The 72,089-nt window shown below is 36.0% G+C and overlaps 2 protein-coding genes across 3 annotated transcripts; both read right to left on the reverse strand.

The window, feature by feature from the left end:
- Positions 1-6,519: 6,519 nt before the first annotated feature.
- On the reverse strand, positions 6,520-16,215 carry LOC149951550 (lewis-type alpha-(1,3)-fucosyltransferase-like). 2 transcript variants are annotated; one of them, XM_090170064.1, is made up of 3 exons: positions 15,380-16,215; positions 15,142-15,240; positions 6,520-9,928 (listed from the first exon to the last, which is right to left on the reverse strand). In XM_090170064.1, the coding sequence occupies exon 3, from the start codon at positions 9,924-9,926 to the stop codon at positions 8,619-8,621; it is 1,308 nt and encodes a 435-aa protein (XP_090026190.1). In that variant the 5' UTR covers positions 9,927-9,928; positions 15,142-15,240; positions 15,380-16,215; the 3' UTR covers positions 6,520-8,618. The 2 variants fall into 2 exon arrangements, with proteins under 2 accessions (XP_090026190.1, XP_090026191.1); XM_090170065.1 differs by lacking the exon at positions 15,380-16,215 and having other exon boundaries at positions 15,142-15,350.
- A 24,713-nt stretch (positions 16,216-40,928) lies between these two features.
- Positions 40,929-57,511, reverse strand: LOC149951551 (uncharacterized). The gene is made up of 5 exons (XM_090170066.1): positions 57,338-57,511; positions 56,049-56,125; positions 46,133-46,225; positions 41,130-41,216; positions 40,929-41,017 (listed from the first exon to the last, which is right to left on the reverse strand). The coding sequence occupies exons 1-5, from the start codon at positions 57,459-57,461 to the stop codon at positions 41,000-41,002; spliced, it is 399 nt and encodes a 132-aa protein (XP_090026192.1). The 5' UTR covers positions 57,462-57,511; the 3' UTR covers positions 40,929-40,999.
- Between the last annotated feature and the right edge of the window lie 14,578 nt (positions 57,512-72,089).

Raw genomic sequence — 72,089 nt, forward strand, 5'->3', positions numbered from 1 at the left:
GCACCCACGAATGGTGGAGACCCAGCAAGGAGGATGTCACTTTCCGGTCTGTTAACATAGATTTGATCCAAAGACACAATGCGTCATTGGTACCAAATCTTTTAGCAGCCTTCAATATAACTGCACTGGAGACCTTATCAAAGGCTCCCTCTATATCAAGAAAAACCGCTAGGGCAATTTCCTTGAACTCAATTGCCTTTTCCAGGAAGCTGCTGATACCATGCAGGGTGGTCTCAGTAGACCTGCCTTTCTGATAGGCATGCTGAGCAGCTGACAGAGGAGAGTTACAAAGAACCTCCTCTCTAATAGAGTTGTCCACCATTTTCTCCAGAATTTTTAGGAGAAAAGAAGTAAGAATAATTGGCCTAAATGCCTTAGCTTCCAGGTAGTCAGATTTACCAGGCTTAGGTAAAGAGATTGCCTGAGACAGCTTCCAGGTGCTAGGTATATGCCCTAGAGCAATACCAGCCCTGTAGATTCTCAGCAGCAGAGGGAATAGAATGTCACTGCCCACCTGTAAAAGGATAGGAAAAATCCCATCCGGTCCCGGGGACTTATAGGGTTTAAATGACTATCGCCCATATAAGTCTGGAATGCGTGACGACCTTATTCGCCACTGCCCAGTCTTCCCTTTTGGTTCAATTGATCCTCAAAGGGAGAGTGTAAGTGCCACCATGACTGCAGTGGCGTAGCTAGAAAAAGTTGCGCCCGGGGCGGACGAAAATTTGGCGCCCCTAATATAAGCTTATTTTTTTTTGCAAATAATATTTTGGCGCCCCTATACCCTAACATGACGGTGGCGCCCGGGGCGGCCGCCCCGTCCACCCCGCCCTTGCTACGACCCTGCATGACTGGTGACCTTAGAGTCCGGAAAGTGTACATTTAACATATGTGTCAGAGTGTCCTTACAGGACGTGGAAAAACTACCATCTTTCAACCTAATGGTGTCAAGATGCTTAGTATTATCGTGTGCCAAAATTTTCATTAGTTTGGCCGTACTGGGAACATTCACTATGTTCTCACAGAAGTCCCTCCACGAAGCCTTCTTGGCATCGCGGATAGCCTGGTGGTAGGTGGTGAGGGTGCGTTTATAGGCATCCCAATCACCCCCTTTTTGTGCCCTTTTAAAGAGCCTACGAGTTTCTTTGCGCAGCCTGCCGACCTCGTTGTTCCACCAAGGAAATAACCTTAGCCGGTCGGCAGGCTTTGCCGGACAATTGCGGTGAAAGGAGTCGATAATGGACTGTTGCACGTGATCAACAGCCAGATCGAAATCCAACACCGATGACAGCCGTGGCTGATAACCCTTAAGGAAGAAGCTTAAGTCTTCCCTGTAAACAGACCAATCTGTGCCCCTAGGGTTACGAATAGCTGTACAAGCCCATACAGGTTTGAATAGAATATGAAAGCAAATGTGTCTGTGATCCGACAAAGACGGTTCGTTAGACACATGCCAGTTCTCAATTTTGTCTGCGACATTGGATGTACACAGTGTAAGATCAATGAACTCACTTCTGTTAGAAGTAACAAAAGTTGGTACATTGTTCCTATTCAGAATGTGAAGTCTGGTACTAACCAGATATTCCATTAAGTCATTACCACGCTGGTTGCAGTCTGAGATGCCCCAGATTTCATGGTGAGCATTAGGTTATTAGGGAATTAAACATCTTGTACAACGTCCGACCATCCGCCCAAACAGTCCTAAATAATCATATTAGTACAATTTCAAAAAAGCTTTTAACATTGATAAAGAAAAAAAAATGCTACAGAAATTTTTACTCCTTTAACAAAGCGAATTGTGATCATCCGAAGACCTTCATAAACGTGAGTCGAGAATCATCCACAAAACGTAGCTTTAATTATACCGAAATTATTTATATAGAATGGAAATAAAAGCAAGCATCCTTCTCCTGCCTTGTGTTTTTGAGTGTAGGGAGCTGTTGGCCCGATCGCGTGGCATCTTGGATTAATAATAAAAGCTACGCTTACTGGATATTTCACACGTACCTTCGTCAACGCATTGGAGAAGACGGTGGGTTAGCGAGGGAGGGCGGGGGGGGGGGGGGAGGGATAAATTTGGTGGGACAAGCTTCGCCGCGCGAGATTTCAAAAACTAGTGAAATAACTGGCAGTTTGAAATTGAAATTTGAGTCCTGTTTTCGGCTTCGACGCTTCGTGTGTAATCATTATAAGCTTTTAATAGTTAAGTTAATTAAACGGTATAATACGGTACAATAATGTTATAAAATGGGAAGAATCAAACATTGTTTATACCCAAAATGCAATAGTACTGTGATTACAGATATGGATATAAACTCCATATGTTAGGAGTATCTTTCGTACCTTTTCCTAAAGTGAAAAGGAAGCCTGAAGTTAGTAAAAAATGGCTTATTTGGTAAAGGGAAGTAAGAAAAGACTTTAAACTCGACAACATTACGAAAGACGCATACTTATGTTCCAAACATTTTGTTGGGAAAAATGGGTCATCTATGGAACATCCACACCCTGTTCATTATCCAGTAAGTACACAAGAAACTTAATAAGTGTAATAATGAATATTAAAGTCATACTGGTTACACTAGAAAGTGCGGTCTACCGAGAGCGATGAACCAATTTTTGAAGCACACTTGGACCAACAAGTTTTGATTAATGAGTCTGCTGATTCAGGGGTTCAAAATCAAGAACGGGAAGCTATTCATTTACTGGTTGGTTTAATTAATATATTTATCTATCCACACGCTGAGAAAAATTATTTTAAATACGTTTGGTTTATAGGATATGGATTTGGAGTTACCAAATTCTACCGTTGTATTTCAAAATAAGGTTTCAGAAATTTGTCATGAAGTAAGAGCAGAGGTTAGCATTGACTTGATTGAGCCATCTGATCCACAAGTTAGTTTAATTAGTTTAATTTTAATAAGAAGAGGAGTAGCACTGTTGGGCACAAATGTTTTATCTATTAGATATAGCATGGGTGACATCACAGTGCCATTACTATATTAATAGACTTAATTAGACTCGAATAATGTGAATTTTTTTATCTTTACAAGCAAAATTACCTTTAACTGACGACAATTCTCAAGAACAGAAGGAAACCACTTTTCCACTACCTCTTGAAAGCCTAGAGCCAAATACCTGCAGTTCAACGGATGCATTAACTTCGACAGTTGATATTAATTTTGACACTCCTCTCAACAGATTCCGAAATTTCCTTAACAGTTACGAATGGATAAAAATACAAAACGAATCAAATTGGTTTTCATCTGCAACTAACACTAAGATCCAACTGCTCAGGGTCAATAAATTAACGACTAGAATAGAAATAGCTGAATTCTTCAACTTCTTCATCAGTAAACAAATCATCACTTGAAATAATTAATTGGTTTTCATTCTCATCATCATTATCAGCCCTCTTCACATTATTTTCATTATTTGTCACCGAAAGTTGATTCCAGCCACTGAAACTCATATCTAAAACTATAAATAATTAATACTACGTAAATAATAATAACCATAAAATGTAGTACTTACTTAAAAACTCCAAACAATAATAATTTCTATACTAGAGAGAATAATGGTGATAATCCACCACGTCGTGGAGAAACACGTGCGCCCTTCTTAACAAGCTTGTCCCACCAAAACGCAAAAAATAGACAGATGGCGCTGAAAGAAATTCCAAAGTTTGGTGGACGCAGAAAACCGAGAGTGCAATATCCAGTAAGCGTAGCTTTTATTATTAATCCAAGGTGGCATGCAGGGCTTGCCACCACCCTCCAACGCTTTGTAACCCGGTCACCTGAATTAAAAAAGGCTTCAAAAGTCACTTGATGACTTAGGCCAAAGGTGGTGCCTATGGTATTAGCCTAGCTGATTATTATTATTATTATTGTTATTAAGTACCTAACTCTGTGTATGAATTATCTCTCTTTAGAACTCTGAAACAGCAAACCCAATAACAAGTTTCGAAAATATCGATTTTTTTTACATTGAGGGGGGTAAAATTTTAAGGTTCATCTTTGGAGCATGCAATAACAACTATGTTTGCCGGCTTTTACGCTTTTAAACTAAAGTACCCCAAGGGCCTCAAATAGATAATTGAGTATTAACAGAAGATCTTCTTAGATAAAGTCCCGATAAAGTATCAATACTTGTTGAGGTTAAAGGTAAAAGTTAGTGTAGGGAGCTGTTGGCTCGCGTGGCATGAAGGGCTTGCCACCACCCTCCTACGCATTGTAACCCGGCCACATGAATTAATGGCTTTAAAAGTCGCTTGATGACTTCGGCCTAGGGTACTAGCCTAGCGGATTATTAATGCCAATAGTCGACATGGTAAATCTATGGTCTCCAATGGAGAAGATAAATAAATGTCATAAAAGAATACTGTATATTTAGTTTAAAATACAAATCAATTTTCTTAAACGGAGAAGATACAAAAATGTTATAAAAGAATACTAAATATTTAGGCTAAAGTAAATAATAAAGTAGAAAACCTGTATATACAGGGTGTTACGAAATTGGTGGTAGGACCGAGCGTCTACGGGTTCTACACGTTATTTTAAGGCGAAAATGTTCTATGGAATGTTTCCGATTTAGGCCACCGTTTCGAAGAAACGAAATGATTGATGTATGGACGACCCCTTAATTCAACTGAACTTTCAATACCGAATTAACTAAAATAAGCAATTTCATTCGCAAGAAACAGAACGCGGAAAAAAATCGAAAATCTTTTGCGATGATGAGTTTATTTATTTTTACGAATGAAAAACCAAGTGCTTTTATATAAAGACGAGCGAACTCAGTTTTCTTATTGCTATTTCGTGAAATGTTTGTTTTAGGAAAAATGGAATCCAAATTCACGCTCTTCCTATTCATTTCAGGTTTAATTTTTGCGCTCGCTCTTTTTTGTTACCATGACATTAGATTTTATAATTTAGTTAGGTTTAGTTAAGCCGATTATCATTTGTTTTCGAAAAGGTTTCGTTTTAGCCAGTGTTGGGTAAAATACTTTACTTTCGGTATTAAAAATTAAATATTAATACTCAGGTGTTAAAGTATTTAAAATAAAATAGAAAATACTGAAAAAGTATTTAAAATAAAATAGAAAATACTGAAAAAGTATTTAAAATAAAATAGAAAATACTGAAAAAGTATTTAAAATAAAATAGAAAATACTGAAAAAGTATTTAAAATAAAATAGAAAATACTGAAAAAGTATTTAAAATAAAATAGAAAATACTGAAAAAGTATTTAAAATAAAATAGAAAATACTGAAAAAGTATTTAAAATAAAATAGAAAATACTGAAAAAGTATTTAAAATAAAATAGAAAATACTGAAAAAGTATTTAAAATAAAATAGAAAATACTGAAAAAGTATTTAAAATAGTACTTAAAATAAAAGTATTTAAAATAGTACTTAAAATACAAGTATTTAAAATAGTATTTAAAATAGTATTTAAAATAGTATTTAAAATAGTATTTAAAATAGTATTTAAAATAGTATTTAAAATAGTATTTAAAATAGTATTTAAAATAGTATTTAAAATAGTATTTAAAATATTATTTAAAATAGTATTTAAAATAGTATTTAAATTAGTATTTAAATTAGTATTTAAATTAGTATTTAAATTAGTATTTAAAATAGTATTTAAAAGTATTTAAAATAGTATTTAAAATATTATTTAAAATAGTATTTAAAATAGTATTTAAAATAGTATTTAAAATAGTATTTAAAATAGTATTTAAAATAGTATTTATAATAGTATTTAAAATAGTATTTAAAATAGTATTTAAAATAGTATTTAAAATAGTATTTAAAATAGTATTTAAAATAGTATTTAAAATAGTATTTAAAATAGTATTTAAAATAGTATTTAAAATAGTATTTAAAATAGTATTTAAAATAGTATTTAAATAGTAATTAAAATAGTAATTAAAATAGTATTTAAAATAGTATTTAAAATAGTATTTTAAATACTATTTATAAAAATATTACTTCCGAAAATTGAGGTTGAATCTACCTGCAGCGCCCACATTGGCTGTTACCATGATAACGCGCGGTTCAACCATTTTAATAACTTTTAAGCGCGCCAGATTTACATCAATATGGAAATAATTGTTTCTGGAACACTTAAACATATTTTCTAGGTAAATGTAGGTGTTTTTCTTAACAATTAAAGTATGGCGCATCTTTTAAGACTAACTGCTGTCAGTTCTCCTTTAAAGGCATAAAAGGGGTGAAAGTATATATGGGCTTGCCCCATCGTGTTTCACTTGTGTGGTGCGCAACAACCGTAAATCCTTTTAACCGGTAGAATTTTTGACATATCAAGGCTTAGCAAAAACATAACGTTCTGTTTTCAGGTGAAAAATTTCCATTATTTCAACATGGACTATATAAACAGTAACTTTCAGTTCCTGAATTTTGGAAATATTACTTCTTGGTGATTTCCTTGAAGATGTTTTATTTAGCAGCCTATTGGGCTGAAACGAAAGCGCGAAAATTAAATAAGGAATTGTAGTGTTCATCAATAACGAAACTTTATTCTATTGACATTATTTAATATAAAAATATACAAAGTAAATAAGAAACTTAATTACCAGCCTAGGGCTCACTGCGGAGCTAGGAACAAGGATTCCCGAGAGACTATTTACAGTGGCGGCGCCAGGAGTTTTCGCGAAGGTAGGCAAACCAAATAAATGGGCCCCCGACCCGGTACCCCCCTTTTCTCAACGAAAGACTTCAATAAAATAAAGTAGTGATGTACATGACGAACAAAAAAGTTCTAACAACAGTAAAACGAGTCCAAATATAACAGAACTGGTTTTATTTACTAGGAGATACCTCAAAAATTTCTAAATACATTATCGACATTTGTTTCATTGTTATTCATAAATAATTTTATCTCTTGGGACAATTTTGAGACCCTTTCTAGATCAATTTGGTGCCCCTCAAAATTTTAAGGTAGGCAGTGGCCTACCTGGCCTACCCCCTAGCGCCGCCACTGACTATTTAGTACTATATAACTCGCCATTACAGTCATGTGAAGTCATCTGTTAAAGGGACATACCAGGATTTGATTCCACCAAATTTTTTCAAACGCCGGTGTGGCCCTTTACGTTGATAGATGGAACCGTCTAATATTTTATGGTTTAAATTGTGCTGATTTAAAAGGAATATTTTCAGAAATCATTCTGTGATCATGTTACTTTTTATATACCGTGTGCAATAAAAGCTTAAAGTTTGAACAATATATTTTTGCTTTACGATTATTATTCTAACAATTTTTAAGAGTAGCGTGACTACAAAACAAAAGTATTAAGTCTTCTTTGGTTTTGTATGGGCGCATATTATTTTGAACCCCGAGCGAAAAATTGCTTAATCAGGCCCTGGTTGTTATGTTTGTACTGTAATTGCTATTAGTAATTTAATTCTGGTATGGTTTTTCTACATTTGGAAGCTGCGAACATGGCCGGCGCTAGGATTATCGGGCCCCAGGTAAGCGTTCTCAGGCGACTGTCACCCCAAATTTTTTTACTCCAAAATTTGTTTTTGTTTTGGAAATAGTCAGAAAAGTTTAGTTAGGCACCCGGACCGGTGGGCCCCTTTCGGAGGCCTGGACCCGGGGTACTTTTACCCCGCTTACCCCCTCCCTAATGCCGGCCCTGACTGCGAAAATAACAATAACTGTTGTGGTTGACAGGTTAATAAAAAAGGCTTTTTTATATTAATAAATTATATTATTTTGAAGATTCATTTTATAATTTTACGCAGTCAGAAATACAAAACCACATCGACGTCCTTCTTCTTTTAAAATGAATATTACTTTGGACTAGACCCCGACGCCGCCGATGTAGGCGCCGGCGCGTCGACGCTTTGGTCCCATTCGACCGAAATCCCATTCGTTCGAAAACGATTTAACATTGAGTCCCAATCGATCGAAAATACCCCAATTGTGCGGTTTACAGCCCAATTTTGCACGTTTATATTATTTTTTATAGTACATCAAATTTCGTTTTTATGAGACGTTTTTTAAATAGGTTTACTTATATAAATAAGTGTTAAAAAATGAAATTGTTCGAATTATTGTATTCTTGATATAAATAAAAAGTTCAAAGCATAAATATATTTATAAAAGCGCGCCACCCTAGGGAAGTGAGAGACTAAGCTAACCTAACCTTACCGTTGTTTAGGTATAACGTTTTTTGCGTACCCTGCTATATCTCGGGGCAGAAGTAAAAAACAAAACAAAAGGTCCCAATGAACCAAATCCGCCTTTTGGGCTATATTTCGGAAATATATTGAATTCGGTCGAATGGGAATATACCCGCGTTGACGCTGCCAATTTTTTTTTTGCGCCGCCGCCGTTGTAATATTTTTTAACAGGGTTACCAAATTTTCCGTTGATATCAGTCTCTTTGCAGCTTTAACAAAAATGTAGTTATTTCTTTATCACATTTCAAGTATTACTTTGCTGGTGCCGCGCCAAGCCGACGCCACCGTTAAATTTTGGTTCAACGCCGCCGCCGACAAAAACGACGGCGCACGCCGATCACGCCACCGCCGCCATTGGAAAATCACCGGATCGGGGTAGCCTGTTGAATTTCGTGGCGTCGTAATCTACCTTGGACCTTTTAAGTGTAAATATTTAATAAACCCTGTGCCTTTTCCCCAAGTCCGGCATTGAGCGTCATCAACCCACCACTTTTTAAGATCAGTTTTGACCGTAGACACTAAAGGAGCGTGCAGTTTATCGCACAGGTAACACATCCACGGGTACAGGTACGACCCGTGGGAAGACTTCCATTCCGAGTATTTGTTATACACCGTCTCGTTAGCAGCGATCTCTCTCAAATGGGTGGCCAGAGTTTCTGGGTCTGGGAAGCGCATGGCGTCCACGAATCCGCCAGGCGGTCCGTGTTTGTCGTAATCCGCGCCACCGTAGACGACGGGCACGACGTCGTACTCCAAAACGTTAAAAAACTTCTCGGTGACGTAGTCCGCGCACAGAGAATTTTCGAAGGACAGGTAGAATTTGTACTTTTGAAGGATATCCTCGTAGCAGTACGACGACTGGGATGGGAAACACTTTTTGGTGCCGCAGAAACCGTATACGTCAACGTCAATATGTTTCTGAAGCTCGCGCACGTACAGTTCGCGTTTACTGGGCGTATCGCAGTCGCTGACGAACCAAACCACCGACTTCTTTTCTCCAAAAGGCGTCTTCCTTCTGACCTGGTCGATTTCGGGATCACTGGTTGGTTTTTCACCCACGAAACCGTATTTGACTCTAATATCCGAATCTTCTCTGTAGCTCATCGTCCAGTTGAACACTCCGCGAAGCGAATTCCAATTCACTCGAACCAACCAAGGAGCTTCCATTACGTACACGATCCACACTTGATTAGAGGGTTTAACCTTGGGAAACGATTTGGGCAGATCCATTAAATGATACAGCACCGCATCGGCTTCGTTTATTAGAGTTTTGTTTGTAGTGACCATACAATTCGTATTCGGACAACCGTAGTGCTTGAACGAACTATCGCCGGGCTGGAGAACGTAATAATTGATAGTGCTCTGAACTCCTCCCCAAGGTGTTAGAGTATCCAGCAAAATCATTTTTGACTTTCCGCCTGTGTTTTTGCTTCCCGACGTAAGGTTATACGCGAAAAAGGACACTTTTCTAGGTTCGTATACCTGATGAAAAGCTAATTGTTTTCCTTTGTGGTCGCTTGGTATTAATTCTTGGATTATATTTGTATTTTCAACTGCATCCGCTAAAATAGGTATCTGGTTTCTGTTCCACAAATAGCTTACGAAAATACACAGCGCAAATAGTCCCAAAAGCAGGCTGAATAACGGCCTCTTGTAAACGCACGAAATCATTGGTTCAGTCTTCAACTTCCGCAGTTCGAAAGAAGTTTTCATGGCTAGTATTAAAAAAGACTAAAATGAGTATAATAATAATAACACGAGTTTATTATACAGGAAATACAAAGTGTATACGCTTATTGTACCCTGTGTCTTGTAAAAGGGAGAGACTTTGACGTAAGAGCCACATTAAGACAAGAAAGCCGCGTTACTATATAGAAATAACTATAGCATTCCTCAATTATTAAATCAACAAAAATATTAAATAGCTGTAACCTTGCGCGAGTCAAGGAGATTGCGAATAAAGTAAAACAATGGAAATAGGAGCGTTAAATTTCAGAAGAAAAAAAACTCAGTACTTTGGTCGAATATGCCTTCGAGGCGGTTACAAAATTCAGACTCATAAATTGAAAAATATACCCTTTAAAGGTTTTAAAACGAGGAAAATGAACGCACTAAAGGGAACGAGACAATAAAACAAAAATTAAATGGCCAAAAGGAAATAATAAACAAAAATGCGCTAAAAAGGGCAGGGGTACCGAATCAAACGTTACCTTAACAAATCAAATATTCACAAAATTGAAATAGATAACTATTATATTGAAAAAAATATATATATATTTATACTTTTATATTTTTGGCAAAAAAACTCACTAAACATTAAAAATATTTTAAAGGTAATATAATTAAAACGGATCGTTAAACCTTTGTGGTTTTACAGTCGTTATGTATTAATACCTCTATACGTTTTGTACAAAAATCTCTCTAAAAACAAGACAAATTGGGATATCTTTTCCAGCGTTAAATTATTAACATGCACTATTATCTATCTATTGTATAGGTTATCTGAATTTTCAAGGTTCGAAGTGCATATAGGATTAGCTTGAACCTTCTTCGGGTGATTGCTCATACTGGAAGAGGCCTTTCTATTAAGTTATATTGGCCCTATTGTTTTGATTTATAGGTCATTTAAATAAGATAGTAAGGGAAAAACAAGTTGGCAAGCTTGCCAAAATATACCTCTCCTCGGAAGAATTTGCCCTTGGGCGTATTAACTACATGGACTCGGCACTCAACGATATTTCGCCATATTCAAAGCGTCCTCGAAAAAAACGTAATCCCGGTGCTATCCCAACCAGTAGAATATTTTTTTTATTATAATTATAATAAATATGACAAATGTTATCGCCTTAATCAAATTTCCAATATCAATAGAACAAAAAACCAACTTTAGACCCAAAACGTTATTAAATTAACAAAGAAACAAAATGAGAAATAGGAAACACAAAATTTAAAATTATTAGAACGCTCACGAAACGTAAAATAAAGGTGCGAAAAACTATTTTATAGACCAAAACCAACCCATTATATTATAGGTCTTAAACAATCAAATTAATATGGAAACAAAAGTTAAAACGAAAACCAAAACTATAAGTGAAAGCACTAATAAAAACTGCGTGGGCTCATGACGACAACCCAACGAAGCCGATAAAAATCAATGCAAATGTAAAATCGTGGACATGAATTATCCCCCACATTATCAATCCTTTAGATAGACGAAATAAAACAAGAAAAATAACCAATAGAAATATATATAATAACCCAACCAAGTATCAAGTTAATTAAAATACTTAGGAATCAAGAAAAAGTCAATCTAAATACCCAAAGTAATGACCATTGTATTAGCAGAAATATGCAATACAAAATATATAATAATAACCCAATCAAACAACAAGGTAATTCAAATACTTAGAAATCCAGAAAATGTCAATCCATATACCCAGGGTAATGAAAACTGTAATAGAATAAACAAAAAACACCTTACCGTTCACAATTCCCGGCTTATAACGCACACAAAAAACCCTTAACTGAATAGTGAAGGCTAAACAACAGAGCGTATCTCAAAATATAAAACCAACGTAACCACATTAATGAAAATGTGTCACACATTTAAAGCCGATAAGAAAACACGTAAAATAAATAACGAAGTTACGAGTAAAGTAAGCAAAACGAAAACTGTGCGATGTATACCACTTGAAATTGTATTCATAAATGACCCTTAACGGTTCAAAAGTACCGATAGACATAAAACTAACAAAGTGGACCGCCCACGGGTTCTACCCTTTAATCCTCTTATCTCTGCTGACTGCGCTAAAACCTAGGAATATGAAAACTCGAAACCAGGGGTACGTTCAACAACCAAATTGTGCTTTTTACACACAATCCTTAGGGATTTGTGTGTATTACGATCACCTACTGTGTAGCCACCGCCGCCGCCGTAAACACGATTGCTCGCGGCACGTTAGTGGTACAAAGGCGATTGATATCTCAACGGTAGGCACTATTATAGCCTCGACGGGATTTTCATAATTTTTTAGATCGGGGCCCCGAATTTTTTTTGGCGATTTTCGCCTTAATATGTACGTACTTTTTTAAAATTAAGAGTGAGTTGTTTGAATATTATATTTTTAGTTGGTACTGATAATTTCTGAACTACGATTTCGGTTGCATTAAGAATTTTTAATTTTAGGTGAGATTTTTGGCCAATTTGCGGGAGCGCACGAGCTCGTCGTTTGGATAAGAAATAATCGTTTTATTTGTTTTTATCCATAGCCGAAAATTATCCAAAAAAAAACTTATTTTTGGCAGAATATTATTATTATAATAATAATATTCATAAATAATTAATAACCGAAATTTTTATGAATAATTTAAATTTTGGCGGTTAATTTAACTGTTCCGCCGAGCTCTATACAGGAGCTATCTAACTCGTACGCGTTTCACTACTTCATTTCCAAAACCACGTAACTCGAAAAATTCGTTTTGTCTAAAAATTAATTTTAATTGACGTGTTCACATTTCGCTACCTTATTTCCAAAACCAGGTAACTCGAAAGATTCATTTTCGATAAAATTTCTCTTGGGTTTAAAAGTTAAAGTACAAAATGATTGGAAATTTGTTCAAAATAAATTTAATATTTGAAATAAAGTTAATACATAGGGGGGATTGTGTGTACTTAAATGTCCGGGACATCTTGTTCGAAAAAGCTATTCCAATTTCATCGATGTTTAAGCGCTGAGCAGCGTGACGTCAGAGGTTGTTGTACGGTTTATTTTTTCTGTTTTCGATTTCAGCGATTGCAACGACGCTCGGACTGACTAAGTAAAAAGGTGGTTGGGACACGGTCCCCGAAAAAACCCGCGAAAATGAATCAGTTGACGTCAGGAGGGACGCTTGATATAAAAATCGCGGTGCATCGCAAAAAGGAGGAGGTTTTTTTCGATCATCATCTCTTGCAGGAGAACGAAAACGTTCCACGACAAACAAAAAAATAACATAAAACGTGAAGTCGCAAACGAACGATAGGATATATATTTTCTTTGAACGAACTAAGTCCGGAGTAATGGACTCGTTTTTAACCGTAATCGCGCCAGTGAATTTGGCTGCCAATTAGTTGAGCGACCTCAAGCTTCGCCGATGCCGATACCGTTCACCCATGGACTAATTAACACAGGGACACCCCGTTCCCGAATATTTGCTTCGGGCGATTGTTAAATGTGCGTTCTGGCGGTATAGTTAAGAACTAACGGAAAACTAGGTCAAACGGGAAGGAGGAACATAAACCTAGTCAATGTGGCTACCATGTTGTGGCGCGTACAGTTTCGTTTTTCGGATTTAAATTAGCTAGAATTGTCCTTCTTAATTTGAACTAAATAGAAAATGAATTTTTCTTCATTTACTCATTTATCCACCAAAAAAAGGGAAAAAGATAATTGGATGTCAATTTTATTTCTGGTAAGTCTTTACCAAGGCTTAATAAACAGCCTTTTTATCGCTTTCAATTTCCGAATTTCTTTATTGTAATATTGGTTTTATTTTGTAGATGATGATGATTTAGGGAATGGTATAAAACATACTCCACTCATATGCTGTATCTTGAATCACTTTTACACGATTTACATACACAGAGTTTTTCATTTTTCCCAATAAAAATATAATTTAATGCTTAAAAACTATCCTGATAAAACGTATTGTCGCGGCAAAAAAGACCGTTCTAAAAACAGAGATAGAACCGTCTGTTATTTTTTTTCAAAATTGTAAAGTGATATTGAAAACTATATACTAGATAGCGGTAGCCGTTTCGTTTTTGTGACGTTTTGACCCGAGTAAAATGCTGTCGGAGGGGGTAAAAAGAGGAAGAGCATTTAACAAGGGTCTTTCGGAGCTCCCCATAGGAATAACATGGGAACGTGGTGTCCCTGTGTTCATTAGTCCATGGTTCACCCGAGATTCGTCCCAGAAGCAGCACCATGCAACCGATCACCTACCACAAAAAATTGAGTAGCAAAACAGGAGTTGCAACTCCGCTTCTTTGTTTATTTCATTATTTATCCCTTTTGTATATCGTACTGAATAACAACTTATCTTAATTGGCCAGCATGCTCTTTTATATTTGTTTGTTCCTTTTGTTTTATCTTTTAAATTAGTTGATCATTCTTGGTTAGGGTTAGTTTGTTTTTTTATTTAAAATAAATAGATTAGTTCTTTAGCATTCTTGAAACTGGCTTGGTAATTTCTACGTAAGTATACACACAAAATTCCCCTAGACATTTTAGTTATTACACAAATTTCCCCTAGACATTTTAGTTGTTACACAAATTTACCCTAGCCATTTTAGTTGTTACACAAAATTCCCCTAGACATTTTAGTTGTTACACAAATTTCCCCTAGACATTAAGTTTATTTGTTATGAGAAGTTTAAAAACCTCTAGATACCCAGTTAGTTGTAGGACCCTTGCTAACCCGATCATAGCAGTTAAGCGAGCACCCCGGGCAATTAATTATTTGTAGCAGGGTAGCTCTTGGCGATGGCTAGGCTGTCCGTGGATAGGCTTACTCAATCTGCAGTGGTCATTTAGACTCACCCAAATGTACGCTACAATACGGTTCAATTTAGGGAAGCGTTTCTCAGGATCTTTTTCACTCCTTGTTACCCAAAGAACTCGCTCGTAAATATGTACCACACTTTTATAAACATTTACGACTTATATCCACACTCTAATTCAACAAATTACGGATTTGGCACACGAGTTAGAAAATCAGGGTTGATGGAAACATTTTTCTCACACCAAGCATTTAATTTGCATAATTCACTTTGTAGAGAATGGCAATCAGACGGAGATTTTAAAATTTAACACACTTTGTGAACATTATATATATTAGTAAATTTCCCCAGATTCTGTCTTGAAAAAAAAAACCAAGATTTGCTTACCATTTTGGAGAGAGGCTTGGTGAAATGTAAGATGTTACTACCTCGTCAAACTTTTTCCTAAAGGCGCATCCCGTTTTTACACTTTCAACAGAGACGTCGCTACAACATAGAATCAAAAAATTACTTAACAATGGTTATTTATTACCACGTTTTTTATGCGAAAACTTGTCGCAAACGACCCACTATAACCAAGAAACAACCTCCAATCATTTCTAAAAATGACATTAGAATTTCTTACGATAAGCTCCTGTCCTCGGTACTTGTCCCAACGACCAGTTTTAATCCACAAATTTGATTGATCTTCTTATTATTAAAAAAACACAATTCGTTATTAATCATCTATAACGGTTTTATTTTTACTACGAACACCTGTTGACAAAGATGTTATTAATCTCCCTCCTCGCGCACACCTTAGTAACGCGTCCCCACAGCGGAGGGAAAATACATCTACCATTAAAAACCCTGAAGTGAGGAACAAAGTTCTCTAGATAAGAGGCCTTCTTTAATTAAGAGTTTCGTCACGGCTGCAAGACGCAAACTGTAGTTGATAATCTAATTAGCGAGCGTAATAGTGCGGTATAGGACCACTTTAGCTTGAGAAGAATGGTTCCTCTGCCCAGCCGACAAATTAGTTGCTGAATCTTGGACCCATCTTAGTTCCACGCCGCTAACTTGTTTATAATTAGAATGCAATTAGGGCTAAAACTAGGACAGCCAACTAACCAAGGTATCTGGTCGTTGTTTAAGATAATAGGCGCTTACATAACAACCCCATCAAAGTCCAATGTTTTTCTTTATACTGCCTAAGCTGTCATCAAAGTTCTGCCAGCAGTGTTCGGCCGGGGGAAAAACAGAATATGATTTTATATAAAGATCTATACCAAAGTGTTTGAAGTCCGTCTTCATGCGGAATTACCGTGTCAAGTGATTTAACAAAGCAACGAAGCAGCGGCGCGGGCCTTAAAAGGTCAAAGGGCATTATTTGTGGGACCCTTTATGTAGCTTGGCAATTCCGTAACCACACTCCTAGAGACATTTGGCCAAAATTGGACTAAATAGCTTCCAAATCGTTGACTCTTGAGAATGCACCATGTTTAGTTCATTTCTGACTTTTGTTTTACGCCTTCAAATTTGGACCTAAAATAAATCATATACCAATTTTGAAAGGATATTCGGCCCAATTTTGATGGTATATTCAACTAAAATTAATAAGATACATTTCCAAAATTAATCAAATTTAGTTGCAAAGTTGGTGGAAAAGCCTAACATTCGTGCAATTGTAGTGCAAATTTAGTCTAAGTTTAAATACATACTTTATGAACAAATAGTTGTCGACTCGTGGCGTATTATTTAACCAAAATTTGACAGAACATATTCTTAAATTGATCAAATATTTGGACCCAAATGCACGATGTTTTGTACTCTTTTTGTACAATAATTTGGGAATGCTAGCTGAACAATTTCGGTTAAATTGACAAACAAAATTAAACAGAGATCTTTTTGAATCTAAACGAAAATTCTGACAACAAATAAATTGGATTTAAAGTCGTCCAATTAAACCGTAATTATATAATTTTAGTATAATTCTAGCCCGATTTTGGAATTAAATAAGTCGTCCAATTGAGTACATGACCTTATTAAAAGTAATTTTTGCTATTTCTTCTGTAACGTACATGTAAGATAATCTTTAGAGTTATACAGGCTGTTGCGAAATTGGTGGTAGGACCGAGTGTCTACGGGTTCTACAGATTATTTTAAGACGAAAATGTACTATGGCATTTTTCTGATTTAGGCCACCGTTTCGAAGTTAAGAACCGATTGATGTATGGACGACCCCTTCATTTAACAAAACTTTTAATACCTTATCGTAAATTAGCCGTTTTGGCACGCGGTGAAATAAAAAAATCGTTCTCGGCGAACGTAAGGTTTTACCATAGATATAGGAAACGTATATAAAGGTCTAGATAAAATATTTGAAAGGGAGTGAATACGAAGGTGACAGCTAGCAGAAACGTCCGACTTCGGTCCGGTGTGGGCTGGTAACTGGGCTTCGGCCCAGGCTAACGGAGAGGGGCCGGGCAAACTGGCCTTTTGGAGTTCCGCCGGGATATCCGGTGCCAACTGTGCCGGGTTATGCGGGCTGCTGTGTGCCCGCCGTTCCCCTTTAGGCGCTCCTTCCAAAGGGCTTGGCTCTCTACCTTTCTAGGTAGGGTGTCGGCTGGCGTTGCCAGAGCATCCGCTTTTATTCCCACTGCTGTGTGCGAAGTGGGGGCTGGTCGACCCATTGCTGCACCTTCTGCTGGGTTGAGTGGCTTGCGTCGAGGGCGTGACCATCAGTAGTGGGGTTCTGCTACCCATGCTGGTTTTGGCGCCTGTCCGGGTCTGTGGACGCTGGCGTAGGGCATAATGATGACAGACCTCCGGTGGTGTGGTTTAAATCTTACCGGGTACACCGGGTTATAAATCTGACACATGTCCAGCTAGCAGAAACGCGTAATTTCTGCAGGCTATCGTTATAAGGCGCTATCTATCGGTAAGAAAGCTCGTGCTATCATCGCGAGGGCCATTGTCTCCTGCTTAAAAACTATACTTAAAGTCACCAACAGATGGTATCTAAAGACTTCACCCTGCGGAAAGGTCAAGCACTTAGTACTAAAATTCTAAGAGAGCTCGCGCTCTTGGTCACGTGCCTTCCTCGGTGTCTGCTAGTTGTCAATTCCGTATTTTATGTTAGGCTTATCTAGACCTTTATATACATTTCTTATATCTATGGGTTTTACAAAATCATTTTGTTGGGACGTGAACGCGCTATTTTTTCGTTACCATGGCGAATATCTTATTTGATTTTCTAAAAGGCGTAGAAAAGTTCATGACATTAGATTTGATAATAGCTCTTTATATAAAATACGAGAGGTCACGTGATTACGTTAGATTCATCGTGCAGTAAAAGCTAGAGAGCGCACGCATATTTTGGTTTTTGTTGAGCTCGCGCGAAAACGCACGAGACCCTCTACACGTAAATATTCGGAAGCGCGCGCGCCAAAAAATAACACTTTTTATACATGTATGCGTATATATGTTATTGACGCGTGTACCGGCATAACATATCAGTGTACTTGTTTTTTGTGTACAAGGCCATAGTAATGATTGCTAAAACCAGTGATGGGTAGTATTTTAAATACTATTTTAAATACTATTTTAAATACTATTTTAAATACTATTTTAAACACTATTTTAAATACTTGTATTTTAAATACTTGTATTTTAAATACTTGTATTTTAAATACTTGTATTTTAAATACTTGTATTTTAAATACTTGTATTTTAAATACTTGTATTTTAAATACTTGTATTTTAAATACTTGTATTTTAAATACTTGTATTTTAAATACTTGTATTTTAAATACTTGTATTTTAAATACTTGTATTTTAAATACTTGTATTTTAAATACTTGTATTTTAAATACTTGTATTTTAAATACTTGTATTTTAAATACTTGTATTTTAAATACTTGTATTTTAAATAGCAATAAGAAAACGGAGTTCGCTCGTCTTTATATAAATGCACTTGGTTTTTCATTCGTAAAAATTAATAAACTCATCATCGCAAAAGATTTTTCATTTTTCCGCGTCCTGTTTCTTGCGAATGAAATTGCTTATTTTAGTTAATTCGGTATTGAAAGTTCAGTTAAATTAAGGGGTCGTCCACACATCAATCATTTCGTTTCTTCGAAACGGTGGCCTAAATCGGAAACATTCCATAGAATATTTTCGTCTTAAAATAACCCGTAGACGCTCGGTCCTAGCACCAATTTCGTAACACCGTGTATATTTTTTAATTATAAAAGGTCAACGTCAATTATCAGTGAAAAATCTTAACGTACTTTTGACCATCGAGGTGAACGTACTCCCCTTTAATAACGGCCCTCCTCAAGTCGGCACTAGCTTTCCATGAATTGTAGGCTGCCACAAATGCGCTTTGAGCATTAACATACGTTTTCAAAACTCCGTTGTGGCGTAAAGCATCACGAAGCACACTGACATTAACTTGATTAATACAGCTAGCACGTGAAATGACACGTGGTATGAGCATAGAGATAGGAAATAAGTAGAGGCCCAAACGGGGGAAAACAACAGTTTGTTTCTGTTATGGAGGTTTCATCACCCACCCGTGACATGTGTTATAGGGAAGAAGTACGTAGCGCCACCATACCGTTCTGGAGGAACTAAAATAGGCGGTAGATACAAACGGCCACTTTTGAAAACCAAACTTTTTAGGCTTCAAGGAAGTTTATGTAACTTTTAAGTCTTTATTATCATAAATAAAGATAATTATTTTGAAGTTGGAAATATAACGATTTTTACATAAATTTTAATTTTACAATTTTGAATGAATTATAATTATAATTTTGTAAATTTAAATACATCTGAAAATGGTTAAAACTTGTGAATTTAAAAACTGCAAAAGCCAATCACCAAAAGACAAAATATCATTTCATAAGTATTGATAATTATACCATTTAAATCATTTTTTATACTCTCCCATTATTATGCTAAAGACTTCCTCAAGTTAACCTAATTTGGCGTTCAAAATGGCTTAAAGCCATTAATCGGTCAAATTTGAAACCAGGACCTAACAATTTTGTCTGTGGAAAACACTTTAACGAAAGTGACTATCGTGTTGGGAAAAATCTAACGCGTAAAGATTAAAGTACTAAACGGATATGCAATTCTTTAGGTGACAGTAGAAACAGAAAAATCGGATTTTCCCTTGAGATTGGACAAAACCGGGACAAAAGTAAACAATTATAAGCGTTTAATAATATTCGTGATATCGGTATATACAAAAACAGTTTTATAGCAAAACTACAGTGTGTCAGAATTTATAGCCCGGTGTACCTAGTAACAGAGACCATACTACCGGAGGCCTATCATCATAGTGCCCTACGCCAGCGTCCACCTAGCCCGGACAGGTGACAAATCCAGCATGGGTAGCAGTACCCTACTACTGATGGTCGCACCTTTGACGCAAGCCACTCAACCCAGCAGAAGGAGCAGCAATGGGTGGACCAATCCCCACTTCGCACACAGCAGTCGGACTAAGAGTGGATGCTGTAGCAACTCCAGCCGACATCCTACCTACACAGGTAAGGAGTCAAACCCTTTGGAGAGAGCTCCTAAAGGGGAACGACGGAAACACAGCAGTCCAAGTAACACGGCACAGCCGGCACCGGAGATCCCGGTGTTGTTCCAAAAGGCCGGGAAACTGGACCGCCATGCCCTCATACGGAGGCCCGCCGCCCCACAGCAGGCTACCCAATCCACCGAGGCGGCCAGTTTGCACGGACCCTCTCCGTTAGCCTGAGCCGAAGCTTAGTATCCAGCCCAAACCTGACCGAAGTCGGAGGTGGAGATAGGACCATTTGATCGAAGCTAGCTTCTCCCAGTGTGCCACCACCCTTATGGGTTACAAGAGCCGGACCCCGACTCCCCGGTAAAGCCACCAGCTATTGCACACTCCGACCCATTTAGGGCCTAGCAAAACTACAGCAAACATGTCAGTTCAGAGACACCCGAGATAAATAATATATCATCTAACATCTGTAGCATGGAAATATTAAAACTGCCAACAATGTCTGTGGATGTCCAAGATGAAATGTTCTATGGTCTCGACACTCTCGAGATAGTAGTGTCATCCTCAGATAATGAATACACAGAAGTAAATAGCTGCCCTAATAATTAATATTCCGTGATTAATGTTGTATGAAATTTGTAGTCAGAACGAATGGAATTTCAATCTTCTGAAATGGACGAGATTGAAGGTGATACAACACAAGTGCTTTTAGATTCAATGAACGAAGAGCTTAGCGTTGTCACTGATACCAAGCACAATAATGTATCTAGTTCAAATTTAAATAATAGTGAGGTTCATTTAGTAATGTCACGTTAATATATTTCAGCCATATTTCAGTAGCGTTGTTCTCTTACCGGTTTTTAAAGAAACCTCAACTGTTGAGGTCAGGAACAAGAATAAGACACGAATTTATACATATCTAGTGTATCCATAAGTTTGTATATTAATATCAAATTTATTCATTAGAAATCATGCCAAACATCAATGCACTGGGTTGCACTCCAAAACGCTCTTGAAACTGAAAAACATAAAGTTAGATTGCTGGAAAAAGAATTTCATGTTAGTAAGCAAGCACAGAAGCGCAATAATTTTAAGCTATCATCTCTCAAAAATGGTCTTCACGAACTGAGAAAGAGAAAGCTTTTATTAGAAGAAATTGCTGTGGATATAGACGAACGATTTGGTCCAACTTCAGTCGAATTGTTTAAATTTTTGCGCCAAACTGGATTGAAAAATAACAGAAATCAGCAATACCCTCACTTGCTCCGAAGCTTTTCCATGACTGTTCATTTTTATTCTCCGAAACCATATGATTTCTTGAGAAAAAACCTTTGTTTACCACATCCCAACACTTTACGATAATGGACAAACAAAATCGATGGCCAGCCTGGATTCACAGCAGAAAGTTTTAACTATATTAAAAATAAAGTTGAAAAATCAGATCACCAACTTGTACTAGCATTATCTATGGATGAAATTTCAATCAAGAAACATACCGAATGGACGGGACAGGAATTTTCCGTATACATAAACTTGGGATTGGACCACAATAATCAAGACACAGACGAAATTGCTACATCAGCCCTTGTATGTCGGTGGCTATCAATGGCCATTGGAAAGTCCCCGTAGTATACTTCCTAGCCCATGGCACCCCTAGCTCTGTGTTGAAAAATCTCGTAACAGAGTGCCTATTCAAAATACACAAAACAGGGGCTAAATGTATCGCTCTAGTGTGCGACGGACTGCGAAGTAATATTGCAATGGCTCACTTGCTAGGTGTTGTCATAACAGAAGAATTTATCCATTGTACTTTTCCAAACCCTGGTATAAAAGCTAACTTATTTTGTGGCGCAATAAGAACTTCAGATTTATAAATATTTTCTTTTCAGCGGATCCAAGTGAAAGAGTCCATTTTGTTCTAGATGCGTGCCATATGTTGAAACTTTTGAGAAATTTATGGGAGCATTTTGGTATTTTAATTGACCAGCGAACTGGTGAAGTAAGAGAAAATCACATTTGAATGTGGTAAATTTTTACCTGATGACGTATGTAATTATTAGCAAATTCAATGGGCATACATCTCCATACTTCAAAGTCATCAAGAACACGAGGGTTTAACACTGGCCAACCAACTTACAAAATTCCACATAAAATTTAAAACCCAAAAAATGAAAGTTAACTTGGCCGCACAAACCATTAGAAGCTCAGTGGCAAAGAGCATTGAGTTCTTGAAGGAGGCTGGAGATCCAGTTTTTCATGGAAGTGGCCCAACATCCAAGTTGATTTCGTCCATTGATAGGTATACATACAAGTATTAACTTACTAAGCAGCTTTTATCTACATTTACACTACCTTTCTTAACTTTTCGTTCACAGATTTTTTGATATTTTAAATTACAGAAACCCGTGGGCAGGGCCGGATTAACCAATAGGCCGAATAGGCCTGGGCCTAGGGCACCAAGCCTACAAGGGGCACCAAGAGGATTCGAAAAAAATAAAAGTACAAAACTTTAATCATTTGCTTTTCACAAAATATTTTCCTGAGTTATTTTAGTAAATGCGTCCACCCCTATGAACCTAAAACGTTTGATTGTCACATTCTCTGACGGACTGTGGTTTAGCCCTTGACGACGGACGACATACTAAATCTGGCAGCAATATGAATTTTCCTTCCATTTCTCAATTATAAATTGAGGGAGCGCCTAGCTCGCTTCACTCGCTATTGAAAGGGGGGCACCAAAATTAGCTTGGGCCTAGGGCCCCATAAAGTCTTAATCCGGCCCTGCCCGTGGGCTAAAGGTTTCAAGGCCTCAATTCGGCCCTGTAACTTGGAACGAGCCAAACTTGATATCATGAAAACAAAGGAACTTCTGTTCAACTTGACAGATGTAGAAAGCAACTTTATTTTTCAAGGCCCGAGGAAGACAGCCATTATTGGTTTTGAGTGACAATTCAGTGTGTTGGATATTGCGGAGAAATACGTTGTTCCTACTGATGCACCACTAAAGTATAATTTTTAAAAATATGCTTAAGTTATTTTGATCAACAGTAGATTTTTTAAACCAAATATTAATTTTTAAGGTACCTTTAAACCTACAAATTGTCTCAAGACCATTTAGAATTGTATTTTAATACAATTCGACAGAGAGGAGGGTGGAAGGACAATCCTACCAGTAGGAAATTTACAGCAGCCTACAAAAACACAATAGTTACAAAAATTGTCCCAAATTAGTGCGATGCTTTAGTCAAAACCAACATTTCTTCTGAGATTTCGAAAGAATCTTTAGATGAAGAAATAGACGAGTTCATAATGTTTAGAACTGATGAAACATCAACATCAAACATATTCAGAGAAATTATAGTTCATTATATGGGTGGTTTTGTAATTAAGAATTTAAGAAGAGAATTGAAATGTGAAACCTGTTTGGCTGCCTTGGATAAAAGACGATCCCCACTATCCAATCACGATTATTCAACTGACCCTACCAAACTGCTCCTTCTTTTAAAAGATAATGGTGGAATATGTCACCAGTCCAATAGTGTTATTAAGATTTGCAGCTTAACTGAGAAGGCTTTGAGATATATTGGGCCAATAGTGTAGGGAGCTGTTGGCTCGCGTGGCATGCAGGGTTTGCCACCACCCTCCTACGCATTGTAACCCGGCCACCTGAGTTAATGGCTTTAAAAGTCGCTTGATGGCTCAGGCCTAAGGTGGTTCCTTGGGTATTAGCCTAGCTGATTTAAACACAGTAGCGAAAAACATGAACCTGAAAATTGAAATTTTGGTGATGAGCGAGTTAGTCACAGAGGATATTTTCCCAACTTTAACAGATCATATGTTCGACGATGAGCTTGGTTAAAAACAACATGTTAATGCCTTGATGAAACTTTATGTAAATATAAGATTAAGAAAAATCAGCCGAGACATCAACGATAGTCTAAAGAAAGAAGCAATACGAAGAAAACTCACCAAACTAATTCTTTTCCAAGGACAATAATTTTATTAATCCAATTTATTTTTCTTCTTTGGATTTTGGCTGCCATCCCAGTCTTTTCACACATTTTAGAAATTAATATATCAAAATTTATTTAAGAGAAATATTGTAAATATATTCTTACGATTGATAATTTTATTTAATCTAGAAAATTAGTGACTAATTTACCTTTTTTCTCTCGAAAAATCGACGTTCTTCCTTTGTTTACATTCTGCAATGACTTCGTGGAGCCCAGCTGTTTGCCATAAGGGGAGTTTAGTTTCTTAGATAACCGTTTGTGGCGCCACGAGTTTTCTTCCCTATAACGCATAACTCGCGAGGGGGGATAGCACCGTGGAACAAACCATCAGATTTCAGTGGGCCTCTACTTATTTTCCTTCGCGAAGGGGGTCGTCCGCTTCTAGAAGGTTCTAGTGCAGTTAATGCAGGCTTTTGGAGAGCTTGTTTACGTTTCACTATATATTGTTTTTGGTTTTTCGACAGCGATGCGAAAGCTAGCTGTCGGAAGGCGCGCAACGGCAGACGGGGACATGGCGCATTTCTTCTCGGTGGTTCCTGTCGCCTATTTGCTCTACTCTTCCCGGGAAGATAAACATCAAATAGTCAACGTTCCTGTGGAACTACTACTAATACTACTACTACTACTAATACTACTACTACTACTACTACTACTACTATTACTACTACTACTACTAATACTACTACTACTACACCTACACCGCTCCCAGAGGAATACTTTCATCCCCCTTTCAGGAGGGTTGAAAATATAAACACACATTATATAAAAAGTAGCTTGTAGGTCCTGGCTCTCGAAAATATTACTACTTGGCAATTTCCTTGAAGAGGTTTTATTGAAGCTTCTAAAGTATGGCTCCTGAACCCAGTAGGCATTTCTCTTCAATGGTTTCGTTTAAAATTTAAAATCTTGCGTCAAAATACAGAGCATTTTAGACCATCGATATACCGAAACCAATTTTGATTATTGGGAGTCTGCCAGTTAAGCCCATTTAAGCGCTTTTAGCCGATTTGTTGTCTGATTTTCAGATTAAAAATCTACATTCTTCTAAATGTAGTAACAATTTGTTAAAATTTTAATTTTAGTAGGCACTCGTCAATTCTACTCCATGCTTATGCTTGCAGTAAGAAATTTAATTTTAACTGAGATTTTATGTCGATTCGCGGTACCCCATAATCCGCGTGAAAAAGTGATTCTTCGCTATTGCTGTATCAATGTGAGCGCTAGGGACTTAATTATTGGCCTTAAGCTGTCTCTCACGCCATTGGTGATATTTTGCCCTCATAGTCGTTGACGAACTTTTGGGCAATAGGGCCTAGAAGTTGGGTATTGGCTGAACCACCCATCATTAGGTTAGATTTTTTAAAAGAGGTAACACACAACAGACGGGAAGGTTAGATTTTTTAAAAGAGGGGAAACACAACAGAGGGGAAGGTTAGATTTTTTAGAAGAGGGGAAACACAACAGACGGGAAGGTTAGATTTTTTAGAAGAGGGGAAACACAACACAGGGGAAGGTTAGATTTGTTAAAAGAGGGGAAACACAAAGAGGGGAAGGATATATTTTTAAAAGAGGGGAAACACAACACAGGGGAAGGTTAGTTTTTTTAAAAAAGGGGAAACACAACAGAGGAGAAGGTTAGATTTTTTAAAAGAGGGGAAACACAACACAGGGGAAGGTTATATTTTTTAAAAGAGGGGAAACACAACAGAGGGGAAAGTTAGATTTTTTAAAAGAGGGGAAACACAACACAGGGGAAGGTTAGATTTTTAAAAGAGGGGAAACAACACAGGGGAAGTTTAGATTTTTGAAAAGAGGGGAAACAACACAGGGGAAGGTTAGATTTTTTAAAAGAGGGGAAACACAACACAGGGGAAGGTTAGATTTTTTAAAAGAGGGAGAGTACAACAAAGTGGCAGGCTAGGATTTTTAAAAGAGAGGAAACACAACAAAGGGGTAGGTTATGATTTTTAAAAGACAGGAAACACAACAAAGGGGTAGGTTATGATTTTTAAAAGACAGGAAACACAACAAAGGGGTAGGTTATGATTTTTAAAAGACAGGAAACACAACAAAGGGGTAGGTTATGATTTTTAAAAGACAGGAAACACAACAAAGGGGCAGGCTAGGATTTTTTAAAGAGGGGACACACAACAAATTATTTTTGGTTTAAAACAATTTAAATTAATAAAAGTTAATTAAATTATTTCATGGAAACCTTATAATATCTTATTACAAAAATTTAGCTCGAAAACGCTGGTTCCAACTTTTGTGACGTCGTAGTATTTACAACCGCGGGTTTTTGGTCGATTCGGGTCGTATTTTAAAGGCGAGAGCTTCATTTCCAGTAGTCTTGGGTTCACGATTAACAGCGGATGTTAAGAAGATTTAGCCGCTTACTGTTATCAGAAAAAATACTGTAAAGTCTGGCCCTTAAAACCTTGTTAAGGTGGAGGGATGGATGATCGTGGTAACGCCGTCTCCAGCGACAGAAATTGTCATATCCAAGAAAGGTATTGAAGCGTCCGACATGTTGGAAAAAGGCCCCAGGAAAGGAATCAAGGTGGAGATTAGTATATACGCAATGTTAATTTAAAAGGAGCCACCTATGGACTGCATTGTAAAGGATTATAAAATTAGCGAATAAGTAGATAAGTCATTAAGAAAAGGGATAATAAAGCTAAACCCTAAACGGTACTGACGAGTCCCAAATAGGACTAAACCGGTCCACCGTTGGAATTTCTGGTTATTTTATTTAATTTAACTTAGTTTTTCACTCGAAGATCTATTTGGTCCGAGTTTCGCGTCTTTTTGTTTGCTCGAAGACCTATCGGTACGAGCTATTAGTAAGTTTTTAAATTTCTTCAAATTTGTTTAGGGTTTAGCTTTATTATCCCTTTTCATAATGGACTAATCTACTTATTCGCTAATTTTATAATCCTTTATAACCATACAGCGTGTTTTTTTTTGCTCGAAAAAGTGATTTTTTTCACAAACTATGTTTTCTAGAAAGTTGATATTTGTACTGTTAAATTTACGTGCCGGGGGACACTTAAAATTTAAATTTTAACCGCTAGGTGCTATAAGAAAATTGTCAATGAGAAAATTGTAGAGCGTCACCGAAAACGTACAAATAGCGTTGGGGCGAAAAAAAATAGATGTCTTTTTCACTGACAAAATACGACTTGGAAAAGTGACAAGTTGGGCAAGCTAAAATAACTTTTTTTGAATTCCATTGGGAGAGTAGTGTAACTTTATGAAAGTCAGAAATTTGTTAATCTGGTGTTTAATGCAATAAAACTTTTTCAAGCTAAAAAAAACACCCTGTATATGAATATTTGTGTGGTAAGATGTATATTATATTATATTATATTATTTTACAGGAAAAAGCTCAGCTACGGTGGAGAAAACGTGAGCTTGGGAAATTTTCTGTCGATGGATATATGACTTACTTTTATAACCCCATCGGTTGAAGAGTTTTGTAGCATACGGCGGTAATAGTTAGTGTAGGGAGCTGTTGGTTCACGTGGCATGCGGGGCTTGCCACCACCCTCCTACGCATTGTAGCATGGCCACCTGAATTAATGGCTTTAAAAGTCGCTCGCTGACTTGGGCCTAAGGTGGTTCCTTGGGTATTAGCCTAGCTGATTATTATTATCCTTGAAAAAAGCAAATGACCAACTTTTGAGCCTCCGATTGCCGAAATTAGTTTTGGGATATCGAGCGTCTGTAATGCCTCGTAACTTATCGTATTTAGTTAACATTTTAACCTTATCGTTTGAAGATGTTCAGAACGGTGGCGGGGCCGGATGCGTACCAAATGAAAGTGGCCACAAATCCCCATTTTGCTACGCTAGCTGTGATATTTAATTTCTATTATTTTTTTATAATCCTGAATAATTATTTATGATTCAAATTGTGTTTGTGATGTGCATGGATTTATTAAACTTTGACTCTGAATAGCTCTATTTCAAAAAATATTAGTGATAGAATTTTGGAATTTTTTTGTAGCTGGAATTAACCTTTGTAAACAAAACAGTCTTACAATTAACGTTTTGACTCGACGACTGGTTATAATATTGATGTACAGGCTTATTTGAAAACAATTCAAAGTTAAATTATTTGTTTCAGGTTTTTATTTAAGAGCTACAAAAATTAATTATGATTATTAAAATAATATGTGTACTTATACATTTTGATTTACTAGACAATAAAAGAAATGTTTGAAACGCTGTCATCTCTGTCATTTGCTTATTTCATCATCTTCATTGGACATTTCTGTGAAAACATCAATGTTAAAAATTCCACATTTATTCATAGTTAAATAGAATTTTCTAGGCGCATTTGTTTAAAGCACAATTTCATCTCCTAGGCCTTTGCATTTCAAACAGTCTAGGTTAAGTTCTCGTAACGTCATAAACACCATATCATAAGGTTTGCTTGGCTAAGAGAGCTTTATGAGGCTTCGGTTGATAACAAATTATGCCTTGCACTAAGAACATACGTAAGTAACTGAGAACGTACTCGCGCAAGAAAAATCCGAAATTTCAATTGGAAATTTACTTACAATGCTAATCCTCCAAACAGTTATTAAGAATTTAAAATATTCTTTAGTATTTACCATGAATTAAAAAAAATTGTTTTATGAACTAAATTAAGATTTAAGTAGCTTTTCCTAAAGTAACCTTGCAATTCTTCTCGAAAGATAAAGTAATTCCTTCTCCAACTGATACTAGATGTCGTTATACATCTAGGTTTGCTATATTAGAGTACGTTAGGTAGACTCGTACTTTCTCAGTTAACTGTACAGCGTAAATTAATAGTGTCATACAAAGCGATCTTTCGTTTCCAGCTTCGTCATACATAGCGTCGCCTTTAAAACAAAACCACGTAACTTGGTTTTGTCAAAATTGACATATTTAGATTCTACACCCCAATTTACGTATATAACATTAAAAACATTAATAGGTTGCAATTGGATTTCTTTTTTTAAATCGAGAAAACATTTAAACGTATCTTTGATATTCACAACTTCTTTCGCGCAAAAGCACGTATCTTGCTTATTTTCAGCTCCTATCTCACTTCATGACGCAAAACCACGTATCTCTAAAAATTCCCCTTTAGCAAAATATTTTTTAAATTAAAATCCTCATAAATTCAATAATGAAACGAAATTATTTAACTATAAAATTAACTCGCGTGTAAAAACCTAACACGCGATTTCATAAGTCCCTGCAAAATTAAAAAAATAAATTTTTCTCAAAAAGGCCACCAAAAAGATACGTGGTTTTGTTTTAACGGCGACGATATATCGTAAACTGTTTCTGTGACGCCTTTTTCCGGTTCAAAATGAACTATCATCAGTCAATGTGAATAATGCCAACTAATTTACCTGGAACGCCTCGATAGTTGGTCGTAGAATGTCTTCCGTGGGAAATTGTTTCTGTCTTTCCTCTAGAATGCACCTTGCCAGAGCATCCTAAATTTCGGAATAGTTTGAAATAAAAATTAAAATAATATAAGAAGTGAGTCACAGGCTGGGATTTTCTTCAACTTTAAAAAGCAAACCTCATTTCAAAAACTCTTAAAAATAAAACTAAAAATATCCCCAATGTCGGTTAAAATACCATTAATTATATTTATGGGGTAAAGCTGGTTTCACACTCGACGGAAAATGTGCCGGAAAGACGATAATAAACGCCGAGCTGAAAATTGATTCCCATTCGATATACCGCTAACGTTCAACTTTACGCTGCTAATTTTCCGTCGAGTGTGAAACCAGCTTAAAGGTGTTTTTTTCCAACGATTATGATATCTCAGTGGCATTAGCTCGGAACCTGATAATAAAATTTTACTTGAAAATTTGTGGTTTTAACATAATATTTTCTTCATTCACCGGTGAATAGAGGGTGTCTTTCCTAAATAATTTGAGTAATTTGCCAAAATGCGGTTCAGTTGAAAAAAAAAAAGATTTCGATGACCTATTTTTTAAGAACCATTTTTTTAGGGAAATTTCTAAGAAACATTTGGCCAAGTAATTTATTTGTGAAAATCAAGGCATCTTCTTACCCCGTATTTTGGTCTCCTTCGGTCCGCTCCTGAACTGACCAGGGTTGTTGATATTTTTTATTTAAATCGGATTTTTTTTATTTAAATCGGATTTTTTTTATTTAAATCGGATTTCTTTGATTTTAATCGATTTTTTTATTTTAATTAATTTTTGGGTTTTTGTCACTTTTTAAAAGCAATATATGGGCTTATTGCTATTAGTTATTATTTTTCTATCAATAGTAGACAGTTTTATCATTTAAAAAAAATTATTCCAAGAAATAAGTATATATTTATCACAGTATTAACTTATTACTGTATATAAAATATCACATTTTCAATCTGATAAAAAAGCAGTAGTCTAATAGAATGACAAAAATAGTCTAAAATATAATAATTTAATAATAAATAAATCATTTATGGAAATTTAATACCTTTTAAACAATCTTTTATAGAAACTGATTTAAATCAATGATTTAAAAAAAATCATTTGATTTAAATTGCGACTTAAATCAACTTTATTCAAATCAAACAACCCTGGAACTGACTCAACCCAGTTATTATGTTTGGACCTACCCACAGTTCCCGTTCAAAGTTCAGTTATCCTTGTGCCTTCTTGTTTGAAACTGAAACTTTCTTAATTTTATGGTTTATCTCAATAGTTACAATAATAATAATCAGCTAAGCTAATACACAACGCGCCACCATTGGCTTAAATTAACCAGCGACTTGTAAAGCCAATTACTAGTGGCCGGGTTAGAATGCGTAGAAGGGTGGTGGCAAGCCCTTCATTCTTAGCGAGCCAACAATGAATCTTTTGAGCGTTATTTTACCCGTTTGCAGAAAATCAGTTAGATGATCTGCAACACATTATACTTGAATAGATAAATACTTTTTGCCCTATCCCAAAAAGCTTACTTAATTTTTAACGATATTATATTTTATTTAAATGAAATAAAGGTTTTGGTCAGAAATGTAGCTCTGGACAAATGAGATCAGGGTAAGAGTAATTACTAAATGAATTAAACCAAAAAATGCCATCTTCTTACTTCCATGGGTTCGCCGGATGATCGGCAGACGGCTTCCAGAATCGGCTTAGCTTGAAGACTGGGAACAATATATTTTCTGCAGGGTACGAATTGCTGAAAAAAAAGGATTTAAAATGAACATTAATTCTATGTAACGAAAATTCGTGATGATTAAATGATAAAAAGTTTAATCATGATTTAATATCTTTAATCGCGTCCTATTCATTTCAATCCCTCCGAACCATTTCAATCAGGATTTCATCTTTTAATCGTGATTTAATCATTTCAATCAGGATTTGATCTTTTAATCGTGATTTAATCATTCCAATCAGATTTCATCCTTTAATCGTGATTTAATCATTTCAATCTCAATTTAATAATTTTTATTTATATTTAGTTATTTTTATCTCTATTTAATCATTTTATCTATATTTAATCATTTTTATCTATATTTAATCATTTTATCTATATTTTATCATTTTTATCGATATTTAATAGTTTCAGTATCAAATTAATAATTTTAATTTAGATTAAATCATTTTAATCTCATTATAATCATTTTTATCTATATTTAATAGTTTCAGTATCAAATTAATAATTTTAATTTAGATTAAATCATTTTAATCTCATTATAATCATTTTTATCTATATTTAATAGTTTCAGTATCAAATTAATAATTTTAATTTAGATTAAATCATTTTAATCTCATTATAATCATTTTAATCTCAATTTAATTCCATTCATATCATTTAAATCATTTTAATCTCAATTTAATAATATTAATCTCAATTTAATCATTTTATTCTCAATTTCATCATTCTAATCTCAATTTAACCATTTTAATATCAATTAATAGTTTTAATCTCTACCTAAGCATTTCAATCCCAATTTAATCATTTCAATCAGAATTTAATTTTTTTTCGTCATTAAATAATTAAATCACGATTCAATCCATTTAATCATGATTCAATCTATTTAATCATTATTTAATGAATTTAATCGTGATTCAATCCATTTATTCATGGTTTTATCCATTTAATCAGGATTCAATCCATTTACAACCCTGTTGCTATGACTGTATTAAAATGATTACGTAATAGATTACAGAATTAGCACTAGCAAAGGCTGTACTCGCTGTAATCGGTGTACAGAATTTGAGGAAGTAGTTAGCCCCTGTTAAAACATATTTTTTCCCACTTCATATTGGCTCAGTTACTTATAACAAACAAAATTGTATTTTTTCGCATCTGATATGTATTATCGTATTTTCGTTTTTTTATTGCCTAAAAATCCAGAGCTAAAACAAATGTATAAATAATATTCGTTTATAATATTGTCTTTAAAAATAGACACGCGCTGAGGAGATACAACTTTCCAGTATCAATTTTTCGCACGCTTTTTAGTCGACGGTTAAAGTTTGAATTTTCACGCGTTTTGAAATAATATTTTTTTGAAGAATAAAAAAGAGTCGTTATGAAGGTTTTGACTTGAATAGGAGTCTTATTTTTTTGTTGGAGTCCAGATTCACTGGGAATTATATTCCGACTACTATTTTTCTTGGGAACCTTTAGATATTCTCAGTACTCGCATCGTTTTAGTTGAAACTCATATTTAGTCGCGTTTTCACAGACCCTCGAGGTAAGGTTAGGCAAGGCTAGGTTCGGTTGAGTTGCGTTGAGTTGGGTTTGGTAAGGTTAGCAGGGTTGCCACACGTCAGGGAAAAGTCAAGGAATTTTAAAATGGGCCTAAAAAGTCACAGAAATGTCAGGGAATTTTAAGAATTGGTAAAAATTCAGGGAAAAGTCAGGGAATTCAATTTTATCTTGGCACTTTTGGAAGGTAATTTTACTCTAGATCTAAGATAAATTCTACGATTATCATTTATTTCCTTGAATGTTTGGCTAATTTTTTCAGCATTGCAATAACCTTTTTACTGAAATATAAGTCCATCTAAATTTATTAACTTCTGATAAAAGTAAAATATAAAAGAAAAATTTTGGCCTTAATAAGTCAGGGAAAATCTCTTAAAATGGTCAGGGAAAACAGGGAACCGAATAGTAAGGGATTTTGAATCTGAAAATTTTGTGGCAACCCTGGTTAGGTTGAATAAAATGATATTTAATTATTACATATTAAAAATGCTTCGTAAAATTATTTGAAATCCGCCAAAATTGTAGGATTCGGTCGAATGGGAATTCGGTTGTATGAGAAACAAGCTTTAATACTCGGAACTGAATGGCTTTATCAATGTCAAGAAACGGAAGCAAAAAAGCCATATAGAATAACCCCAAACCTGCAACACACTCGCGCATTACGGGAAGTACGGGCTGATCCATGAGACAACGTAATGCCTTGGCCTATTTCAACATATTTTTGGAGGTCATAGCCAGCTTCTCCATTTGAGGAAGACTTACATTTAGATTGAAGTATTTGTTCGTCTGTCCGAAGCACTGGACGAAATCATGAAACTGCCCTTCGGTCGCACTTTTAGCTAAATTAAAAAGAAAAATAGACGTTTTACGAAAATCTATATGACATCTTAGAACGATACATTGAAATTATAAAATATCTTAATCGGGTTATTTGCGTTCGTAATTAAAATTAATTCATAATCAACTTTAATGTTAATTTTGCGGCTTAAGTGCTGCGTAAAAATGTTGTTAGCCAATTAGTGGAGAATCTCTTCTTGCTGATGCTTAAAGGCCTAGGTTTTCTTCGGCCTGTCACCCTTTAAATTTACTTTCCTTCCAAACAAATACCCTGGTGGTAGGCCAACGTGCTCGGTGGTTGGCCTACCACCAGGGTATTTGTTTGGTAGAAAAGTAAATTTAAAGGGTGACAGTCAGAAGAAAACCTAGGCCTTTAACGGAATGAGTTCAGTGACACAAATAATAATCACCTTTCTTCAGGACAAAGATGAATTAATTGGTCAAGTTCTGTGAACTGTTGCCAGTCACAAAAATTGGCAATTCGAGATGTTTCATTTTCAAATTGGTTTCTAACTAAATTATCAATTTACTTAACTAATTACGGGATACACTAATTAATTATATTAACCGGCTCGTTTTCCATAGATTTACGCCTTCAAAAATACTTACTTAATAATATTTTTTGAACATTTCGTAACGTTTCTGACAATTTGTATGCCATTTTAGCATATGTCAAAATAAAAGTGTCATTTATTTTGATACGCCCAAATGGAAACTTTCCATAAAAATGACACGAAGTCAACAAGCTCATTAATTAACTATTCAGAGTGCTTTGTCTCGTTTGGACAAGTTATTTCTTACGCAAACTACTTAAGGTAGAAATTAAGTAAATACACCGCGGGGACAATTATTGGTGAAATTTCATCGTTTTCTGAAAATATTTTCACACTATTCGATGGAAAAAGACTTATTTTTCACAGAAAAATGCGACATGAAAAATTGAATAGAACTTTGGGCCAAAATAAACTTATTTGATCCGGGAAAGCGATAGTCAGGCACTTTATTACCAAAGCATAGAGTACTAATCTAAAATTGCATTCAGAATTTTTGTTGCGAACGTTTTTTATCCTTTAAAAAACTTGGAAAAGGATTTTGAAACATCTAAATAGACATAAATGGTTTGAAGTTCACGTACATTTTTGGTATTTAAATGTAAATCACTTTTTGTTTAGCATCATCGAGATCGTCAATCTTTCAAATTCTGGTACGTTATTCATGAGCGGAACCACCGAAATTGCGGCCCTGTGCTTTGGGGAAGGAGGCCGAAATCCAAGAATAGTGTGTGAGACTTTTCAAGTGCGGCATCCAAACCGAATGCTATCCCTAAATGTAGTAAATCGAGCTGTCAGTGACTTTCAACAGTTTGGTAATGTAGAACCTAGGTTTCGTGGATTGGGCCAGCCTAATTTTGAGAAAACTGTTCTTGCATATTTTGCCGCGTACCCCCGGAAAAAGTTGCCCGACCTCGAGTGCTGATTTAGGTTGCAGTAAAAACCATGTTTGAAAATAAAAGTACCCTCCAAATAGAGCTACGCTTCCCCAGGACTGATTCAAAGACTTCTGCAACTGGCTCAATGCGGCAAACAACGATCCCCAATTTACGCGCCATGTTCTCTTCACCGACGAATGTTATTTTTCTAGAGATGGACCTTTCAACCATCAAAATAATCACCTATGGTATAGGACAAAACCCAAAATGGGGATTCGAACATCATCACCAAGTTCAATTTCAGCGCTTAAATGTTTGGGTTGGACTTGTAGGAAATCGTTCGATTGATCCAGTGTTCTAGCCTCAAAATCCCCACATTAAGACCTATTTGAGATTTTTACAGCTTGCAGATGAAATCGACGACATTCCTTTACTGAAAGACGTAGAATTTGGTTTCAGTAGGATGGCGCCCCACCACATTATCACAGAGAGGTGACTGAATTCCTGAACAACGAGTTTCCTCACAGAGGGATCGGAAGATAAGGTCCAGGTCTTTGGCCTGCAAGGTCTCTAATCTGACACTTCAAGACTTTTTTATATGGGGATTTATCAACGGGTTAAAAAATAATTTTTCAAGAAACGTGGAAATATTTTCAGAAAACGATGAAATCTCACCAATCAAGGTCCCTTCGTGTATTTGCTTGCCTATAAAAATTTCCAATATCTACCTTGAATAGTTTTCGCAAAAAATCACTTGTCCGAACAAAAAGAACAACCTGTATTGTAAAGCCCGCATTTGCACTCGCCAATGTAGGCTTCGTCCCTAACAGCCTTTCCCTTTACTTCAGAGAGCTATCTCGTTGTTTTGGGTGAACGCTACTGGAAAAGCCCAAGATGACTCATCCTCGCTCGCGTCGTCCACCTTCGGAGACACTTACTGTTGCACCACAGTGAGTCCGCAAATATTTCTTGGCGGGCTTCCTTCTCCAGCCAATTAGGTTGGAGACCGGTAGCGTCATCCGAGGGGCCCGCTTTATAAGGGATGTCGGGACTCCGACCTAACCAGTCAAATCTTTTCTATTCTCTCTTCTAGAGAAAGTTTAGTTGCCATGATTTGTTATCGTTGGTAAATATATATATTATTATTAATAAAGAGTATTTTACCGTTTGAATCTCGTACATGGTTTATACATAAGCCGACAATTTCCAGGCTTCACAGTATATAAAACCTAATTCGTAGAATTCTGTTCAATATAATACATCAGTTTTCGAGCGAAAACATTTATTTTTAATTTTCAATTTTACAAGGACATTAATTTTGGTGACGCCCTATTTTATAAAATCTTACTTTTATCATTTATCCTTATAACGATCGATTGATCAAGAACTTCCTTATCATTATACTCCGTTAACTGCCAAACTCTAAACCCTATTTTTATATTATGCATTATATTATGCATTGAATTAGAAAATGATTTGCATGCGTGGGTTTTTAATTATATTGAGAGATAAATTTAATACCACTTGTTGTCAAAAGTAGATCAAATGTAAATTTTATGTTGTTATCTATTTTTTCAATTGTTTCTAGAATAAACTTTTCCGATGAATCTGTATCTTTTACTATCAAAATATCATCCATATATCGGTTATATAGTCTTAGATATGGCCAAATTTTGTCGATTTCTAACATTTTTCCTCAATTGTCGCTAAATATAAATTCGCTATCGCTCCTGATAAGCAGCATCTCATTGCTAAACCTGTCTTTTGTTGAATTTTTTTAGCTTATTTTTAAACACTTCCAACGCGTTTTTAACTGGTATAATAGATATAATATATTTATCATATCTAGACTAGCTAGCTCATAATTTTCAGTTAATTATAATTTTTTTATGTTTTCAAACAGCTTTATCGTTTTTTACGGTTCTATTATTTCAACCAATTAATGGTTTTATAATACTGTATAAAACATTTTCAGTTTTACTTTACTGATAATAAACTTCTCTTATATACTTAATGAGATGTGATATAAACCAAAAACTATAGTAACTTAAACTTAGGCATAGTAAATTAACATAATTAAAATCCAAAAATTAATAATCAGTAAAGAGCGGTACATCTTTTTGTAGACTTAGCTAGGGACCAGCAGTGCGCAGTGTAAAAAAGAAATTAAGTCTAACAATTAAATAACTCGTTTAATTTTAAATTTTATCATTTTCATTTAGCTTTTTATAAAAATAATTAGTTTATACATCGTTATTCAATATTTTACTTAGTATTTAACGCGTCTTTACTATTTTTTTCAATATAGTTCGAATTTGTTTTCAATTGATATATTGAGATATACGGATTATACTTTGAATTATTTCAGGATTGCCATACTCAGATAAGAAAAGGTTAAGGGTCAGGGAAATGTCCAGGAAAAAAGTGCTGGAGTGTAAACACAAAGCAGAACTTTATAGGATTATCGCGCCGGCCGCTACGTATACAAACAAATTGGGCTAATCACAGAAACCGTCTATAATACTGTAGGGTTCCGCAACTTAATTTGTGTTGAATTTAATTTTTTTTCTTTTAATATCCTCTTTTCGTAAATTTTTGCTTCATATTTATATATTTATCCTTTATTGTTATTATTATTATTATTATTATTATTATTATTATTATTATTGTGGTATCAACATCTTAAACAAAGTTATTTTTTAGAGGATAAAATTTGGCTCCTCTCATTTCGTTCATTTTTGAGAGGACAAATTTGTGCTCCTCTCTTTTTCTTCATTTTAGAGAGGATAGATATTTGCTCCTCTCATTTCGTTCATTTTTGAGAGGACAAAGTTGTGCTCCTCTTCTTTTGTTCATTTTAGAGAGGATAGATATTTGATCGTCTCATTTCGTTCATTTTTAAAGAGGATAAATATTTGCTCCTCTCATTTCTTTCATTTTAGAGAGGATAAATATTTGCTCATCTCATTTCTTTCATTTTAGAGAGGATAAATATTTTTTCCTCTCATTTCGTTCATTTTAGAGAGGATAAATATTTGCGCCTCTCATTTCATTCATTTTTAGAGGAAAAATTTGTGCTCCTCTCTTTCATTCTTTTTAAGAGTCGAAATTTTTGGTCCTCTCATTTCGTTTTGCGATCTTTAAAAAATTGCAGTTCAACTTCGCTCAAAATTCCAAAAACAGCCCAAAATGAGAGGATCGCGTCCATCACAGAATAGAAACAATAAAGAAAAATAAAACAGTTCATTTAATTTAATACATACTGCATCCAGTTTTAAGTATTTCCGAGAGAACTTCTTGCACTCCGGATTCGGCCACTTGTGGATGCGATTCTCCAACGGACAAAAACGCCCCGACAAAAAGGCACGCAATGTTCAATTTATTCATTTTTATTAAATTGTCGCTCCGAAACCGGCGAACGAAGTAAAATTATCTTCCCGAACCTTCTCGGTTAAAATGTTTGGCAAGATTTGTCTAGCTTATATACACTTCGTAGATAGTACAGGTAGGCATTTCGCGAGGGTAGTACCCTGGTACGCCTTTTTCAAATAATCGAACAGAATTTAAATTAACGGAGACAACCTTGATTCTTTATAAAATCTTACATCGCTAATTACATACTTTTATCTAAAACTATTACGTTCCAAATATTTATTTATTTATCTCAAACTATTACGTTCCAACTTTATATTTGTTTATCTTAAGCTATTACACTCCAATTCCACTTTTTAAAACGAATAAATTTTGGGTAATCCAACACGTATTCATAATTCATAAAACGTATGGCGAAATATGATGTTAGAATATCTGTTTTGGGAGTAAGCGCAATTGTTGTTGAACATTTGACCCCGGTCATTTTTATAACCGTGGTCGTAATTTTGAATTTCACTCGTAAGAGAATGAAGTTTGTCCTATATCGCGCTTTTATAAACAAATCGTTAATTTACGCGGCCATTGACAGCCAAGAAAAATTCGAATTATATTCGAGACACAACGCCCGGATAATAAAACAGATTGAGAAACACCTACAGTCGGAACGCACGTTTCAATAATAAATTTCTTTTAAAAACAATCGGTAGTGATATGAATGTTAAATAACCAAATAAACACTCTAAATATTACGTGTTTTAAAATTTTAAGTTAATTGTTTTGTATAGCGTTTGAATGACAGTTTCAGTTTTATTAAAAATTTATAGTTTTAATAAGATAATCTTCCAATTAATTTCTAAGCAGATTTTTATCAATTTAATTTTTAACTAAATGCGTGCAAAGTTTGTTTTCCGCGGAAGAAAAACAAGTTGGCAAGCCAAAATATACCTATCCTCGGAAGAGTTTTTAAATTTTCAGTGAAGCGTAATTGTAGAACGCTCACCTGTCGTTGAAGGGGGCTCGGGTTCGAATCCCGGCCGATCAAAAGATTATACTACACCCAATGACAAAAAGAGGGCACTTTTGGAAAAACCTTTTCCCTGATTCTAAGAAACTGCGTACGCAGTGATTACACTTTGCCCCGAAAATGCGAACGCGTTCGCAGGCCTGACAGACAGACCCACAGACAGACACGGTGGTTGTATAACCCCTCCTAGGGTACAAAGTCCCCTCGGAGAGGTAATTAGTTCTTTCGTTTATCTTTAAACTGTTTGATGATCAATCTTGATAACTCACTTGTTATTTACGGTTTATCGTATCAAAAAATACCCTTTCAGAAATTTACGAAAAAAATGTTGATTTCTATCGCACTTAGAAAACTAAAGACTCACGAAATCGTTTTTTAAACATAAGCCAATGGTTTTTACTTAAATATTTACCGTTTTATTTTTACGATTAATTATGGAAGTGGAGAAACGTGAAATGTTTGTTTATCCACAATTCTTAGTTTGAAAGATCTACTAAGGTGATTGTGTTAGTTTTTTTCTTCTATTAAAAGTTTTTTTCTTCAAATAATCGAGCAAAAAGTTATATAGGATTCATGAAATCAAAATTTACTTAGGTAGGCCAAGTATATGAGTTTGCCCCCTATTTTTTATTTTTTCGATCCTAAGAAGGATCTTTAGGACTCCCTTTACATTTTATAAAGCAAGAAAAATATGATCATTCATGATAAAATTTCGACGATCCTGTAATAATTTTCCGTAGCATTTTAAGGAATTTAATAGTTTACCCACAAACGCTTTCTTTTTTTAAAAAATGTTGGCCCCTGGTAGGAATTGGGGATCTGTTACATTTCCAAAGTAGACCATAGCATACCGAGCCTACAACCCCCCCACTGGAGCCCGCCACTGGTTGCAAGTCTTTAAAAGCAATAAAATTAAACTACCATTAATAACACTTTTTTATATAAATAAATTTTAAAAGTGTTTTTAATTTTAGGTTAATATAGATATATCGATCGTTTGGAGATTTTCCCACCACGCTCTAGACTGCGTTTTGTTAGGCTATTTGTAAGTTTATTAAATTTCTTCAAATTTGTTTAGGGTATAGCTTTTTTATCCCTTTTCTGAATGGACTAATCTACTTATTCGCCAATTTTATCATCCTTTTTTAGGCTTGGACTCCCTTTAATTAATAATAATGACTTCAACCATTTGAGAAAGAAAACAATAATTAAAAGGTGCAGGCTGGACGGTAAAAAAATAATAAGCGATACATTAGAATGCTATTCTTTATTTAGTATTTCCATAAACTGTATATATTTGATGTTCACTACGCTGTTTGTGGCTTATTTCAACTGGCATTTCTAGAAAAATATTTATTAAATTACTGATGGTAAATAATTTTGTTTAAAAAATGTTGATTAGACATTTTTGAATAAATGGTTGATGAGGAGTAATTTGGGAAAATACAGTTACCTTGAGTGAGTCAATAGTGCCTTGAACGACATCATCATCGGGATGATCTCTCTGTCTCTCTTCAAGTATACATCCTACCAGCTCATCCTACATTTCGTTAATTTTTAACAATTAATTTTCGAACTTTCAATGTTTTCTTATTGAAATCTCATGTAATATCTCGAATATAGTTTTGCGAGAAATTTTTAATGATATTCACCAAAATACGTTATAGCAAATTTATATTATATAATTATCTTATTATAATTTGCAGTGCAAGTATTGTCTAGCTGTTACTATTACGTTTGGTTATTTCATTTTGGTACCCATTATTTATATACGTAAAGAATATTACATATTATATACCTAATGAATATTATTACATATTATATACTCAATGAATATTATTACACATTATATGCTTAATGAATATTATTACACATTATATGCTTAATGAATATTATTACACATTATATGCTTAATGAATATTATTACACATTATATGCTTAATGAATATTATTACGTATTATATACATAATACTATACTATTATATACTATATTATATTATTAGATATTAAATACTACATTATGTTATCACATATTATACACTATACTATATACTATATTATTACATATTATTTAATATACTATATTATTACATATTATTTAATATACTATATTATTACGTATTATATACTAATCTATAATATTACAAATTATATACTATATAGGGTCATTCCATGTGAAATCGAGAGGTTGGGAGGCACTACCTCACCGATTTTAACATGATTTTTTTGTGTGAATGAAGGCTTGAAATAATGACAATTCCAAAAATTTAAGCCCTCTAGCTGTAAAATTGGGCGTTTTATGATTTATTGAAATTTACACACAACGAAGGCTTCGCGGCCCCAAAAATTCAAATATTTGACCATAACTCGCAGTGAAATTACCCAATACTAATACAAATAAGTCACTTTATCCCAAATTCGACAAAAAATCCGAATCTAGCAATGAAATTGATATCGGACTATTATTGTTGAAGATATTAAGGTATTAGGGGGGTTCATTTAACCCTCAAAAATCGAAAATGACGTCACCTTCGATTTTTTTAATTTTTTTATATGTTAGTTCTCCTGAGTTAAGTAACTTATATTTAATATATCAGCAATGAGAAACTTTTATTTTAAGTATAACACTTAGTTTATTTTATTTAAAAAAAATATTTTTAATTTGTAATGTTGAATATAGAGGTCGCTTTTTAAATGCATTGCAATTTAAATGTTTTGTATTTATCAAGAATGAATTTATATATGTATCTATTATTTATTTCAATTATAATTGAACATTAAAATCCATTCAGTGTATCTTAATTTCGCACCGAAATTGGTTTTCGATCATTATTGTAGAAGACATTAGGGGGGTTCATTTGACCCCCAAAAACGGAAATGACGTCAACTTCGATTTTTTTAATTTTTGTATATGTTATTTCTCCTGACCCAAGTAACTTAGATTTAAAATATCAACAATGAGTAACTATTATTTTAAGTATAGCACTTAGTTTATTTTATTTTGAAAAAAAAATATTTTTAATTTGTAATGTTGCATATAGAGGTCGCTTATTCAATAAAGTACAATTTAAATGTTTTGTATTTATCAAAAATTAATTTGAATATCAATCTCTTATTTATTTCAATTATAATTTTAACATAAAAAAACATTCGGTGTATCTCAATTTGGCTCGGAAATTGGTTTTGAATCATTATTATAGAAGACATTTGGGGGTCCTCAAGACCCCGCAAAAACGTGAATGACGTCACCTTCGATTATTTCGATTTTTTAATATGTTAGTTATTTTGGCCAATGTAGCTTATATTTAAAATATCAACACGAGAAACGATTTATACCATGAAAAATTTTAATTATGATTTTGGATTTAATTTTTTTTATTTAAATTGCAATTTCATCATTAAACTCCATTGAGTCTAATTTAAGAGTATGATTAGTTCATTTGCTTTTCACTAGATGAAGTGAAGATACATTTCGACTATGCTCAACTTCTCGAAGAATGATTGAAACGAGCTAGAAGAGTCAAAGGCACAACGAGTTACCACTCCTTTGTACCAAAGAATTTAAATCATATGTCGATTTTTAGACTTTTCGGAGAAATCGATTATTTTACGGTTCTGTTTGGTAACAGAGAAACTTCATTTTTAAAGTCTCAAACCTAGAAATACGTGGCTTGCGTATATGGGGCAAAACTATACTTAGGCGTTCTTCTTGATCTTAGAGAAGACCAGGACTATGCTCTCATTAAGGTTCTGCACCCTCACTGATTTGGGCATTCACACAAATCGCCAAGGAGAGACAATCTGTGCTGATCCTATTGTTGATATTTTAATATTATCTACTTGGACCAAGATAACTAACGTTATTCCCGATTTTGGGAGTCTAGAGAACCCCCTAATGTCTTCTACAGTAATGATCTAAAACAAATTACGGGGCCAAATTAAGATGCACAGAATGGTTTTTAATGGTACAATTATAATTGAAATAAATAAGAGATTTATATTCAAATAAATTTTTGATAAATACAAAGCATTTAAATTGCACTTTATTGAAAAAGCATCCTCTATATACAACATTACAAATTAAAAATATTTTTTTTCAAAATAAAATAAACTAATTGTTATACTTAAAATAAAAGTTTCTCATTGTTGATATTTTAAATCTAAGTTACTTGGGTCAGGAGAAATAACATAAACTAAAATTAAAAAAATAGAAGTTGACGTCATTTTTGTTTTCGGGGGTCAAATGAACCCCCCTAATGTCTTCTACAATAATGATCGAAAACCAATTTCGGTGCGAAATTAAGATACACTGAATGGTTTTTAATGTTCAATTATAATTGAAATACATAATAGATACTTATATAAATTCATTCATGATAAATACATGACTTTAAATTGCACTGTATTGAAAAAGTGACCTCTATATTCAACATTACAAATTAAAAATAGTTTTTTTAAAATAAAATAAACTAAATGTTATACTTAAAATAAACGTTTCTCATTGTTGATATATTAAATATAAGTTACTTAACTCAGGAGAACTAACATATAAAAAAATTAAAAAAATCGAAGGTGACGTCATTTTTGAGTTTTGGGGGTTAAATGAACCCCCCTAATACCTTAATATCTTCTACAATAATAGTCCGATATCAATTTCATTGCTAGATTCGGATTTGTTGTCGAATTTGGGATAAAGTGACTTATTTGTATTAGTATTGGGTAATTTCACTGCGAGTTATGGTCAAATATTTGAATTTTTGGGGCCGCGAAGCCTTCGTTGTGTGTAAATTTCAATAAATCATAAAACGCCCAATTTTACAGCTAGAGGGCTTAAATTTTTGGAATTGTCATTATTTCAAGCCTTCATTCACACAAAAAATCATGTTAAAATCGGTGAGGTAGTGCCTCCCAACCTCTCGATTTCACATGGAATGACCCTATATAGTATATAATTTGTAATATTATAGATTAGTATATAATACGTAATAATATAGTATATTAAATAATATGTAATAATATAGTATATTAAATAATATGTAATAATATAGTATATTAAATAATATGTAATAATATAGTATATTAAATAATATGTAATAATATAGTATATTAAATAATATGTAATAATATAGTATATTAAATAATATGTAATAATATAGTATATTAAATAATATGTAATAATATAGTATATTAAATAATATGTAATAATATAGTATATTAAATAATATGTAATAATATAGTATATAGTATAGTGTATAATATGTGATAACATAATGTAGTATTTAATATCTAATAATATAATATAGTATATAATAGTATAGTATTATGTATATAATACGTAATAATATTCATTAAGCATATAATGTGTAATAATATTCATTAAGCATATAATGTGTAATAATATTCATTAAGCATATAATGTGTAATAATATTCATTAAGCATATAATGTGTATAATATAATATAACCAAGAACGTATTTATTTCTGCTAATGGATAATGACTATATTTAGGTGATCGTTGCCTTTGACAGCATCGAAAGGCGTCGTTATTAAAGGAGCGATACCTGAAACATCGTCTCAACACAGTCATTCTTCCTAAGTATAAATAAATGTCATCTTGATATAACGTAATATTATATTAAATTTCATTTTAAATTAAGAAATGTAATTATTTTTATCCTTAAGAAAACTTAAAATACTATAAAAATGAGAAAAACGAACATAAATTTGTGACTGTTCTTAAAATAATTGGAAATTTAGGTTACAGTATTGAAACAAATTTTGTTATACAACATTGTACGAGTAAGTTACATTATTAACTTTTCCAACCATCTAACTTATTTTGCGTTAGGGAAGTGGAAAATTAATATGTGTCTCTTCGTGAACTAATCAAGAATAAAATCGGAATTCAAGTCAAAATATTAAAATAAATACGTTTGATTCGTATACGAAATAAGACATTGAAAATTCGACTCCCCTTCTCTTGTCTTAGCTCACATATTCTTTCTAGTCTACTAAACTATAAATGTGAATTTTTTGTAAGAATCCTGTCATACATGTAAGGAACATTAAAGTTTTTAGTTTCATATTAGGTCTCCTGTCATAAGAGATTCTGTAGTTTAAATTTCATGTTAAGTCTCCTGTCATAAGAGATTCTGTAATTAAAAGTCTCGTGTTATAGGAGATACTGTAGTTTAAATTTTATTTAATGTCTCCTGGCATTACAGATCCTGCAGTTTTGATATTTATATTAGATCTCCACTCATAAAAGATTATGAAGTTTTAAATTTGTTTTTAGATTTTGTATAATGTCTTCTGTCATAATAGATCAAGTTTTAAATTTTGTATTAATTATCCTGCTATAAGAGATCCTGCATTTTTAAAATTTATTTTAGGTCCCCTGTCATAAATGATAACGATATTTAAATGTATCGTTTACAGATCATTCGTTTACTCACATCATTCGATCCTCCAAAGGTTTGGCACACTGCTTGTAATATCGGTTTATCGGCAACGGTTCCATCGACGAATCTCTTGCAAGCTGCGTATTGCTACACGAATTTAAAAAACTTTGTTTAAAATATTAAAATTTGTTCATTACGCATTATTTAGCAGTAAAAATAAAGTCACATCAAAAAACATTTGGTCTGAATTGTTCTGATATGACATTAATAGACGCCTAAATATAACCGGTTCAGCGATTTGAAGGGGTAGGACATACTTGTAAAAGAGTTATATTTCGAAGCACACGATGCTTAATATTTCAATATAAAAAGGATCGCATTTTGAAGTGAAAAAAATAAGCTCTATCCGAAAACTTCAGAATAGAAATGGATTTGGGTCAATTACCATCTCCCAAAAATCCCCAAGCCTCCGACGCCGGCTTTCACCGCCATCTTGGAAAATGGCCACCGTATCCGAATCGCACATAGAGAGAGAGAGAGAGAGAGAGAGAGAGAGAGATAGAGAGAGAGAGAGAGAGAGAGAGAGAGAGAGAGAGAGAGAGAGAGAGAGAGAGAGAGAGAGAGAGAGAGAGAGAGAGAGAGAGAGAGAGAGAGAGAGAGAGAGAGAGAGAGAGAGAGAGAGAGAGAGAGAGAGAGAGAGAGAGAGAGAGAGAGAGAGTTTTTGTTTTCAAAATATCTCGCTTTATTGCAGTTGCCAAATCAAAAATTCAAGTTTACATAGATATAAGTTTAATATACACTAATAACAATACTAAAAACAATTATAACACTTATTATTTACACGCAAACTATAACCACTGGGGTTCGCGGGCCATACCCCAGAGGTCATTAAAAACATTGTCAGTTCCACCCGCTATAGCGGATTGTTTATGAGCCCGATAGCGAGCGATTACTCGGTTACCTATCGATTGATGGATGCGATTAACGTACTGGACAAAAGTGTTAGTGGAGAGAGAAATTTCGGAGAGTTCGTTATATATTTCGAAAAGCGCAACTTTCATCATGACAAAAGCGAAATTGCAAAAGTTATGCGTACGGTTTTCGTTGCTCGCTAATGTCCACGCATCAGTTAAGGAGTGAAGGTGCCCAGTTTCACGATACACGCTCTCCAAAACTCTGTCACCAACACCCTTGGCGAGGGGACAGTCGAAATAACAATGCTTGACCGTGCCTTTCGCCGGGCAAAAAGGGCACGAATTGCAATCGAGGCTCTCCACGATATGGAAAAGCCGGGCTGGAGCGGGAAGAGCGAGGTGAAGAGATCTCCAGTGGGTACAGAGATCCGCTCTGGAGCTAATGGGCGAAAGGCTACGACCGAGCCATGAGGAATGGCGGGTTGTAGTAAGATCCATGGTTGGCACGATCGGAGGCCGACCGGGAAAAGAGAGGCTAACGAGGCATTGGTAAATGTCGCGAGTGGCGGGGTTGTCTGTTAATAGAAATCGGCTGACTTTGGGACCGCTATGGGTCTCAGCCGAGATAGATAAAAGGTTTTCATCGTTAAACTCCGCGTTTGGCTTGATGCCAGTAGCGTCGAAGGTTTCGGGATAGTTACGGATACACGTTTGAATAAGTTGTCTATGTTGTTGGGTGAAGATTCGGGAAGGGGACCTAGACAACGGTAGACGCTGTTGAGGAAGCCAGCGGCCTTCCGCATCAAGAAGGTCGGAAAGTCTATTAAGGTTTTGGTTCGCGAGGGCTGAAACATCTCGAGATTGAAGAAGAGTACCGTTGACGGTCTTAAAGAAAGGGGAAGTGGCAAACGGGATATTTAGTAATTTAGTACGGGAGGAGAGGGTGGGTTGAATACGAAGAGGCATTTTAAACCAGGACGAAAGGGCGGACGAATAAAACGGAATTTTAAAATTTTGAGTGGACGCGTCGGAGATAATCGCTTCGGCCGACGGGAGACGTGGGAGAAAATGTCTGAGAATGGCGGCGGCGCACCTTACGTTAGGGGTATCGCGGTCGGCAGAGCAAAGAAATTCAGAAATTTGTTGGACTCGGAATGCGTCAATCTTAAGCTCGATATTGACGAGTCCGAGACCCCCCGCAATAGCCTGTGGAAACAAAAGCTCGGACGGAACCCAATGAATTCCGGTCCAGAGGAAATTGACGATTTTGGTCTGCCATTCGCGAACGAAGGAAGGCGGAGGATTGAGTATTTTTAGTCTATGCCAAAGAATCGAGGATGCGAGCTGATTGATAAGGAGGATTCGGCCTGAGAGAGAACATAAATGTTTATAGTGGAGCCAGCGCCCGAGAACGCGGTGAAGGCGACTAGTGAGTTCTGGCCAATTTCGAAATTCGTAATCCGGGGAGTTTCCTAGGTGGACGCCTAGAAACTTGCCGCCGTCATTACTGGTGGGATAGGGAACGTCAATATTGGGCGGGTTGTTACGCCACTCGCCGCACCAAAGGACGAAAGATTTATCGTAGTTAACGCTGGCGCCAGAAACGGAAGAAAAAGCCTCGAGACAGTCGCCCATGACGGCGAACTCGGACTCGTTTCGGAGAAGACCGTTAAGATCATCGGCGAAGGTGGTGTTAGTGATGTCGTGGTAGGTAGGACCGAAGGGCCTATGTAAGGCGGCGCGTAAGTGGCATAAGAGAGGCTCGAGGAGAGACGGCAAAGAGCAGACCGGAGAGCGGACAGCCCTGCCGAATGCCTCTAGCGAAAGGGATATCGCGGGTGACGGTATTGTTAACCCGAACGCGAAAAGACGGGTCGGTGTAAATTACTTTGAGAGAGTCGAGAAAACTGCTAGGAATGCCGAAGCGGGCGAGAGTCTTAAATAGGAAGACGTGATCGACGCGATCGAACGCTTTTCTAAAGTCAATGTTGGCGATGGCTAGACGCTCGTTCCGCGTATTAGCGAGATTAATGAGATCGCGTAGAACCGCGAGCGAATTATAGATACATCTACCCGGTATAGAGTAGGTTTGGGAAGGGTGGATTAGCTTCGCGATGACGGAAATTAAGCGGTTAGCCAAGACTTTAGTGTAGAGCTTATAATCAGAATCATTAAGGGATATAGGACGCCAGTTCGCTAAGTTCATCAGGTCGCCCGTCTTTGGAAGGAGGGAGACGACGGAGCGAGAGAACTTTTTCCAAAAAGTAGGGGAGGTCAGTAGGCCATTAAATACCTCGACGAGGATGGGCCCGAGTAAGTCCCAGAAAGCGACGAAATACTCGACGGGGATCCCGTCAAGACCACAAGCCTTGCCGCGAGAGAGCCCCTTTAAAGCGCTAGTAGTTTCCGATAGGGAAAAAATACCGGATATAGTATCTGCCTCGTAAGCTTCGAGTACGGGCATATCAGTCGATAGGTAAGCGTTGATGTTAGAGATACAAGTATCGGTTGGTTTTTTGTAAAGGTCCGCGTAATAGTCGGCAACTACATCACGGATATTGTCAGGGTCAGAGATCGTAACACCCCGAGGATCGTAGACGGATGGAATGATATTGGTGGCACTAGCTTTCTTTTCAAGCTTATAAAAGTCACGGGAGGGAGTATCTATACAGTTAAAAAAGGATTCACGCGCGCGAAGTAGTGAGTCGGTAGAGCGGTCCATTAGAAAGTTTTTCAAATTTTCACTATGTTCTTGATGTTCGGGGGAGCCAGCTGGGAAAGCCGACACCATAGCTTCGTGGTAGTTTATGGCGGCCGTATCTCGAACGTTACGACGGTGCCAAAATAACATCGAAAAAGTTTTTATTTCGGGTTTTAACACTTCGAACCAGTAGGAGGTCCAAGATCTCAAGGGTGGCTTCGCGTCGAGCAGAGTCACAATCATGTCGCGAGACTGCGACAGAAAAACTGAATCTTGGAGGTAGCGCGGGTTCATACGCCAGAACGGCGGCGAACGGGGCACCGAGAAAGTGTCGAAAAATTGGCAGAATATCGCATCGTGGTCGGAGAAACCGGATGGGATATGGCGGACGTTCTTTAAGCGGAAGTTAGATCGAAAGTACATACGGTCTAACCGGGCAGAAATAAGTTTGTTATGATTTTTAGCGCGCCACGTGAAACTGTGGGTGGATGGATTTAAAAAACGGTACGCGTCACTGAGATCAAGATTGGTTACGAGATCGTTTAAATTTGAGCAAATGCCGTTTCGATTTTCGGCGCAGTTTTTACGGTCAATCGGGTTTAGGCAACAATAAAAGTCGCCAATAAGGAAAACAGTATCGGCGCGTTCAATATTTTCAATAATACCGGTAATAAAATTTAGCGTGTCAAACGCGACGTCGTCGCTCGAGGAGGAGATGTAAATACAAAACAAATGCACGGGGGTTTGGGAGGAGAAAATTCCCTCGTTAAATCGGATATATAAACAGACATCACGAAAAGATCTGACGGTGTTTACGTGAGGCTGAAGAGAAGGTTGTATCGCGATTGACACACCCGAGCTGCGCGCCGTCAACGAAGGCGCGTGGTAGAGAATATAGGGCCACTGCGACCAAATATACGAATTAGAAAAATTGGAATTAACGTACGTTTCTTGAAAACAAGCAATGTCTGGCTTAAAGCGAGTTACGAAATCGCGGGCGCGGACGGACGTTATATCCTGACTCATGCCGCGTACGTTTAACGACATAATATTAAAAACCATAAATGTAAAAATAATCATTATTAAAATCGATAAAATTTGCGCGAGGGGAATACGATTGATGGCTTAAAAGTATATCAAAAAATAGTTATTTTTCTTGAGAGTTTTCGAGATCGGAGAGGCCAGGGAAAATGCCACGTATGGCGTTAGAGAGACGGTAGAATTTGTTTCGGAGGTGTCTTTAGTAGCTTTCGAATTTCGTCGTCGTTTATTACGGACTACTTGATCGTGGTATCGGATGAAATGGATTTGACAGTAGTGTTCTCGGAGGGTGGATCACTTTCTTTGGTAGAGGTAGATTTTGGGGCTTCTTTGGGTGGTACCCGTTTGCAATCGCGGATGACGTGTCCAGTTTCTCCGCAATAAACGCAGCGAACCGGATTGTTAACCGATATGGTGAACATTTCTTCGTTAACGAACACCTGTAAATATTCTGGTAAGGCGCGAAACGCGTCGTCCGACTCGAAGAGAACCGAAACTTCGCGACGCGCACTTTTTACGTGTTTGAATTCGGGTCGAGAAACGGAGGCGGGAAGGGTGCGGACACTTCCTTGCACAACGCCGAAACGGGACATGATTGAGGCGAACATTAGAAAGTAGAACCCTTTTTGGCGCGATGCCGAGAGGGAGGCATTCTAAGACCGTGTTACGGAATTCGAGGCCGTCAGCAATCAGCTGGCGAGCCCACGATGAGTCGGAGAAGTAGATATATATGAATCCATTTGCGCGAAAAATGTCAGTTATATTTTTTGACGGTAGAATATTGGCGACGGCTACTAAATAATCTTCAATAGTAGCGTTGCGGTGAGTAGAGCGTATCGAAATTCCCCTATCATTAGGGTTTGCGTTCTTAGTAGGTCGTTGAAATTTGTACGTGTGAAATGGAGTATTATTTTTACCACTATTTTCAAAAGACGAGCGGTCCAGATTTGTTCTGGTAGAGTTATTAGATGGGGCCGTAAGGTCAGCCCAAGATGGAGCGGTAGATGTTGTAGCGGAAAACGAGTTTTGCGCGGAAGTATAAATAACCGTAGGAACTGTTGTTGTAGGCGGCGGATCAAGAGTAGAGTTATTGGATATAAAAGCGAACGTTGAATTGGCTTCCGATGAAAGAGGCGGTAATTCTGTCGTAGGAGAGAGAGATTGAGAGAGAGAGAGAGAGAGAGAGAGAGAGAGAGAGAGAGAGAGAGAGAGAGAGAGAGAGAGAGAGAGAGAGAGAGAGAGAGAGAGAGAGAGAACAAAGCATTCTCCAGCTTCCGCAATTTCAATCGGAGAAGCTTCTTTAAAGTTGAAAAATTCCATTTTTATTCTTAGAATTTCATCATTCTTTAATACGTTTAAGGCAGTTTTCTTTTTCCTTTTTATAAAAAGCTGATTTTGTGTCGCACCCAGATATGGCATGAAGGATCATCAATGAGTTGGCCAAAGGTCCTAGGCTATCTTGCATTATTTTCGGGTCGAATAATTGACCGGTTTTCGACGCAGACCCTGGTATTTGCAAGAATATGGATGACTGACACAGTGAACCCAAAATTGCTATTACATCGGTGTCATTGGCTACCACGACAATATTTTCAACGCTTTTATAAAGCTATATGCCATTGAAGTATCCGCGTCGGACTTAGCCTGAAGAACTCTAATTCCAGAAGCTTTGAGGTATTTTGATAACCGTTCGATAAATCTGGTTTAATTTACCTTATTTGCCAAGCAATCTGGCTGTCCAAGGATTGCAAATCCGTTTTTATGAAATAATATATCAATAGAGGATTTTCAAATAATTCTTCGGTTTTGTTCTACGAATTTCGTGCTTGATGTAATATTCGTCCAAGGTTGAATGGTACCCATCGAATACTACAGTAGATTTATTGCCGAAATTATTTAAAACGTACGTTAAGTATATGTTTGGCATATGACACCATATGTCGCAGGTCTTTTCCATATGATTTTATGATTAGATATCCTTCATCAATAACGAATCGTGCGTTCGATGGTAAAGAACACTTTGGTGGTGAAAAAGGCTCCATCGTTTCTATTAGTTTAGATTTTATAGTTTTACGTATAGAAATGTCATCAAACAAAGAAGCTATATTCAGCATATTGTTTACACAGGCGCTTCTGTTGAAGAATTCCTCAGGATGTCGGGAACATCTTCTTTTCGAACTTTAACAGAATTGCTAATGAGTGCCATGGTTTTTACACGATCACATTACTTTATCTTTATATCCAAAAAGGTTTTTTGAAATAGAGTTTAACCCAATTTCTTCCGCTAAGTGACAGTTAACTGTGTCATCGGCAATTAAACCCGTTCCCAAAGATATAAGATTTACTGGTTCAACACAGAAAGGGGGATGATCCAATGACCAATTCTTGAATATGTTGAAATCACTAACATCTTTCGTCATTCTGGAATCCCTTAATTCCACGTGCTGCTCTGAGGTCTTAAAGTCTAATAGAGTGAGCCTTTGCAACGCGTCGCATACTTTGGTACAAAATAGTAAGGTCAGCACCCATCTAGCCAGTGTGCTTTCGGATATTCTACGACCCTTGATACACCTCCGGAAGTCTCGATAACTCGCATAAGCACTTGTTCAATGGTCGTATCTGACCATATCCCAGAACAAAACCTATAAGATCTTATTATACAGCAGGGGCTTGGAAAACATTTGCCACCAACACCGTGGGGTTGGCAGAAGACGAACTCTAGTCTTAGTCCAATTCCGTGCCCGCCTGATGATCTCTTGGAATTAATCAGCTGTAAATTTAAAGCGAGGGGCAACAAACGTTACAGATGTAAAAATGCTGGTCTCTATTGCTCGGCTTTGTGTTTTCATTGGGGTGGGGACTTCTACCAAGAATTTATTCATATTCAACCACGAACCTCCTATGATACTGGCGCCATCACGTTTTAAACCCCGCCCACAATGGCGCCACCGGATACAGTCGTCTGCCTAAAATTTCGCCTCCATAAATATTTTGAGTCTGTTTTATAAGAGAAACTATGGGTAACAAAAACACGAAAGTTGCGCGTGAAATTAGTTTTAGTTTATCTAAAATAAATTGAGCGAGTGAAGAATTAACCCGAAACGTTTATGCTAGGTTAGCCCTTGATAAGGAGGAAGGGATTTTTAAACCACAAAGGCTCAAACATCTAGACCATTTTGATTTACGTTTGTTAACAGAATCGAATGAGAAACCCAGTCTTGACTGTGATACTTCTCAATCAAGTATTTTGATTGAATTAAAAATTATATTTCAAAAATTCCAACAGAATTCCTAGCTGTAGCCAAAGATATAAAAAATTATTCAACCTGACTTCAAATGATGCTAAGCCTAGGTACGATAAGTTAGTTACATGTAAATGCACTAATGATAGATTCTTAAAATTATCACAAGAGGCGGAAAGAATGGCTTTCAAAAGATTCACTTTTGAATTAGTCATATTGGTAGAAACGGACATTTTAAAAGCACGTTTTAAACCATAATTAAGGTAAAACTTAGGGAGTCTAAATCGAAACGCAAAATTGACTCACTGCAGATATTAATAAAATAACTACATTAATCAGCTAGGCTAATACCCAAGGCACCACCTTAGGTCTAAGTCATCAAGCGACTTTTAATGCCTTTAAATCCGCTGGCCGGGTTACTATGCGTAAGAGGGTGGTGGCAAGCCCTTCCTGCCACGTGAGGCAACAGCTCCCTACACTCACTATTAACGCTAACCTCAACAAGTTTTTATGGAAAGGGGAAACCGAAGATCTCGAGGGAAAACCCCTTAAAGGCCGACTACATACTCTGTTTCTCCCTGGTAGTCGACTGCTTGCATAGCTCATGTGTCTTCCAGCGAGCCAGCTTCCAGTGAAAGAAAGAGTAAACCGAATAACTATATGTAGTTGGCCTTTAAGCCAGGGGGAATATGAGAACTTGAAAACTCAACGCAGAAGGAATTGTTCCGAGTTTTCACCCAGTGCAACAAGCTGCGATCGAACCCGGCTCATCTTGCTGCGAGGCGAAAGTGCTAACCACTCCGCCACCCAACTTTTTTCGCTTCATTTCCTTGCACCTCCGATTGGCTCGTTTAAATAGTGATTGTGACGTAAATCGGCAGAAAGTTCAGCCTTTTTTTAATAATGATGGTACCAGGTATATATCCTACAGTTCTAAAATCATGGTTGAATACGAATAAATTAATGCTATAACATGTAATTTTTAGGGTGGGGTGTAACATTTCTTTTAATAACGCATGTATTATGTAACCGATTTTGACCTAAATCTAAAACGTTTTTTAAATAAAACAGAAACAATTAAATTTTACTAATAACGTTTACTTAAATTCGGACTTATAAGTACTGGAATGTAATAATAAGACTATAACGCTCATTTTTACACCAAAAATTTCGAAATCGAAGATTCCGGTATGGCGGCCATTTTCCAAGATGGCGGCGAAAGCCAATGTTGAAGGCTTGAGGACTTTCGATTCTGAAATTTTCGGCTATAGCATATTTTTCCACTTCTCCTCCCAAATAATGGATATCTACCCTGGACTAATAAACAAGTTACTAGTTTATTTAGTGACTCGCACATGCGCTTAGGGAAGGATAAAAAAGAGAGCAGCATTTATTGAAGTGCCTATTCCGAAAATGTACATGATAAAATTGATTTTAGTAAATGGAGTATAACCTGAGCAGAGAAGGTTGTACTCTCTTCAAGTATGTTTAGATGTGTTTAATTCTTCGCAAGAAAAAAAATTATCAGTTAATTAATTTGAAGTTTTCTTTAATTTACTTTACTGTTCACCAAACCTCCTGAAATTTATATAAAGTTATCAACATCCCTAGCGCGTGCCTTACCTCTCTTGCAAAAGAAATTAAGAGATACATGTGTCATATAAAATGCTTGACTATTTCCCGTGCGTTCGAAGCTTACCGTTTAAGCCCCTTTCCTGAGTAGCGGCACTTGTAATGTTCTACTCGTAGACTACAAATTTTGTTATACATTTTCAACCAATTTTGGACAAAAACATTTCAATTTACCTTGAAAATTTTTAACGGTACTTTTACAGAATACCAATATCAATTAGTAAATGAGGCCCCAATTGAAATGCTTCTGGACCCATTTTAAATTCCAATTAGGACTATAACCTGCATTAGACTACCTTTAGCAACACTACTGATCTTTTCTAGACAGTGAAACGTGCTTCTTAGTCTTTTAGATTTATGCAAGCGTTATGGTCAAAATTGAGCATAACATTTTATTGAAGAAAGCTCGAAATTTATAAAAAAAATAATTTGCAACTTACATTTGGTGAGGAGAATTTGTTGTGTTCTTTTAAGCACTTCACAAACTCTTGGAATTGATCATCGGTTGCAGTTCTGGCTAAAAATGGACAAATCTAAAACTATAATATATTCCGATATTTTATGGTTAACTGATGTCATATTTCAAATTGAGTAAGGTTTGCAAGTCCGCTATAGCATTCAAGCATTAATATCAGGAAACTGTAAACACTGATACGAAAGCGCGTCGAGAAAAAGGCGGGGCTTAACTACGTCAAGTGTAAGACGTAACACGACTTTTCAAATTCATTGGCTCGAGGTTGGACGTGAAAAGAATGCGTCGTCATGGTAACAAATAGGCGATTTTCCCCGCGCAAAAAAGGCTTATAAAACAATGGATTTAAAAACCTCAATTTGTTATCGTACTTAATAATTTGAAGTAATTATAATGTTCTTCGCGAAAGAAGTGTAGTGATACCTAATTTCGGGTATTTGTATGGTTATGGAAGAGATAATCAGGTAAGCTAATAATATAATATCCATGATTAGGCTTAATGACGAGTTTTCGTCGAAGGAGGGTAGCGAGGCGCGATATTTTTTTTCGTGAGTTTTCCCGCTTCAAGACACGCCCATTTCTACGAGCTTCATCACGGCCGTAAAAATCTTCCTTAGACATTCCAAGTGTATACCTATATAGTTTCCTGTTAATATCGTACAAGTATTCTTTTTACCACGGAAGATAATACAATGGTTTTAAAAGTTATGCAATAGTGGTCCATTTTATTTACGATGATGGGGAAAGCAAAATATGATTTTAACGAGTAACTAAAAACGAATTAAACTAAAAAAAGAAATGATAACTAAAATTATGTTTGAACAATAGTAATTGTTAGGAACCATCACGTATAAGGAAACTCAAAATCCCTAAAATATGTAAATAAAATAGAGCACGCCGCATCTCTAGAATATTAAATTAAAATAGAGAACACTGTATCCCAAAATTATGTAAATTAAAATAGAGCCCACTATATCCCTAAAATATGTAAATAAAATAGAGCCCACTATATCTCTAAAATATGTAAATTAAAGTAGAGCCCACTGTATCACTAAAATATATGTAAATTAAAATAAAGCCCACTGAATCTCTTAAATATGTTAATTATAATAGAGGCAACTGACCCGTTAGATATATTATTTAAAATAGAGCTGAACGACACACTAAAATATCTAAATAAAATAGAGCCTTACAAAATTTTAATAAATAAAAGCACAAAAACATTTAAATTTATATTTAAAATAAATTTCTACGAACTGCATCCAGTTTTCTGCAATTCCGAGATAGTTTCTTTAATTTTTGAGTCCGGAACTTCGGACAACGATTCTCCAAAAACGCAGAAGATGGTTAGAGTAAAGCACACCAACAAATAACTCTTCATTGTTGTGTTATTAAATTAAACTAATCGCGGTTTACCAAAATGACTTAAACTTGGCTAATGAGCAAACGAGTAAATTTGGGCAGAAACACGCGCTTTTATACCAGCCAGAAATGTTGTAAGAATTTATTTTAATTTTGAGTGAAAGCCAAATACATAACTTATCTTGAAAGGATTGTATTTTTTCTTCAATAGCACGGTAGAAATATAAAGTTAAAAACGCAATTCCTTCTTTTAGTAATTGAGGGATTTTCACGAAAGTAAAGGCGCTTTCAAATTCCACATAAATATAAATTTATAAAGAAAATTACCGTGAAAGAGAAATAGCAGGTTTTGAATATAAAATTTATAGATTGAATGAGTTGCAAGAAAATGAAATAAATTAACAAGAAACTTCTATCACACACAAAATATTGGCAAATTACAAATTTTGTAATGTTTTTTTTTCTTCTTATTGTAAGCAGCCTCGCTCGCATTTTGATATAATCTTTAAAAATTACTTCATCTTTATATTTAACTTTCATCGTACAATTTTACCGTGGTAACAATTATGGTTTTTCAAATTCATGATTTCTTCTTACGTTCTTGGCAATTTGCCCTATTCTTTTGACTGCCCAAGGTAAGATTTCTTTGATACTAACTGGTTTCCGAATATTGGCCTTGTGGTCTCTGTCTAGTGGTTCAACGTATTTACAAATAAACACAACACATACTAACAAATGATGCCCTGAAGCCGGATTCGACTGAATTTCAAAGATAAATTACGATTGTAAGATAATTTCTGATATGAAAGGGTCTCATGATATGACGGAGTTTCATGATATGAAAGGGTTTCATGGTAGGAAAGGGTTTCATGATATGACCGGGTTTCATGGTAGGAAAGGGTCTCATGATATGACCGGGTCTCATGATCTTACCGGGTTTCATGGTAGGAAAGGGTCTCATGATATGACCGGGTCTCATGATATGACCGGGTTTCATGATATGACCGGGTTTCATGGTAGGAAAGGGTCTCATGATATGAAGGAGTTTCATGGTATGAAAGGGTCTCATGATATGACCGGGTCTCATGATATGACCGGGTTTCATGGTAGGAAAGGGTCTCATGATATGACCGGGTCTCATGATATGACCGGGTCTCATGATATGACCGGGTCTCATGATATGACCGGGTTTCATGGTATGAAAGGGTCTCATAATATGACCGGGTCTCATGATGTGACCGAGTTTCATGGTATGAAAGGGTCTCATGATATGACCGGGTTTCATGATATGACTGGGTTTCATGGTAGGAAAGGGTCTCATGATATGACGGAGTTTCATGGTATGAAAGGGTCTGATGATATGACCGGGTTTCATGATATGACTGGGTTTCATGGTAGGAAAGGGTCTCATGATATGACGGAGTTTCATGGTATGAAAGGGTCTCATGATATGACCGGGTCTCATGATATGGCCGGGTTTCATGATATGACCGGGTTTCATGGTAGGAAAGGGTCTCATGATATGACCGGGTCTCATGATATGACTGGGTTTCATGGTAGGAAAGAGTCTCATGATATGACGGAGTTTCATGATATGAAAGGGTTTCATGGTAGGAAAGGGTTTCATGATATGACCGGGTTTCATGGTAGGAAAGGGTCTCATGATATGACCGGGTTTCATGATATGACCGGGTTTCATGGTAGGAAAGGGTCTCATGATATGACCGGGTTTCATGATATGACCGGGTTTCATGGTAGGAAAGGGTCTCATGATATGACGGAGTTTCATGGTATGAATGGGTCTCATTATATGACCGGGTCTCATGATCTTACCGGGTTTCATGGTAGGAAAGGGTCTCATGATATGACCGGGTCTAATGATATGACCGGGTTTCATGATATGACCGGGTTTCATGGTAGGAAAGGGTCTCATGATATGACGGAGTTTCATGGTATGAAAGGGTCTCATGATATGACCGGGTCTCATGATATGACCGGGTTTCATGGTAGGAAAGGGTCTCATGATATGACCGGGTCTCATGATATGACCGGGTCTCATGATATGACTGGGTTTCATGGTATGAAAGGGTCTCATGATATGACCGGGTTTCATGATATGACCGAGTTTCATGGTATGAAAGGGTCTCATGATATGACCGGGTTTCATGATATCACTGGGTTTCATGGTAGGAAAGGGTCTCATGATATGACCGGGTCTCATGATATGACCGGGTTTCATGATATGACCGGGTTTCATGGTAGGAAAGGGTCTCATGATATGACCGGGTCTCATGATCTTACCGGGTTTCATGGTAGGAAAGGGTCTCATGATATGACCGGGTCTAATGATATGACCGGGTTTCATGATATGACCGGGTTTCATGGTAGGAAAGGGTCTCATGATATGACGGAGTTTCATGGTATGAAAGGGTCTCATGATATGACCGGGTCTCATGATATGACCGGGTTTCATGGTAGGAAAGGGTCTCATGATATGACCGGGTCTCATGATATGACCGGGTCTCATGATATGACTGGGTTTCATGGTATGAAAGGGTCTCATGATATGACCGGGTTTCATGATATGACCGAGTTTCATGGTATGAAAGGGTCTCATGATATGACCGGGTTTCATGATATCACTGGGTTTCATGGTAGGAAAGGGTCTCATGATATGACCGGGTCTCATGATATGACCGGGTCTCATGATATGACCGGGTCTCATGATATGACTGGGTTTCATGGTATGAAAGGGTCTCATGATATGACCGGGTTTCATGATATGACCGAGTTTCATGGTATGAAAGGGTCTCATGATATGACCGGGTTTCATGATATCACTGGGTTTCATGGTAGGAAAGGGTCTCATGATATGACCGGGTCTCATGATATGACCGGGTTTCATGATATGACCGGGTTTCATGGTAGGAAAGGGTCTCATGATATGACCGGGTCTCATGATATGACCGGGTTTCATGGTAGGAAAGGGTCTCATGATATGACGGAGTTTCATGGTATGAAAGGGTCTCATGATATGACCGGGTTTCATGGTATGAAAGGGTCTCATGATATGACCGGGTCTCACGATATGACCGGGTCTCATGATATGACCGGGTTTCATGATATGACCGGGTCTCATGATATGACCGGGTTTCATGGTAGGAAAGGGTCTCATGATATGACCGGGTCTCATGATATGACCGGGTTTCATGATATGACCGGGTCTCATGATATGACCGGGTTTCATGGTAGGAAAGGGTCTCATGATATGACCGGGTCTCATGATATGACCGGGTCTCATGATATGACTGGGTTTCATGGTATGAAAGGGTCTCATGATATGACCGGGTTTCATGATATGACCGAGTTTCATGGTATGAAAGGGTCTCATGATATGACCGGGTTTCATGATATCACTGGGTTTCATGGTAGGAAAGGGTCTCATGATATGACCGGGTTTCATGATATGACCGGGTTTCATGGTAGGAAAGGGTCTCATGATATGACCGGGTCTCATGATATGACCGGGTTTCATGGTAGGAAAGGGTCTCATGATATGACGGAGTTTCATGGTAGGAAAGGGTGTCATGATATGACGGAGTTTCATGGTAGGAAAGGGTCTCATGATATGACCGGGTCTCATGATATGACCGGTCTCATGATATGACCGGGTTTCATGATATGACCGGTCTCATGATATGACCGGGTTTCATGATATGACCGGGTTTCATGGTAGGAAAGGGTCTCATGATATGACGGAGTTTCATGGTATGAAAGGGTCTCATGATATGACCGGGTCTCATGATATGACCGGGTTTCATGGTAGGAAAGGGTCTCATGATATGATGGAGTTTCATGGTATGAAAGGGTCTCATGATATGACCGGGTCTCATGATATGACCGGGTTTCATGATATGACCGGGTTTCATGGTATGAAAGGGTCTCATGATATGACCGGGTTTCATGGTAGGAAAGGGTCTCATGATATGACCGGGTTTCATGGTTTTACAGCGTCTTATGATATGACCGGGTGTCATGATGTGGCCCGTTCTCATAATATGAAAGGGAATAATGAAGTCGTACCACTGGTTTCTAGCGTGCCACCCCTTCGCTATTTCGTTCGATGTGCTTGCCAGTTCTGGACTACGAGTCTCCAGTTTGGAATCCTCACCTCAAGAGAGTTATTTCATCATTGGAACGCTTACCGCGCAGTTATTTTCATTTATTTCGCAAATCCCATCGAGCAAATTGACCTGGTCATATTCCTTACAGACCACGCTTGTAATTATTCCATCTTCGTCGTGTTATCCGCGACTTGAAAACGCTCTTGACAATCGTAAGATCTACAAATTTCAATCTAGACAATTACTTGACCTAGTATATCCGATGGTCATGCTTTACGTACTAGTTTTTTTGCTGATTGGATTGTTCAAAATTGTTTTCTTTTTTTATTGATTCTTAATGTTTTAATTTATAAAGTTATTTATTTAATATATTTTTGTAAATGTCCTGGTAACCGCCCTCAACAGGCTTTGCCCCTGTGGTGCCCTGCAAAGGGTTTGCGAAGTAAATATTATTATTATTAAATGACAGTGTATCTAGAAAAACTTAAAAATAAATACTTTTATAATGTCACTTAATCATTTAAATTCTTGTACTGGTTTATGTAGTTTTCCGACTCTAATCCAGTTAGACATCTTTTTAACTTAAATCTACTGAACCATGGAGATTTCGGAAAAAAAAATGTGCTACAAATTTCATCGAAGTTACTTTTAAACAAGAAAAATGTTGTACCAAAATCAGTGAGACATGTCTGTGGTTATCTAAGAAAATTAAGTAGCCGTGAATGAGAGAAATAACGTCCAGTATATTGAAGCGAAGATCAACATAGCTGTAGGAAAACCGTATCTGGACAAACGGTCGATATCCAGATCCTTCACTTGTTTCATGTTTATGTTTTCGAATTTCGAAAGTTTATTTCCGTTTTTCACTTCTTTTACTAATAGTGGGGTTGGATGGATTTTATTCTGAAAATAATGAAATGAAACGAGTCTTTTAAGACTTGATCAACATCATAAATTTAAAACCAATATTGCTTAGTATTAAATTATAAATTGAAATAAAAATGAAATTGAAATATCAGGTTGATGACAGTTTAATTATATATTAGTTAAATTCTAGAAGCTGTAGGCTTTCGCAACTCGATTTTGAGTCAAATTATTCTAAATTGTTTAGTCAAAATTAAGTTTCGGAAATTGAATTTCAAATTTAAAGCAACAGTTATTAATTTATTTAAACTATCATTCTTAAAAATAAACTAAAAAGCTTAATTCTTTTATCTGAATAATAATTTTAATTAAATACTGTGCCACTTAAAAAAAATGCTGACAAGTATCACTATGTTTATGTCGAATAGTGTCGTTTTAAGACCTTCGTCGGCCCTGGACACTAAAACCTTTTTGGGCCCCATTTCTAAGAAGAAATTTATTAAACTGAATTTTTTCGAACCTTCGCAGTCCTCTTCAAACCTTCGTAGGCCCCTTCAAACCTTCATAGACCCCTTCAAACCTTCGTAGGCCCATTCAAACCTTCATAGACCCCTTCAAACCTTCATAGGCCCCTTCAAACCTTCGTAGGCCCATTCAAACCTTCATAGACCCCTTCAAACCTTCATAGGCCCCTTCAAACCTTCGTAGGCCCCTTCAAACCTTCGTAGGCCCATTCAAACCTTCATAGGGCCTTCAAACCTTCGCAGGACCCTTCAAACCTTGACAGGCCCCTTCAAACCTTCATAGGCCCTTCAAACCTTCATAGGCCCTTCAAACATTCGTAGACCCCTTCAAACCTTCGTAGGCCCCTCCAAACCTCCGTAGACCCTTTATACCTTCGTAGGCTCCTTCAAACCTTTACAGGCTTCTTCTTAACCTTCAAAATTCCTTCAAACCTTTGTAAGCCCCTTCAAACCTTTGTAAGCCCCTTCAAACCTTCATAGACCCCTTCAAACCTTCATAGACCCCTTCAAACCTTCATAGGCCCCTTCAAACCGTCATAGGCCCCTTCAAACCGTCATAGGCCCCTTCAAACCTTCGCAGGCCCATTCAGTCCTTCGTAGGCCCCCTCAAACCTTCGTAGGCCCTCCAAACCTTCGTAGACCACTTTATACCTTCGTAGACCCCTTTATACCTTCGTAGGCCCATTCAAACCTTCATAATCTCCTTCAAAACTTCGCAGGCCCATTCAAACCCTCATAGGCCCTTCAAACCTTCGTAGTCCCATTCAAACCTTCGAAGGCCCCTACAAACATTCGTAGGTGCATTCAAACCTTCATAATCCCCTTCAAAACTTCGCAGGCCCATTCAAACCCTCATAGGCCCTTCAAACCTTCGTAGTCCCATTCAAACCTTCGTAGGCCCCTTCAAACCTTCGCAGGCCCCTTCAAATTTCGTAGGCCCATTGTGCCCAATAGCTAAAACAGAGCCGGACCCCGACTGCCCGGTGAAGCCACCAGTTATTGCACACTCTGACCCATTTAGGGCCAGTCCCGGGGAACATTGATTTCGAGTATATTTACTGTATTGTCTCCTCGAGCTATTTGCTTCCATACCTGAAGTACCTTCCTCCGGTCAAGCGAGTTCGCCAGCGTGAATTCTACCAGAGAAAGGAACACTAAAACGAGGCAACCGAACAGCCAAATGTCCAAAGCAGTCATGTAGTTGACCGTGGGCAATGAGCTTCGGGCGGAGACGATTTGCGTCGAGAGAGTGAGCAGCGAAGTCACGCCTAGCGTCACTCGTCCGGGAACCGAGTTGACGTCCAACCAAAACGACACGAACGACAAGCACACGACCAGAAAACTTGGAATGTAAGTGTTCAAGAGACTGGACGTTATGAAACGGACGAAGATCAGTTTGCATTTCAGTTCCGTTGAATTTCCTGCAAAGACAAAAGTCACATTTCAGGTGAAACTCTCATATTAAGAAATACATTTTGTAGACGTTTGGAATAAAATTAAGAAAAATTTGGTTTATTATTTTGTTGAAAAATCCCAAACAGGGGATATACTAAAAAACTAAACGCAGCCAGAGGAACCGGCTTCTATCCCAGCTTGTGGCACTCGGAACCACTCCTTCTGTGTAGAGTGCAAGTTCTCTCTCCACTTGCTAAAAGGGTTTCCCTCGAGTTCTTCAGTTACCCCTTCCCATAAAACTTGTAGAGGTTAAAGGTATGCGTTAGTGTAGGGATCTGTTGGCTCGTGTGGCATGAAGGTCTTTCCACCACCCTCTTACCCATTATAACCCGGCCACCTGTTTAAAGGCATTAAAAGTCGCTCGTTGACTTCGGCATGGGGTGGTGCCTTGGTAAATTTATCTCTTATAAGTCTACATTCACCCGACTTTGAACAAAATCGGCAATAAACACCTCGGGTACTCTCCTTGTAAGGAACATCGTCCACATTCTGGACTATTTTAAAATATACAATAAATACAAGCTATAAAGATGAATTTGGGCCATTTAAAAATCCCCAAGCGGCGATAAATTTCGCAGTATAAATGTATTTTAAAGCTCTTTTTTCGATATTGTGATATAGATGAAAATCTTTTGGTGGCGTAGAAATGATATTAGTAGCCTGGTGAAATTTATTTCAAATCTCACCTGATTGCCAAGCGATAACCTCTTTCTCCGCGATTGGCTCTTCCACCAGAAATTGTTGGTTTTTAACTCTAGACAGCGCCACTATGCTCGGGAACTTCTTATCCAACATCTCTTCCATCCATTTCAAATCCGCATCTTTGCTGCGACTGTACACTTAATCATTAAAAAATAAAATTCATATCACTTATTATAACATGATGATGGTGAAGCAATAAATGTGCCATAGTGATATTTTGAAAGTTTAAATAATGTTGACAAATCGTCTAATAGTAGTAAAAGCACCCACTCAATTCTACAGAAGAGACTCTGTTTCCAGCATTCTGCTGATTTTAGGTTTACAGACGATATCATAGTCACACGGCGGTGTACAAAGCAATAAATATTCTTTATAATACGTATATTATTTCTATAAATACGCCGGTAGGGCTGTTTTAATATAAGATACAATGGTAGAAACGACCGTATTTTTAATAGAACAAAAACCGCAGTACTTCGAAAATATATGCTTCCTTGGCATGAAGTATTATTTGTGATAAATAATTTTTTGTGTTAAACCCGATTAAAATCCTAAGCCTAAAATTAATTTTTCTTACATGGTGTATATTTTTTTTTAATGTTAGACTTAGTACTTTAATTTTGAACGCCAGGGTCTTTTAAATTGAGGGATCCAAGCGTTTTTGTCAAACACGACGTGATGAAAAATTCAAAGATTTAATTCCAACAAATGTACATTTTTGTTATTTGCTTATTTTGGTTTCAAAAAACGTTATTGCCTCCTACGGCCAACTTGTCTTCTTCCAAGCCCTCAAAACTCAAGGAAAAATAGCCTTATTTTGACCGAACCAATCGTTCTTTTTATAAAGTAACGTGGCGTTCTTGTTTCAATGTGACTCTTACGTCACAGTCTCTTACTTTGACGGGGTAGGTACATTTGTTCGAATTTCAATCGTCCGAACGGTGGAACAAATATTCGAATTTCAATCGTCCGAACGGTGGAACAAATGTTCGAATTTCATTCGTCCGAACCGCCGAAATAACAAATGTTTCAATTGTTTGAATTGGACAACTTGTTTGTTTCATTCGTCCGAATCGGTAGCATCACTTGTCCGAATTCTGTCGCTAAATTAGTATTTCTTATTGCTGTTTTTTTGGTCCGGATTTTTTTTAGTGCAAGAATTAAAAATAAAAACTACATTGTAAATATCGTTGTTTGTTCAAGTTGGATTTTCTTAACTGCTGCTATATCTATATATTGTATATTTTACTTATAATTCGTATTAATATCGATCAATGTTGTGGATATTTTAGGTTAGGTTAGGTTAGGTTAGGTTAGGTTCGGTTCAGCGTTAATGTTACTATTTTCTTATATTAACAATATTAAAAAAAACACAACCAATTCCTAATGTTCGAAAAAACGGACAAACGATTATTCGAACAAATCAATTCGTCAGTAAAGTTAACATAAATTGAACGACTAAATCACCAACAAACGTTGTGATAAATTTTTCGGGCAAATGAAATACGTTTTCGGACATACGATCCTGTTTTCCGGCATTCGGACAAATGATCATTCGGACATTTGTACCACCGTTCGGACGAATGAAATTCGAACAACTGTACCCAAATCACTTTGACAAGTCTACGAGCGCGCACTACAGTTGCCAGAGGAATATAAGTTTTTCTAGCGCGAGTGCGAAGAATATAAAATTTTATAAAATTAACTATTGCATTCTTACTTTTTTCAATATGCTCTTCGACTTTCTCATTGTCACTTTTTGTCTGCAACCTACCGGCGAAAAAATAAAATTTTCTAAAACGAAAAAAAAGGCTTCGATGTTTCAATTTACAAATTCAATTGATTACTATTTATTGTATTGAATTTTTCAGAATTTTCCATTACGTCATTTTTGAGAAAAACGCTTGGATCGATCAATTTAAAAGACTCTGTATAATACCGAAGTACTCTGATTTTAGTTATATTAAAAATTCGGTATTTTCTACCATTTAGTCTTTTATTACTTATGTCTCGTACGTTGGTGACTTCATTACTGTTAGGGCTGTTTTAATATCTTCATCCACTCTAGGCTCGGTCGTTTTCATAATAGTTTGCAAAGTATTACATAAAATACACGATCATATTTGACAAAATTTGCGTAACATTCAATCGGTTTAGCAACGCAATGTCATACCGGAAATATAAAATCGTTCAGTAGGAATCCGTTTTCTAAATCGTGAAAGGTTGAAATTTTTGAAGGTTATAGACGCATTCACATATTGCCTACAGGGAAATATGCAAAAAGGGGGCGAAATCCACCTGAGGTACCATCCTATTTAATCAAGTGTTTGGTAGATGGCGACACTATAAAGTTTATGAAAATAAACTTTTTTAAAACGTTATTTAATTAATTACTTAATTATAGTACTTTAAATTCTTATTAAAAATATATAATTTTTGTAATATAAATTAACAATTAATTTTAACAGTAGTTAACACTCTCCGCCATAGATGGCACTATAATACAATTTTAAACTATCCAATCAGGGAACAGAATTTGGTATTTTGAATCTCGACAAAACCGTTCTCCACTAAAAACTTAAAACTTTCAACCAATCGTTGAAAATCAAAATTATGACGTCATGTTGCTATCAGATCGCCATCTACTAACAAATAACGACATCACCACGTTACTTCGGATGAATTTTACCCCTTTAAAGTCGTCCTAGCCCTTTAAAACTTGTAAATTGATCTATTAAACGGAATTTTCATGATATTTTCATTTACACAGCTGTTGCAAATGTAGCTAGCCTATGCTATCAAATTCGTTGAATATATTTAGTGCATTGTCTTTAAACAAAATATACTCACGAAAGCCAATTTGAAACATGCACATTTGTCTATCCATGGGATAATGCCTAAAGTTCATTTGACAATTTACAATTAGCTGATATCTAAACACAAAAACAATTACATTGGCGTAACATAAAATACGATGAAAGAAATTTGCAATTCCACTTATTGTACAATAAGTAGAGTTTTAATTTTCTTTCTTAGTTGGTGTGACTCTTAAGTTAAAGTGTTGGTTGCACGAAATTTTAGCTATGGCTAATTAATGATTCATTTGAAAGAGCAAAAATTTTATAGCAAGTACGGAAAATTTGAATTATTATAAAAGAAGTCGAAATGGTGGAAATCGAGTTTTTCGGCGAATTTGCAGACTTCTAAAATTCTTCTCGGCACCCATGACGTCAGAAAAATGCGAATCGTATCATTGGCTAATGTCTGTAATACATTTCTTTTACATCTGGGATTAAAAGCTGGTTGATTTTACACCCAGAAAAGAAAAAAGTCCTACGCGGTAGTAATTGAAATAGGCATACATAAGCCTACGTAGTAGAAAAACGATATGAAATCGAAGGCTCCTTGTAAATTCTTCTTAAAACGTCTAATATTATGATTAAAAACCTCTGGTTTGAAAACTTCTACAAGTAAACAGAATCCCTTCACTTCAGTTCCTTCTATTTTAGAAAAAAAACTACAGCTTTGATTTGCCCCAAATTGCTCGTGCTACGGAGGAGAGAAATTCGCCGAAAATTTCAGGATTTTGGGGAGCGAAAAAGGTCAGTTTCGGACTCAAAGTTAATACACTTAGGCTTGGAAATTTGTTTCGACAATGACATTTTTGGAAAGAGAACGTCCTGGGCTTCAAAACAAGTCCGCATTCATTCGTTTTTATTACTATCGATTTTTCGTGCAACCAACACTTTAACTTTCAGGGAAATTTGAAAATTGTGAGTTTTTGATAATTGCGAGTTTTGTATAATATTTCGTATGAGACGAATAACTGTTATCAAAAACTACATTCCATACATGAATTACCTTGCATAGTGATATAGGTTTCCTCCGGGCAACACTTTGAAAACTGAATTGGGTAAAGTTGATTGAAGAAGAACAGTGTCTTTGCAGTTATAAAATATCAAGTCTGGCATCCAAAGACATTTAGTGATAAAATGCGGAATAGTGTGAGGACGATCGATGTTCAGGTCGGTCACGTTTAACATCGAGTCCCTCCAAAGTGTCACCAAATAAAGTTGCATTCCAAATTGCTTCAAAGAAAAATTCGTGTGGTTTTATAATATCGATGACACTTTTATTAAATTATTTTAAAAACCGATATTTATAGCAAAGCTTACAAGAAATTCAGTTTTAAATTGTCTCCAAGTATGGAATTTAAAAATTACAGTAGAATACCAAAAATGTTGATTGTACGAAAATCCGATAGAACTATTAGTTTAGGTTCAATACCTGGAAATCTGTCCTCAAATTATGGTCACCTTTGAGTTACCCTTTTCAAAACAAGATGAAAATTATCTACTGTATAACAGAAGGTTTGCTTCGAATTTCTACACAAACGCAATGTTAGGCCTAATATCACGAATTTACATTACGGGAGTATCATTATATTAGTTTCGTTTTTCTAAATCTAATATCAATGAATTGGAAAAAAATGTGATTTATAGAGCTAACTAGTGGTAACTCTCTCTCTAGCTGGACACTGGAAGATGTAGAGACAGATATTATTAAGCCTCAAATGCAAAGCGATCTGAGAACAAGTCATTATGCTTTTGATTGTCGTCAAAATCTTCATTGGATGGTTAAAAATGTAATAATGATTTAATCTTTTCAAATTCGGTTTTATCATTTAATTCTCATTTAATCATTATCTTTTGAGGGTGTGCTAATAATCATGATAGTGACCTGCCCCTCGGAGCCAACACTTGAGTAAAAATAAAAATAAAATAATCTGATAAAAAAGTTGAATTTGATTGCCATTTTGCATCACTTTACTGATTTTCGCCTTGTCTAAGACGTTTTTTTGCCATAGCTTTACAACAATAAATAACTTAAAAAGTAATATTGTCTAAAAAATATCAGATTTTCAGCTGGTCTATTGCACTCTCAAGTGTAAGAGAAAGAGTTTGCATACCATTCTTTCTTCACTGATGTCGTACAAATCGACTATCACAACTTCTACGAAAACATCCAATGGTTTTCCTTAAGAATTTTTAATTTTTTTAAATTGTAAAAAATACAAAGAGGAAAGACGTATGATTTATAATAAAGATACTCTCATATGGGATTCGATAACGATTAGTGTTACCTTCGTTGGTTGGTTGAGTGTACGTCTCGTCAGTTGCGCAAATTCTTGGCCTTCTCGCCACCCAATCAATGTCACAGCAACATATATAAATGCTGCAAGTATTTCAAAACCAAGTAGGTGAAGCATCTTCTCTTATACCTAATTTTTTTAACTTCTTCCTAGTGATTAAGCCGTAGACAAACGTTTCAGAAGGGATTTTTCCTGTTTATATTTATTTCCAGATTATCTGTATAAACAGTCCGGGGTAATGCTATGGTCTATGGATCCGTTCGTTATATATTTTATGCAATTTATAATGTAATATTATTATTCTAAATTACATAACATTATAAATTAAACTGATTCAATAATTTCAAATTATACGAAAATTTACGTAAATATCTTTAAAATATTTTTTATACTGAAAAATCCCAGATATCACTTTCAAAAAGAAACAAGTTAACTTAAAATTAAGACACTGACCAAGATATCAAAAAGATTGTAAAAATGGCTGTCATTTTATCTACGACCTTACTTTATGAGGAAGGTCACATTTCGGCATCTTACTTAATAAATACGCAGATCATCACCATTTGACCGCGTAGATTCATAACGAAGAAATTTCCAGATTTAAACAGTCGATTTCTAATTGAACTAACAGGATCCGAGTGAGAGAGACAGAGATGTCGTTCTTGCCAGATGCAAATACTCGAAAGATTCATTCAAAAACGATTTGGGGCTGGGCTCCAATACATTCACCAGCAAATTTTCGTTTTTATGCGTATCTTCTACCTATGAAATTATATAGGATATATATCGTTATTGATTTTACGTTAGTATCTCCATACGCGATTGACATACACTTTCGTCTTGAGTAACCGATATTGGAAAAGTTGAAAAGTTTAAATAACGTGAGTGCCTCAACGTCAATCACATATCGCATTCGTGACTGTCTTCGGTAAAATATCTGCTTTCTTTAATTTTTTTTTAAAATTTTAATGCAAGTCTCTACCCTTATACTCGTCTACTTTTATAAATAAATAAATAATAAATGGTAACTTTCACCAAATAATTCAAAATTTATATTCTGGAAGTTTAATTAGATTTGAAACGTAACAATTCAGTTACTCCGTCCCTGTGAAATTTAGTAAGACCTATGGAACATTGGCACTTTAGGAAGAAGGATTATTTTATCGTAAACATCTGGCAACACTTAAAAACTCTGACACTGTTCAAACTGTTCCAGTCATTAAATCTTTTTCAGTCAAAGAATTATTCCTGAGAATTTCGATATAGTATGAAAAAAATTGTTCAGTTAAAAAACCTTGTTCATAATTTCGTAACGCAAGAACTTTTTGGTAAAGAGGTATTACAATTAGAAAGACCACATCTCCTAACTTATGTAAGAAAAACTCAAAACCCCATAAATTATATTAGCTTTTAAATTATTAAATTTCTTTTAAAACTTATTTATTTATTATTTTACTTTTGGAAAACGTATCATACTATTATAAATAAAAAGCAAGTGCTTGATGGCGACTGAAAATTAAAATTATTGATAATATGTTTCGCTATAAAGTTATATTACGTAACATTTGGGCGACCCCTCCTCACAATGACATTTAGTAACAGCCCCAACCGCCTTACAACCACCCCATATTAATATTTAACTAACAATTGTAAATGAAATAAAACCTCGAATTAAACAACCATACCCCAACTACATTTCAAATAATAAGCTTATTTGAATTTGTTCGGATCAGAAATATTTACCTTGGTATATTTGAGGATATAAATTTCCAGAAGAGAGTAAAATATTTTATTTTCTAGCTCACTACAAAAAGTCGACCTTATAC

This window comes from Leiobunum rupestre, chromosome 3 (genome assembly GCF_980474605.1).
Source record: "Leiobunum rupestre chromosome 3, qqLeiRupe1.1.hap1, whole genome shotgun sequence".
Lineage (NCBI taxonomy): Eukaryota > Metazoa > Arthropoda > Arachnida > Opiliones > Sclerosomatidae > Leiobunum > Leiobunum rupestre.

Bases quoted from the DNA above. Each gene is read 5' to 3' on its own strand.
- LOC149951550 (XM_090170064.1), bottom strand. From the start codon at position 9,926: ATGAAAACTTCTTTCGAACTGCGGAAGTTGAAGACTGAACCAATGATT.
- LOC149951551 (XM_090170066.1), bottom strand. From the start codon at position 57,461: ATGAAGAGTTATTTGTTGGTGTGCTTTACTCTAACCATCTTCTGCGTT. The intron at 56,126-57,337 runs GTTCGTAGAAAT...GTCCATTTTTAG, and splicing joins ATTGCAGAAAACTGGATGCA to CCAGAACTGCAACCGATGAT. The intron at 46,226-56,048 runs GTAAGTTGCAAA...AAATTCGTGTAG, and splicing joins ACAAATTCTCCTCACCAAAT to CAATACGCAGCTTGCAAGAG.